The sequence below is a fragment of the Apium graveolens genome, chromosome 6 (genome assembly GCF_009905375.1).
Source record: "Apium graveolens cultivar Ventura chromosome 6, ASM990537v1, whole genome shotgun sequence".
Classification (NCBI taxonomy): Eukaryota; Viridiplantae; Streptophyta; class Magnoliopsida; order Apiales; family Apiaceae; genus Apium; species Apium graveolens.
In genome coordinates this window covers 140,445,071-140,510,077 of record NC_133652.1, presented here as the reverse complement: position 1 = coordinate 140,510,077, position 65,007 = coordinate 140,445,071, and the positions used below count along the sequence as shown (strand labels likewise).

General features: G+C 35.9%; 2 protein-coding genes across 3 annotated transcripts; both read left to right on the top strand.

The window, feature by feature from the left end:
• Window positions 1-39,852: 39,852 nt before the first annotated feature.
• On the top strand, window positions 39,853-41,469 carry LOC141665491 (protein FAR1-RELATED SEQUENCE 5-like). The gene is made up of 3 exons (XM_074471477.1): window positions 39,853-39,901; window positions 40,044-40,959; window positions 41,184-41,469. The coding sequence occupies exons 1-3, from the start codon at window positions 39,853-39,855 to the stop codon at window positions 41,467-41,469; spliced, it is 1,251 nt and encodes a 416-aa protein (XP_074327578.1).
• A 574-nt stretch (window positions 41,470-42,043) lies between these two features.
• Window positions 42,044-46,115, top strand: LOC141666721 (uncharacterized). 2 transcript variants are annotated; one of them, XR_012552334.1, is made up of 3 exons: window positions 42,044-42,950; window positions 45,889-45,982; window positions 46,073-46,115. XR_012552334.1 is itself a non-coding variant. In XM_074472885.1 (2 exons), exon 1 carries the CDS (start codon window positions 42,170-42,172, stop codon window positions 42,944-42,946), a length of 777 nt encoding a protein of 258 aa, XP_074328986.1. In that variant the 5' UTR covers window positions 42,044-42,169; the 3' UTR covers window positions 42,947-42,950; window positions 45,889-46,115. The 2 variants fall into 2 exon arrangements, 1 of the variants encoding a protein (XP_074328986.1); XM_074472885.1 differs by having other exon boundaries at window positions 45,889-46,115.
• The last annotated feature ends 18,892 nt before the right edge of the window (window positions 46,116-65,007 follow it).

Below are 65,007 nucleotides of genomic sequence, written 5' to 3'. Positions count from 1 at the left end.
AACTTGTAAACCAAGCAAATAAGTTAGCTCTCCCATCATGCTCATTTCATATTTACTTTGCATTAAATTATCAAACGTTTTACAAAGTTTATCATCTTTAGAACCAAATAATATCATCTACATAAATTTGAGCAAGTATTGTAGAGCCATTAACATTTCTAAAGAAAAGAGTTTTGTCAATAGTACCCCTAGTGAAGTGATTATCTAGAAGAAATTTTGACAAAGTCTCAAACCAGGCTCTAGGTACTTGCTTTAGTCCATAAAGTGCTTTCAATAGATAATACACATGGTCTGGAAAATTTGGATCTTCAAACCCTGGAGGTTGACTCACATAGACTTCTTCCTCCAATTCTCCATTCATAAATGCACTCTTGACATCCATTTGATAGACTTGAAATTGGCATGGGCTGCATAGGCTAGAAAAATTCCGATGGCTTCAAGTCTTGCAACAGGAGCAAATGTCTCATTAAAATCTATTCCCTCTTGTTGAGAGTAGCCCTTGGCAACCAATCTTGCTTTATTCCTTATGACAATGCCATTTTCATCCATCTTGTTTCTGAATACCCATTTTGTGTCAATAGAACTCTTGTTCTTTGGCTTGGGTACCAGCTTCCATACTTTGTTCCTCTCAAATTGGTTTAGCTCCTCTTGCATAGCTAAAATCCAATATGGATCCAATAGAGCTTCTTCCAGTCTCTTAGGCTCCTCCTGTGATAGAAAACTACTGTATAGACATTCATCTTGAGTAGCCCTTCTAGTTTGCACTTTAGATGTTGCATCACCAATGATCAGTTCAAAGGGATGACTCTTGGTCCATTTCCTTTGAGGTGGTAGATTAGCTCTAGATGAGGTGGCCTCAGTATTGTCATGATGTGAGATAGAGTGTTGATTAGTTGAAACTCCCTCTGAGTTGTTGGTCCTTTGCAAGGAACTGGGAGTTCTATCAACTGATGATGTAATTTGATTATCCGTTGATGAACTATGATCAACGGATGCTCCATTATGTACTTCAACGGATGATGCACTTTGTCTTTCAACGGATGCTGCATTACTTCTGTCAACGGATGCTGAGTTATGACTTTCAACTGATGCTGCATTTTGTGCATTATCCAAAGGCAAATTTTGAATCCTTTTTGAAGTGTCTTCTCCATCATTCTCATCTTCACTGTCATCACAATATATCTTAATATTGTCAAATTTGAGTCCTTTATGGTGTCCCTCATCTGTTAGTCCATCAATCTTTTTATCATCAAACACAACATGCACAGATTCCATAACAATGTTGGTTCTTAGATTGTAGACCCTATATGATTTTCCAGCAGAATAACCAACAAATATCCCTTCATCAGCCTTTGCATCAAACTTGCCTTTGTGATCAGGTTGGTTCCTTAGAATGTAGCATTTGCAACCAAAGACATGAAGGAAGTTTAAGGTTGGTTTTCTTCCCTTGAACAATTGATAGGGAGTCATGCCTTTTGCCTGATTTATTAGAGAAATATTCTGAGTGTAACATGCGACAATTAACAGCCTCAGCCCAAAAAAATATGTTGGAGTTTTTGACTCTTCAAGAATTGTTCTTGCCAGCTTCAATTAGTGATCTATTCTTCCTTTCCACCACACCATTTTGTTTGTGGGAGTCCTTGGAGCTGAGACTCATGCATGATCCCATTTTCTTTACAGAACAACCTCATGGTAGAATTCCTGAACTCAGTTCCATGGTCACTCCTGATATTCCTTACTTTGAAATATGGATGATTGTTGCCTTGCTTGATATGATTGATAAGATTTCACTAGCTTCAATCCTTTGACCCAAGACAATAGTCCATGAAAACTTTGAGAAATCATCTACAATCACTAGGCAAGTATCTTGTTCCTTGAAATTGACAATACATTGACTGGTCCAAAAAGATCCCATGTGTAGCCAGTTGTAATGTTTCATCAATTGCTGATTCCAAAGCCTTCATTACTGAATGAGCTCTCTTTTGTTTTCCTTTCTGACAAGCATCACACAGTCCCATCCCTTGAGAATTCCACTAGAGGCATTCCTCTAACTAAGTCCTTTTTGACTAGATCATTCATTGTCTTGAAATTCAAATGGGACAGCTTCTTATGCCATAGCCAACTTTCATCTTGACTTGCTTTGCTGAAATAGACAAGTGATGATTTCTGCATCTGTAGAGTTGAAGTCAGCCAAGTACACATTTCCATTTCTAACGTCCAGTTAGAACCACTTTGTTGTCCTTCTTGCTGGTAATAACACAGGCATACTTATCAGGTTTGTAATTGTTATGTTTGTTAATCCCTACCTTTCCATTTCTATTAGATTTTCTTTTGGTTTCCTTTTTATCCTCAACCAACTTAAAGCCTATTCTTCAACCGATCTAAAGTCATGTGTCCTATATTCACCTTACTAGCATCTTTGGATGTGCTAGCTTCTTCTTTGACAAAGTTCTTGGAAGTTGAACCAAACTTCTTACTGAGATTTTTCAAATTATCCCTTTTAGAATCATTTGCCTATTTCAACTGATGAGCCTTCAACGGATGCTCCTTTTCTTCCTTCAACGGATGACTTTCATCATCCGTTGATTCCACATCCGTTGACAGTCCATCAACCAATTCCATTTCCTTTTTTTTTCTTCCAAGCATTCTCAGAAAATGATTCAATTCCTTGAACTTTGACAATTTGAGCACTAACATCCCTAGATGTTTTCCAGGCCTTGATTACCTGTTGCTCACGTTCTAGTTGTTTAGAAAGAATTTCTACTTTCTTAACAGACTCTTCTAGTTCACTCTCAACAGATAAACATTTAATTTTAATCTTTTCAAGCTCAATTACCTTACCTTCTAACATAACATTCCTATCACTTAAGAATAGATTATTCTCTTTAATTCTCATGTTCTCTTTAGTCAGTGATTTAAGAGAAACATGTAAATGATACAATTTAGTAGACATATCATTTATAGCTTCATTGCATTCATTTTTAGAAAGCTGAGAGAGGTCAGTAGTGATTACCTGGTTGCTTGATGAACTAATTTCATTCTCATCAGAATTAGCCATCAGGGCTAAGTTGACATACTCCATATCATCATCTTCATTGGCTCCATCAGCTGCCCAGTCATTTTCCTGAGTCGAAAAAGCCCTTTCCTTTTGTTTGAGCAATTCAAATATTTCTTTTTGTAATCCACTTGCTTAAATTTATTCTTTTCGGAAGTTGGCTTTCTGCACTCACTTGCAAAGTGTCCACTTGTGCCACAGTTATAACACTTGAACTTAGAGTTGTCCACCATGTTCTTGTTTGGCTTAGTGGCTCTAGTGTTTTTCTTGAATTTTATCTTTGCAAATCTTCTAGACAGAAAGGCCAAATGTTCATCAACATCATCAGAGTCATCATGACTGGAATTGTCTTCAACCTCAGCTGCTTGCTCCTTTCCTTTGCTTGATTCTGATTTGCTTGTGCCAATTTTGTGATTTAGCATTGTCTTTTCTTCATTCCTGGCTTCAGTTTTCTCATTTTCAGCTACAAGTGCAACTGATCCACCTTTTCTCTTTCCCTTCTCCAACAACTCATCTTGCTCCATCTCAAGTTCATAGGTCTTCAAAATTCCATATAATCTTTCAAGTGTGAAGTCCTTATAATCTTGAGAATTCCTTAGTGAAACAGTTAGGCTTCCATTCCTTTGGTAGAGACCTTAGAAATTTTAAGTTGGAATCCTTGACTTGGTACACTCTGCCATACAGCTTCAATCCATTCAACAATTTCTGAAATCTATTGAAAGTATCATTCAATGATTCTCCTTCTTCAGAATGAAAGTATTCATATTGTTGAATGAGAAGCTGCATTTTGTTTTCTCTAACTTGCTCAGTACCTTCACAGATAAGTTGTATGGTATCCCAAATTTCCTTAGCAGAGAGGCTGTTAATGATATTATCATACATATCTTTGTCTAGGCCATTAAACAGAATGTTCATGGCCTTCTTGTCCTTGTGAACCGCTTCAATATCTTCAGGAGTCCATTCTGCTCTTGGCTTGGGAATAGACTGTCCAACAACAACTATGGCAGTAGCAGCTGTGGCCACTTTCTAAGGGATGTGAGGACCATTCTCAATGCAGTTTATGTAGCTTTCATCTTGAGAGAGAAGATGTAGATGCATCCTCACTTTTCAGTGATGATAATTATCCCTTTCCAGGATTGGAATCTTCACTCCAATATCCTTCTTACTCATGATGTTAGTAGAATAGATCTTTAAACTCTTTGTATGTCAAGAGCTTGCTCTGATACCAATTGTTATTCCCAAGGAACTAACAATGAGATTTACAGAAGGGGGGTTGAATGTAAATCTCAAAACTTTTTTAAAGTTTTGAGCAGTTTCAAAGGCTAAGTGTATAATGAACAGACGTGTGTGAATTGCTTTAAGCAAGTGCAGACAAATGTATATTCAAAACACAAATGTAAAGAACACAGAAGCTTTTAAAACTTTTCTGGTGGATTTGTTGTTCCACCCGAGATGTGTATTTCAGAAAATCTGTGATACAAAGAATTGTTCACAGCTGCTTCCTAGTACAAACTAGATGATTTTCTCTCTGAATTTTTCTAAACAGCTCTTGAAAATTCACACCTAATTACTAGCTGCAACTTGGTTTATATATCACCAAGTTTTGCAAGTGAAGACAAAGATAAAATACAATTATAAAATAGTCCTTCACATATTTCTTCTTCATTTCTCTATCCAATGCAATCTAAGATAATCTGTGAATCTTTGAATACTTCCTTGTTTGCATCAGAATGGAAATGCTGCTTTTTCTTGATTCCTCTAAGAGGCTACCATATTCCAATTGTCTCTGTCAACCCATGTGCCTCTGCCAGCTTATGAATTGTCACTATCAACTGCTATGGAACTGAGCATCCATTGAAGCTTTCATCCGTTGATGACTTTATCCGTTAATGCTCTTATCCGTTGAGGGATGTTATCCGTTGAAGCTTTAGAGACATCCGTTGAAGCTTTAGAGACATCCGTTGAAACTTTATTTCTCATCCGTTGAAGGCCTTTAATTTACCAGTTGATACTACTTCATTTATACAAAATTACAAGGCATGAAATATTTATAATTAGCCCTCCTATTTGTATATCCACTAGTAGTCAACATGACTTATAATTTCCTATAACTTCTAAGAATTATAACTCAATTACAAAGACTGACATGTGCTACAATACTAAATTTATTTCTAAGTAAAGCTACTCCATCAACGGATAGCCAAAGTGGTCTTATCCGTCGAGGCTACAAACACTAGTTTTCTACTTAAGTGTTTTGGTTTAACTTATCATCAACTAATACATATATATTCCTAACATGTTTGATGTGTTTTTATGTTTTTGCATTGCAGGAATTAGTTGGAGGAAGAAAAGAAGCTTTTTAAGGAATTATACTGAAAAGAGATTATAATTAGAAGTCTAGGCCATTCTCAAGTTAAAGAGAATCCCGTTATCTTCGCGTGGGGCAGTTGAATCGTCAAACTCCGATGAACGGAGCTCAAGTTATGGCCAAAAGAAGAATAGTAAAAAAAATCCAGAAAACCCGCGCGCCCGCGCCCCAACCTTCACGCCCGCGCCCTGTTTTTTTGCCGAAAACCTGCGCGCTCGCGCCTGAACTCGCACAACCCTTTTTGCCCCAGAATCCTGATTTTAGTAGAAATTGAAGTTTTGGAGAGTCCAGGTCCATCCGGGGCCTATATAAACCAATAAAAAGTCATTTAACAAGGAGCGAAAGGAGAGCAATACGAAGACCTAGAGAGCAGAAGACGGCTATGGAGAAGAAGACTTTTGTATTATTCAATATATTTGATACTTTGATGCTTGTTTTCCATTTGTCTTTAAACCTTAGTACTCTTATATTGTTTATTATCATGTTTTTATTGAACCCATGGTAACGATGAGTTCGATTATGAACTAATCGTTGTCATGGGGTTCCAACGGATTTATTTATGGATTTCAATAGTTAATTATTTTATAATCTTTAGTGTGTGGTGATTTATGATTTCTTAGTTTGGTTGTGCTTATTCGTCTTTGATGCGTTGCTAACATCTAAGATTGTTTGTTAATCTCTATTGAAGCAAAAGTGAATATAAAGGTTTAGAACTTGCCATGCTAGCATAGGTTTTATGTATGAATTGACATGCATAATTTGTGGGTAATTTTAACCATCTTACACACCCTATGCAATCACAATAGATAACTTGCTCTTAAACCGTTATGTTTTCAAATCTTATAGACATATAGGGTCTAAGCATAATTGGTGTCTGCTATCTTCTATCTTAATTATGGATGCTTAGTAGTAGGGTATACGTACAACGAAAGTTGACGTATACTAATTTCGTGTTATCTGATTAGTTGTCATCACCATCACATGCTAAGGTTAAAGACATAAACTTTGAATGAACTATTTAATGAAGTTAGAATCCCATATTTATTCTCATATAAGTAATTCAATCGTAATTTTCTTTGTTAATGCAGTAATAACCCATATTTTCAAATATTATTATTATTATTTGGAATAATTTATTTGATTTTATGTGAATTTTGGTGAATTATCTGATAATTGGAATTGATGTTTGGGTGTTTATATGTGATATTATTTGAATATTTAAATTTTATATGTCCAGAATGAAATATAGATAACTGTGATATTTTTCCGGTAATTTTTGGACTGTTAGATGATTTTATAATGATTTATGTATTTATTAATTATTTTCTGAATAATTACAAAACTGTTTTATAAAGCCGGGAATTGTCCAACTTCAATCGTTTTTGCATTCTTACAACCCGAAACTCTTCCTCCTAACCTAATCTGGTAATTCCGGACATTTTCAGTGTTTTGACTTTTTCAATCCGGATTACGATTTGACCCGTGCGCGGCCCGGCGCAAGATTTTCGATACGATAACCATTTCGATAAATCAACAAAACCCGTATTCTCGAGAGACGGGATATTTTTACATTATTTTCGTATATGGTGTTTTATGAAAAGCTCGGTTTTGATGATTATTCAATTCTGGTATTAAATTGTATCGTTTTATAGTTACTTAGCGGCTAAGTAATCTATATTTGGATCATTTTATAGTTACTTAGCGGCTAAGCAACTAATTTAACGATCCAAAACGATCCAGAATGATCCAATATTCCGTAAATATAAATAGCCTATTTCTTATTTCATTTATTTCTTTTATTCATTTTGTAACCAGTAAAAATACCGTAAATATAGAGAAAACCCTAGAAACAGATGCATTCCTGAAAATCAATCGTACGAACGAAGGCGTTATCGAACTCCGATTCGGGCGTGCAGCATATCAAAACGAAGCTCTCGAAATCTTCTTCCTGAATCAACCATCAGTTTTTGCCCAGAAATTGAGGTATTTTTCTTATTTAATTATTTTAATTCGAATTATTTAGTGAAGAAAATATGAATTTTTGCAGACGTGATTATCTGAGTATTTTGATGATTCCCTGTTGTAGAGCATGTTTTTCTGGTCAATTTCACATATTATACTTCAAAAATAGAGTTCAATATCATATAGAAATTAATGTTTGATTTTCTGAAAATTATTTGAATATGTGTTCTTGGTGTTCTTGAAGAGTTCTGAAAATCAAAGTCAATTTTGAAGGTGTTATTGAACACCAAATCACAAGTATTTGTAACCGTTGTGAAGCCCTTGATCTGTTCTACCTATTTCAGCAATCAAATCGTTTAAACGATTGGTAATTTTTAAATTCATATTTTAGGGTTCATACCCCGATTTGGGGGTTTTTTGATTGAATGAGATTTGAATGATTTTGATGTGATAATTAGCTTCTCCATGTTATTTGCAATCGATTTACACTAATATTTTGTTCGTTCTATTGTTAAATTGATGAGAATCAAGTTGGCCGGAGATGGTTTGAAGCTCGTCGGCCAACTTGATGTCTTCGCCACGTCCATGTTATCGATGAATTCCTTCTTCCTTACCCGCAGAAGTCCCTCATTTATCGGTTTATAGTTGTATCTATATTTGTTGTATGATTCCACGTGCCACACTATTTTATTTCTTTTGAAATTGTCAGAGAACAGACTCTACGCAAGAGGAGAGTTTGCGAATATGACTTTGATTGAAAACTGAATAAGGAATAACAATGCCACAAATGATTTGGAGAATTTGTAATTCATAAAATTAAAGGGAGAAGAATGAGGGAAGATATAGATGTGAATGAGACAACCATATTCGTACTCAAGATGACCAGTCTTTCGTAATATATGGCATACAACACATGATTAGGTGGCGTCCTACCCGACTCTTCATCATTTCGACAAAGCGTCATACCACAACACTGTTTGTCTCAATCAGAAATTAGTGATTTGAAAAGAGCAACGATTTAGAAGGAATACAATAAATTTTCTTTCATCTTCACTTCATATGATTATCCACAGAAGAAACTTATACGTATCCAAGAATTAAGAAGAACATATGATATCATATTAAGAAGATGAATTTCGATGTTGATCACCTTCCACGCTTCACCTAATTATGCCTTCAGAAACCAGTCGAATGAGAGATTCACCATTTAGGTCACATTATATCTTCAAAATGTCATCTGGAAATGCCTCCACATTAAATGCTTTAATGATTTGATTGTAATCGCGTTCCTATAAATTTATAATTATTACTTCCAATTTCCTTTATGCCACGTAAGGTAACAGTCGATCCCGCAACGTCTCAACTCCGTCGATAGAAATTCTATTATTCTCCAATTATCAGGAAGATTCTTCCATTTCCTTCAGTCATCCGCTGTCCGTTTAAATTACGAATCTCGTTAAATATTAGCAATTTCATGAACTGGGTAAATAATGTTTTAACATGTTCATTCAATTGTTGGTATTATTTAAACAAAGATTACTCTCGTCTTTCACAAAAAAACTTTAAACTTTCTTCTTACTAGTGGGTCTACTTGGTCCTCTAAATTAACAATACTGAGTCTATAACCATTCTTCTTTTTAGGTCATTTTCTGTTTATAATAAAAAGAACATAAATAGTAATTCGACAACCAAATTGTAAAACTCATTTCATACAAAAATCTTCTGAAAGTTGATTAAGAAGATCTTCTCCAAAATCTCATTTTAAAATTTTGAAAATCAATTATTTGGTCGTCATTACTAGATAAGTTACTTGCTATTCTCTTGATCCGCTAATGAAATATCTAATTAAAGAAATTCCCATATAAGGGTCTCTCCATTTTTGGTACATCTTCTACTCTTCCTTGGATTCTGCTCATACTTATTAGTCGATGAAACTTCATTTACCGTTGTATATCATTTATTCGCAATTTCACCGCAATGCTGCCATCGTTTTTGACGCTATGCTTACAACCACGTAGGCGATTCGATGTTCGGTTTATGGATAGGGTCGCATCTTCTTGCTAGTCTTACCTATACCTAGTAAGGTAGATATCATTCCTTGCGCAACCCCTGATAAGTGATAGGAATCTTCTCGTAGCGGTGGTGCCTTCGAAACATGCAACGTTGGTTCTTCATCAGCTTCCATCAACTTGTTGCCTCCAGCGTGATGCTCATCTTACTACCTAACCCTAAGTTATATCGTACCCAAAACTCACCTAGCCTCTCTTACGTGAAATTCTCACAAGACTCATTCACATCTTCTTCAAAATTGCATAAAACATAGGGTAACATATCCAGTCTCCGCCGATCTATCGATTCCTCATTACTGTAGGATCGGAGAACTCAATATACCGATAGCGTTGCGATATTTGCCTTACGCTTGCCTCAATAATCCTGGCTTACCAATTCCATATCGGACTTGCTAATCCTTATTCACTCAATTCGAAATTAAAAAGAATATGCCTAGGGACTTTCCTATCTTGTACGGCCTACCACTCCTATCTTACTCCCACCTATTCTTATTTCAGTGACCAACTGTGACGCCCCCCAAATCCGGGGTCAGGATTGGGTGTCACTACACAATTTTAAATAACATAATAAAAACCTGTATATTAAAATAAATATACAGAAACCCCTCATATTCAGGATCGCTTACAGGTTATAGTATGAAACAAGAATCTAACCTTCTAAAATTTACATTGTCTAGATACAATTTCATTACCTCACTACTAATTTCCTTGTACTGATCACTCTGACATCTCCAAATTTCTTCAGCTGGAATCTCACCACTTTTGCTGTCTATTAAAAGCTATTCACTTTGCCCTCATTTGATACTGAAAGAAATAAGAGTTCACAAAGCAAGAGTGAGCCAAAAATGCCCAGCAAGTATTATAATTGGTTTCCAGGTTTCAGATCTAAAAACTCCTGGAAACGATTGTTGAATGATTTTAAAAACGTCTTTACATATTTAAATAGTTGAGCGAACAAAACAGCGACCCTCATTGGCGTTTAATCATAAATCGCATTTTTCCGTAAAAGGACAGTAATCATTTCAATAGTTCATCCTTTTGAAATTTATAATTATGAATTATTCGGGAAGGAATGTCGTTAATGGCGATCAACAATAAATTAGACTGGACACTAGAAACCAACATATGCACTATACCCTGCTGATCAGTCAAGATACAACACATACCCAAATGTATAGATCCATTCAGGTACCTAGGCATTATCGCCCAAGGGTCCGGTCCATCCCCGGCCCATAGGGTACAGCTCATCGCTGGCCCTCACAATAACCATCCAGCCCGTAGAGTATTTTGATATCAAATCATTTTGAATTCAAAACATCCCAGCTCAGGGTTCGCAAATAACCCGAAAGAATGGGCATTTGCTCAAGAGAGCAATCGAATTATAGGAACAAGAATAAAAAGAACATGCATAATATGAGTAATTGCAGCAAAATGTAAAACATTTACTATTCTGAACTTAGAATAGGAACGAATAAATATTTGCAGTATTTTAAAAGAAAAGTTCAGGAATACTTGCCTCAATTGATAATCCTCTGATCTTTAACTAGCTTCCATATCACTCAGTCCTTTCACATCCGTATTACCCTTGACGGGCTACTTGGCCCATTCTTATCATTTACCCTATTAGGCTTATATTTATTCTGAATCCACTCGATTTAGTACTACATGCCATCAGGCTTTACTCCTACAATCTCTATCTGGCTTTGAACATCTCGCACTATGCGGATCTATCACAAATAGTACTATTCAATAAACTGACAATATATAATTGTTTAGTCTATGCACTTACCCCTATCGTCTACCCGCCCGATAATAACAGATAAAGATCACATCTCAATCAGATAATGCTTAAAGACACGCTGACTCATTATCCACATAACATGTACACATAGGGCATGTAATCATATAACACATAATCACGTGATTCATGTAGCACATAAGTTGAATCGACAAAAGATAGGTCTTAATACGTTTAGAATTGAAATCCAATTATTATATCAATTAAATTAATTAATAATAAATTAAATTAATTAATCAATTAATGTTTAGATTAATTGACTAATTAAATAATTAATTATCAACTAAAATTGATTAATTAATAATTTAGATTTAGTTTAAATTTAAAATAATTTTCAGAATTAAAAATAATGAATTTTGGATTTTTAAATAATTAAAACAATTTTTGAAAAACAGAAATACAGTTTTGAGAATTTTTAAAATAGAATACTGTTTTTGCGAGTTTTTAAAGTCACAGGGACTAGTTTATAAGTTTTACGCAACTACAGGGGTAAAGTGGTAAATTTACCACCACCCCTGTCTTCTTCCCTTCGCCGGCCGGAACTCCATGGCCGCCACCATGGAGCTTTTCCGGCAGGCCTGAAAACTGCCCAGAAGTCCACGATTTTAACAGGGAACATACTACTCATCACCCAGAGTTCAGTTCTGCAATCAATTTGTCCAACCGATCACAGAATCTTCAGCAAAAGCTGTCCCAAAAACTCCGACGCCGCCGTGCTTATTTTTCCGATCTGCTCTATACTAAGTCCGTTTAATTAACTAAAAATCACAAATCGACTCCTGGGAATGTGTTCAATACATTGGTGGTAACCAATTTTATCGAGAATTAACAGAAAAGAAAACCCTAATTTGAATTAAGAACATTCAAACTACTAAAAACCTAGTTCTTCAATCAGAGAATCAAACATCATTTTAAGCATGTTATTGAACTCAGTTTTTGATATATACCAAATTGACCAGAAAATATTATCTACACGATTATGCCATCAAATCATATGCAAAACATCAAGAACAAAAATTCATAATTTATTCTATTTTTAATTCGAATTAAAATAATTAAGTCAGAAAAATACCTTGATTTCTGGGTAAAAACAGATGGTGGATTAAGGTAGAGTTTTTCGAGAGCTTCGTTTTGATATATCGCACGCTTGAATCGGAGTTCGGTAATGCCTTCGTTCGTGCGTTTGATTCTCAAGAACGTATCGGTTTTTAGGGTTTTTCTTTGTATTTATTGTATTTTTACTGGTTGTAAATGAATAAACGAATAAAATGAAATAAGAAATATGCTACTTATATTTACGGAATATTGGTTCGTTCTGGATCGTTTGGATCGTTAAATTAGTTGCTTAGCCGCTAAGTAACTGCAATAACGATCCGGTTTGATATCAATTCTGGATAATTATCCCAACCGGGCTTTTTATAAAATACTTTATACGGAAATAATGTAATAATATCCCGTCTTTTGAAAATACGGGTTTCGTCGATTTACCGAAATGATTGTCGTATTGAAAATTTTGCGCCGGGCCGCGCACGGGTCAAACCGTAATCCGGATCGAAAAAGTCAAAACACGGAAAATGTCCGGAATTACCAGATTAGGTAAGAAAGGAGTTTTCGGAAGAGTTTCGGGTTGTAAAAACATAAAAACGGTTGAAGTCGGACGATTCCCGGCTTTATAAATAATTTTGTAATTATTCAGAAATAATTAATAATTCATAAATCATTATAAAATCATCTAACACTCCAAAAATTACCAGAAAAATACCTTAATTATCTATATTTATTCTGGACATATTAAAATTAATATACTCACATTTTATTACATACAAACATCCAAATATTATTATCAAACATCAGATATTCACCAAAAATTCATATAATATTCACATAATAATCATATATTGATACAAATAATTACACGATATTTCTCGGATGTTACAATATATTGCATATGGCACTTTGAAATAGCCCTCCGCTGGACCGTCCGTCCCGGTCACTTACGCAATTATGATCCAATCTTAAAACCTTTTATTGAAACGGGGTCATAATAATCGACACCCGAAATAATTTTATTCCCCCAATTCTTGGGTAGGAATATTCGCAATCAAATCACTTTTCTCAAAATCCAAAACGTTCATAAATCTGATAATTGGATAAGTAAATCACTTGACTATTCTGAACATAGAACATCAGAAGAATACTTGCATAAACAGAATTATTTAATTCAATGATATATAAAACATTTATCCATCTTGAACTGAATAGGGAAAACAATACTTGCAAAATAGGATTCAAAATAAATGTCACTTGAACAATAAGTAATGATAGAGATACTTGCTGTAATAACCCCCAATTTTTGGAATTTTTGAAACCCTTATGAATAGTGATTTGCTGATTATGCTGAATAAGAAAACTTTTCATGCCACACTATGTAGGGGTTCTGTTATTGATATTCTGAGATTTTATTAGTACTCTATATGGTATATTAAGTGTATGTAAAGATCGTCAGAATCCAATTCCGAACACTTTGATTTTTCCCGGAAATCCACCAGATACAGAAAGAAGTGAGTATAAGGTAACAGGACAAATAGGATTTAAATTCAAGGATTTTAAGAGGGGATCATAGAAAGGAATATAAAATATTGAGGAAGGTTTAGGGGACCCCAAGTGATAGATCCCAGATATGATTTCTCAAACGATAAACGAGAACGAAAGTTAAGCGAACCGTATAACAGATCAGCGGTCATTAGGCAAGCAATTAGGAGTTAATCAAGGAGGTTAGGGATGATGATGTCATCAAACCAACAAGAAGAAAACAAGTGTAACAAGATGACCTAAGCTTGATGACCTAAGCATGACAAGTGGGAAGGATTGGTTGGTTGATTGTGAGCCACACATTTTTCACCATGGTAAAAATTTAATTTAATTCCAAGACAAAAGGAAGCAACCAACCAACAATATCATAACACAAATACAAATTGAAAGTTGACTTTCCCATTTCAAGAAGAAAGCTCTCGGCTAAAACAAACCCAGCAACTTCAAACTGCCATATCTCCTTCAATACTCACTCAAATGTTGTGTTCTATAGCTCGTTGGAAAGGTATTGAGATGGCCTACAACTCTTGTTCACAAGTCTCTTCCAAATAAGCATGGTAAGACCCTCATTTTACAGTTCTTTAAATCAGGACTTTTAGAAACTTCAAAGCCTAACTTTGTGTTCTTGATTTCTTTGGAAAGATCAAGCTTTGTAGGAGGCTCCATAAGGCTTCCTAGTAACTTTCCACCCTCCAAGAAAAGGTATAAATCTTCACACCCTTTAGTAATAAGTTTGAATGTTGAAGTTTGGAGATGTTTGGATGGATGAGTAGTAATTTGAATGATAAGCATGATTCGAGCTTAATTGTTAAGTAGTTTAGTTGAATTGGAGATGTTATAATAATGATTGGATTGAGATCCTTGAGCTTATATGACTGAAATCAGTAGCATTGATGTGTCTCTGAGGTTGTTGTCTGATTGGTAGTTGGATTGATATGATTTGGAATGGTAAAAATTGGAAATCGCGTAAATCATAGCGTCGTAATGTCTACGATTTACTTTAGACTGCTTTTGTTCATAACATTAGGACCCGAGAACTCCCTCTAGGTTTGACCATTGCCATTTTTAGATAGTTCATGTTACGAGCTGCTTTTGATATGTGGTTCTTTGATTCCGATGTACGGTTTAGGAGAAACGACCGTTTTAAGTAACGACGTTTCGCGAACGAAACATTACCCCTCGCCTTACTTTGAAACATAGGTTAAAGACCTTAAATGACTAATTGGAGTATGAAACATTTATGTAAAGTGTAATAGGCAGTTGGTAAGACACTCGCGAATGAATCGCCTTAAAACTCGTAATGGTTAATTTATTAAAAATGGTGGCGCTGAGGGTACTCGAGCGACTTAAGAGAATCAGTAAGCGCAAAGCGAGCGTTAGAGTCTAATTTGGTTAAAGTATAGATTTACAAGTGACTTCGGTTTAATTCCAACTTATATGTTGTTTATAGGTTACCAGACTCGTCACGAGCCATTTGTAACCCCCAGTCGCTCAGGCAAGTTTTCTACCCGTTATACTGTTGTTGTGATGTATATGTGTATATGCATGATCTTGTGATAAATGCATATTTGTTATTAGCAAATTCTTGCGATATATTGTAGCATGTGATATGGGTATATATGCATGCCTGTTTCGTATTCTTGATTTATATATCTGTTGGTTCAAATGCTTATTCGTTGCATAATACCTATGCTAGCAGATAAGCGGGATTTGCGTATACCCTTATATAGGGGAATCAAACGGTGAACTTTTCTAAAACCGGGAGGCGAGGCTCCCGAGTATAATATATATTTATATGCTATATCTTGGATTCGTTTTTAAAAAACTATTATCGAATCAAGGTTTATTCGATAACTTTATTTTATGTAATGAATAGTATTACGAATATTCATTCGAGGGCCTTATGACTCCTTTATTTTATTTAATGAATATTATTACGAATATTCATTCCGAGGGCTTATTGACTTCTTTATTTTATTAATGAAATATTATTTGAATATTCATTCGAGGACCTTATGACTCCTTTATTTTATTATTTGAATATTTAGTTTGAATATTCATTCGAGGGCTTATGACTCTTTTATATTATTTATTGAATATTATTTGAATATTCATCGAGGGCATTATGACTCAGTTTATATTATTTAATGAAATATTATTTGAATATTCATTTGAGGATCTATGACTCCAATTATTTGCTGAGATATGTTCTTTATTTTATTAAAGAATAGGTGTCGATAATCAAACTTATCTTTGATTATTCAAATAAAGATAGTACTTTCGTATAAGTATATCTTTGGTTATTTAATACTCATTTCAAGTATAAGTTTTAAAACTTCTACTTCAATTATTTTTATAAAGATTATTCTTTATGGGAATATTATTTAAATAATAATATTCAGATATTTTCTAATATATTGGGACTGATTTATTTCATTAAATCAGCATTACTCCAAACACTCTTTAAAGTGTTTTCGAGTCTTCAAAATGATTTTTAAAAGTTAGAGCGGATCCCAAAACTCATTTTTATATTTAAGATCTTCCTTTTAAAGGGGATTTAAATACTCGTTCAAAACTTGAGGGATCCGGCTCAGTGGTGTATTTTACATTCGCAACGAGGTTGCTGTTTTGAGGAAAACATCTTGATTACTTGCCCATCGTTCGGGAAGTAAGTTCATCTATTTGAGTCGGCATAAGCAACATGGGCTCAGTGGGCGTATAGAAAGTGTAAGTGGCTCAGTGGGAGTCCATCAAATGCGTAAGTGGCTGAGTGGCAGTCCAGCATAAGGTCCTATTACGGCCAAGGGTGATGACCAGTGGGGAATTCGTCCATCTACTAGTAGAAAAGGTTACTTATTGGTATCTTTGCCTGATCAGCAAGATATCAGGTTTATGCCAAGGTTTTCTCCTTTCCAAATTCATTGGATATTGCAACTCTGTTTATAATTTTCATAACAGAGGTTTTCAAGGAGTGTATGAAATGTATATATATAGGTGTATATATATATCGGGATTTAATGAAGTATCTCGTAACTTCATTATTTATAATGATATTCAAAGATTGAATCTATTCAAATCTTGTCTTGTAGTCTCATCTATGTGATGAACTTTTGAACTGATTATAACTTGAATGGTGGTAGTTCAAGTAATATTTGGAAAATATATAAGTATATTGGGGTATCTTGTAACTTCATATTTTCAACTTATATCTAGTTAATGATTATCTTATGCATATCAAAGATTTTCAGAAAAACGTTGAGACAAGGGTAGATATATGAGATCACCTTGCAACGATATTTTTATACAGTTATAAACTGGAACTCTGTGTATATTATGCATGGAAGAGGACTTCCAAGATTTTGAAAAGTATATATGTATATATACTGAATATTTTGCGACTTCATCGCATTAAGATATCAAACTTGGTTCATTTCTTTTGACCAAGACTTTCATGAGTACTATGAGAAGGCTCATATATTGTTAATCATTATACATATTATTTTGGTGGGCTTGCTTCTCACCCTTGCTTTCTTCTTTCATCACACAACAACAGATAGAAAAGATGAACAGGACCAAGCTCCCGATTCGCAAGCGGTTAGAAAACGTTTCCGCAGTCTTCTGAAAGCGTTGATGTCGCCGTAGCTGAGGTAGGAGCTACCAATAGGCTAGGTTTTCAACTATTGATGAACCAGACTTATGTATAATATGAATTGTAATAATGGCAAGGAATATGTAAATTTATTCAGAACCTTTTTAAGGTGTAACGGTTTATAATTGTGGAATATAAGGACTTGTGTTATTTTTGAGTGTTCATCTCTGAGACTATAACTTGTGGTGTGTGTGTTTATTGTGGGGTCACAGTACAGAGTAGTTGATTATTTATTAAGGTTGGGTGTTATTAAGGGAAATGGAACTCGTGATAACCCGGATCCCCGACCCCGGATTGGGGGTGTTACAGAAGTGGTATCAGAGCTAAGCGTTATAAACCTCAGAGATGATGTGACGTTAAGATAATAAGTTCACTAAGATAATAAGAACTCTTGCCAAGTTCCTAGTCGGGCTACCTAACGTAGTACTGACAGTTAAAACCCTTATAAATATCGTGATAGAAGCGTAGTTCGTTATCGTATATGGTAGCGGGACTCCGAACCCTGAGGTTGAGGAGCAACAACGCGATGATGTTTTATTACTTATTGGAGATCAGATTATGGATCCGATAGAGCGTCCTAACGCGGGATCGGATGATGTTCATGTTGAGGATGTTGTCCTAGAAGGGATAGTTGCTGAGGAGGATCCCATGGAGGATCCTGACAAGAATGAATAAAGGACCACTGATGAATTGATGACCATGGTTAGGTCGACTACCAGAGGTAGAATTGGTCGGTCACTATCGGAGGTTCGTTCAAGTTTGTAAAGATAGTAGCCCCTTCTAACGTGGCTTACTCGTAAGACTGAGAAGTTTGAATGGACAGAGAAATACGAGAACAACTTTCAAGAACTGAAGCAAAGATTGGTGACGACCCCTATGATGGCGTTGGCGGATGGAAAAGGAGATTTTGTGATGTGTAGTGACGCTTCGCATAAGGAATTAGGGTGCTTCTTATACAGCACAACAAGGTAATCGCGTACGCATCAAGACAATTAAGGGAATATAAAATTCGATATCCCCACCCATGAGCTTGGGCTCGTGGCAATAATTTTGCCCTAAATATTGGAGGCACTACTTGTATGGAGAGAAGTACGAGATTTACACAAGCCATAAGTGCTCTAGTGCATTTTCACGCAGAAAGAGCTCAACATGCGCCAAATGAGGTGGTTAGAGATAATCAAGGATTACGATTATGAGATTCTTTATCATTCGGGAAAGCCAATGTGGTGGCTGATGCCCTTAGTAAAAAGGAGAGACTCAAGATGATAATGTCTTTGAGAGAGTTTATAAGAGATTTTGAGAAAATGGAAATAGAAGTGAAGGTAACCGGAGACGGTACCGAAAAGCTGTTTGAGATTGCAAGACAGACCGAATTATTGGAAAAGAACATATTGTGCCAGAAAAAGTGATGAATGAAGGCAGAGAGCCAACAAATAGATATGAGATTAATACCGAGAAAGATGATAAGGGAATAATGAGGTATTCCTATAGAATTTGGGTTCCAAATGTTTAAGAGCTTAAAGATGAGATCCTAGATGAAAGTCATAGTTCAAGGAATAAGATTTAGGGCAAACCCTGAATGTGATAGTCAGGGAGGACGCCATCAAGATAGAAGGAACCCATAACATAATGAAGTGGAAAATGAGGATTTTAACGTATAAGATAACCCCAAGTATGGGAGAAGGATGAAACATTTCATACTGAGAAAATAGAAGTCGAGCAAGATAAGGAGACCCGAGACGGTACTCCTATATGGAAATTCATGGACCTGTCTAAACAGAACTTATACTTTTATTCCCAACCACCACCTTGAGGAAACAATGCGGTAGGAAATCCTTTCATGACCTTTAAGTCGCTAAGCTCTCAGAGTTCCAAGGAATAGTTTGACCCAGTCGAGGCAAGAGCCTGGCTAAAGGAAATATAGGAATTATTTGAGATTCTAAATGATTGACGAAGCACAAAAGACTATTTTTGTCACTTACCCCCGTAAGAGAGAGGCCACCCGTTGGTGAAAGGCCAAGAAAGGCACGGAGCCAGAGGTTATAATAAACTGATTAAAGTTCAGACAATTGTTTTCGGGAAAGTACTTCCCAAGGTTATGGAGGTAGTGTAAAAGCTTTAGAGCCAGAACAAAAGCGGACGAGTATGATGAATTATGAATTTAAGTTGTAAAAGTTGTCAAGATTCGTTCTGAGGACACGAATCCAGAATGACGGGATGTTTGAAATCAATGCTTATGTTGTGTTGTTTCATGTAATGGTTGTAATGGAAACGAAAATAAAAGATTGAAAAGGGAAGGAGTATAAAGGGATATAAAGGAAATAGAGTTGAGAAGTGATAAGGGAGTTAGGTATGGGAAACCCTAAGAAACCCTTGCAATAAATATAGAGAAGTGTGTCATCATCAGCGCGATGGTGACTGATCATGAGATAAATTCAAGGTTTGAAGGCGTAAGCGATATGTAAAGTTAATTCCCTTGAAGTTGACAGTATTCGATGAAAATTTGAGATAGATCGATTGATTAATAAGGAAACACAGATGGACTGAGGAGACAAGAAAGTAAGAAATTAGGAAAATTGGATGAAGGAAGTGACCTTCAAGAATGTGAAGTGTAAGACCGGGGGCATGATACCCAGAAAAGGAGACGCTAGGTATGAAAGATATCCCAACATTGAGATGACTGTTAAGATAAATAAAAGAGGTAAATGAGTAGTTAGAACTAAAAGGTTCACGTTGAACACGACAAACATCTTCTAGAACATCCCTGTTATCATTACTGAATCAGGCAAGAAAAGCGGATAACCGTTCTTATCTTTTGGAGGCCATATTGATTGACCTCATTTTGAATACAGATGTTATTGTGAAATTAGGCATATACTATCGAGGTGGGAATGATTGAATAAGATACCCTTATCAGGGATATATGACTTGATTTATTCATGGAAGGATGCATGTACCTTTTAAAGGTGGAATTAAGGATAGAACATCGGTAACTTAAAATGAATCCTCGGGGAATGCATAAAGGTTGGAATTCACCCTTAATAGGGATAGTGTGAGTTTTGACAGTATGAATTGGAAAGGATTAAGGTAATAACAACCTTTAAGAATCAGTGGAGAAATTTTTCAGAAGTATATAGACAATGATTCTGGTATTAATAAATGGTATCTTGATATGCCCTGTATCTAGGGAATACAGGAGGAACGATTCGAGGATAACCTTAGAGGTTTTACAAGGAGAAAGGTAATATTCAAAATTCTCAAGAATAAAAATGTTGATAAAGGAAATATGACATAATTATAATGATGCCAAATGGGGCACGTGTTAACCACGAGAAAGTATGGATCGAACCAGTAAAGGTCGAAATTGTTCAGGGCAATTAGGGCCTAGGATAAAAGATGTTCTAAGTATGATTGAGAGTCAGTCGTGACAGTGATTAACCTCTAAAGACTGAGGCAATAACTTATGGAAAAATGGTGATATTTTTTTTACTCATCAGATTTTAAGGAAAACATCTTCACACAAGCAGTGATTGGAAATGAGGTAGAAAATTTAGTGAAGGTGGTTGAAATGACATTGATTGTAAGGAAATATTACTATCAAGAAAGGCCAAAGAGGTGGCCGACACTTTAAGTGTAAGAGGACAATTATAGGCGCTCGTGCCAGAGGAATATAGTGATAATGGTTAAGGCTATGAAGGTTGTATTATGGTGTGAAAGATTGACATTCCTTCTGATGATTGTGCGATACTCAACCGTGATAGTAGTTGGGTAAAGATTAATTTTTGTAATCACCGTGAGCGGGCTATCTATCTTAGAGGGTCATATCTTAAGATAAGCCAGGACCATGTTACGAAAGGACTAAATGAACCTTTGAGCTTCATGTCTCCTAATAAAGACATATGGTTATTAATGGTATTAACCTGCTATCGTTGCTTTCATTGAAACTCTTATGCAATTTTATCTGCTTCATGTCATATGTACGTCAAGTTCAGGAGTGTTCTTCATGAATCATGAACGGTGATCATGTTACCTCCTTAGAAGAATTCGATACGAGATGTATGGACTCCGTATGGTTAGCTATTAAGACTTCATGGAAAATGAATGAATACAGTAGGTCAACGATGGACCCTAGTAGTGCAGGAATGATTCTGCGGGTAATGAGCCAATTAATTACAACCGTAAGAGTTGTATTTGAATGGATGTTGAGATTAAGTACCACTAATCGGGTTGTGGTGATGTATAAGTTATCATTGATAGACTAATTAGGTCGATTATCTACCTATTGAATACTTATTCCTTCTTATCAATAGAGAGTCGTATTACTATACGAGGAAGGTTGCAGTGCAAGCATAGAATTTTAGTAACGGTGATGTCTAGAATGAAAACCCAGATTCGATTTTCGATGTCGAGGGAGTTTCAAAGGTGATTGTGTATAAGCTCGAGCAAGAGCATGGGTCCATAGAATGATGGATGGAATAGTAAATATTTAAGCATGTAAAATGCGATGCTATAATACTTGATGTTGATATAAATACACATATGTTTTGTTCTCCTATATCAAACCTCTATAGTTCAGAGGTAGTTCCAAGCCAGATATTTGGTGGCAGTATATTTTTTTCTTTCACATATACAATTCTCTTCAATTCGTTCTTTTCTCTTCTTTTCATTTCATATAAGCTGAGAAGAACAACCCTTCCAGAAGGGGAGGTATTGCCGAATGACTATCTATCTGTGTGATAGAAGCCGAGTAGGATACCATATATTGTTTAATTGCTTGTCAAGTACTAAAGGCTGGCCATCTTCTGTACTAACTATGCAATGTAACAAGTGTTCCTGATCATAGTGATCTCTCAATAAATTCTTTTACTTCTATAAGAAGGACTAAGCTTTCGAAGATAGAATCAGCTGAAAAAGGAGTAGTAAAGTTGTGGTGGTATGCGGAATGGAAACACATTCGTGATACTAAGGTTGACGAGGTTATTAAAAGGTTATAGAACGCTAACGAGCAAAAGTATAACCAGTATAATATTAGGAACAGAAGGTAGTAGCGATTACGAACTGGAAAAGAATGGGTATTGAGAAGCAAAAGCTCTAATGCTAAAAGCTATAATGAGAGTCTGTGCAATAGACTTGAAAGAAATTGGAATGATCACTTAACACGGATTGAGTTTTCTTACGACAATAGATCTTATGTCATTATCGAGTTGTCGCCTTATGAGATCCTTGAGGGAAGATAATGTCGATCTCCCTTATGTTAGGATGAAGTTGTAGAGCGCAAGATGCTCGGACCCGCAGTAGTCCAAAGGACCAAGGATATAATAGATCTAATCAGAGGACGGCTGGTAGTAACCCAAGATGGACATAAGAAGTATGTTGATTTGACACGAAAGGACAAAGAATAGGAAGTAGGGGACCTAGTGTTGTTAAAGGTATCCCCTTGGAAACCCTTGGAAAGGATTGATGAGATTCGGAAAGAAAGGAAAGTTAAGTCCACAATTTGTCGGACCCTTGGATATATTAAGAAGTATTGGGAAGTTAGCATATGAGCTAGCCTTACCCCAGAACATGTAGCAAGTCATAACGTGTTTCACGTATCAATGTTAAGGAAGTGTAATTCGGATGCCAGATAAATAGGGGCATATGAGCGCATATACATGCAACCAGACGTAACCTATATGGAGCAACCAGGAAGGGTTATAGATTGAAAAAGGAACAAGTGCTTAGGAGAAGGGTTATCAAACTATTCAGAGTTTGATGGAAGAACCACAATGTGGGAAAATTTACTTGAGAGTTAGAAAGTGTAATGCTAAGAAAGTATCCCTATTCATTTTCTATCTGATTCCGGGACGGAATCCTTTTAAGGAGGGGAGACTGTAATAACCCCAATTTTTGGAATTTCTGAAACCCTTATGAATAGTGATTTTGCTGATTATGCTGAATAAGAAAACTTTTCATGCCACACTATGTAGGGGTTCTTTTATTGATATTCTGAGATTTTATTAGTACTCTATATGGTATATAAGTGTATGTAAAGATCGTCAGAATCCAATTCCGAACACTTTGATTTTTCCCGGAAATCCACCAGATACAGAAAGAAGTGAGTATAAGGTAACAGGATAAATAGGATTTAAATTCAAGGATTTTAAGAGGGGATCATAAAAAGGAATATAAAATATTGAGGAAGCTTTATGGGAACCCAAGTGATAAGATCCCGGATATGATTCCTCAAACGATAAACGAGAACGAAAGTTAAGCGAATCGTATAACAGATCAGCGGTCATTAGGCAAGCAATTAGGAGTTAATCAAGGAGGTTAGGGATGATGATGTCATCAAACCAACAAGAAGAAGACAAGTGTAACAAGATGACCTAAGCTTGATGACCTAAGCATGACAAGTGGGAAGGATTGGTTGGTTGATTGTGAGCCACACATTTTTCACCATGGTAAAAATTTAATTTAATTCCAAGACAAAAGGAAGCAACCAACCAACAAATATCATAACACAAATACAAATTGAAAGTTGACTTTCCCATTTCAAGAAGAAAGCTCTCGGCTAAAACAAACCCAGCAACTTCAAACTGCTATATCTCCTTCAATACTCACTCAAATGTTGTGTTCTATAGCTCGTTGGAAAGGTATTGAGATGGCCTACAACTCTTGTTCAAAAGTCTCTTCCAAATAAGCATGGTAAGACCCTCATTTTTACAGTTCTTTAAATCGGACTTTTAGAAACTTCAAAACCTAACTTTGTGTTCTTGATTTCTTTGGAAAGATCAAGCTTGTAGGAGGCTCCATAAGGCTTCCTAGTAACTTTCCACCCTTCAAGAAAGGTATAAATCTTCACACCCTTTAGTAATAAGTTTGAATGTTGAAGTTTGGAGATAGTTTGGATGGATGAGTAGTAATTTGAATGATAAGCATGATTCGAGCTTAATTGTTAAGTAGTTTAGTTGAATTTGGAGATGTTATAATATATGATTGAATTGAGATCCTTGAGCTTATTATGACTGAAATCAGTAGCATTGATTTGTATCTTGAGTTGTTGTTGATTGGTAGTTGGATTGATATGATTTGGAATGGTAAAAAATTTGGAAATCGCGTAAACATAGCCGTCGTAATGTCCGATTTACTTTAGATTGCTTTTGTTCATAACATTAGGACCCGAGAACTCCCTGCTAGGTTTTGACCATTGCCATGTTTAGATAGTCATGTTACGAGCTTCGTTTTGATATGTGGTTCGTTTGATTCCGATGTACGGTTTAGGAGAAACGGTCGTTTTAAGTAACGATATTTCGCGAATGAAACATTACCCCTCGCCTTACTTTGAAACATAGGTTAAAGACCTTAAATGACTAATTGGAGTATGAAACATTTATGTAAAGTGTAATAGGCAGTTGGTAAGACACTCGCGAAGGAATCGCCTTAAAACTCGTAATGGTTAATTTATTAAAATGGTGGCGCCGAGGGTACTCGAGCGACTTAAGAGAATCAGTAAGCGCAAAGCGAGCGTTAGAGTCTAATTTGGTTAAAGTATAGATTTACAAGTGACTTCGGTTTAATTCCAACTTATATGTTGTTTATAGGTTACCAGACTCGTCCCGAGCCATTTGTAACCCCCAGTCGCTCAGGCAAGTTTTCTACCCGTTATACTGTTGTTGTGATGTATATGTGTATATGCATGATCTTGTGATAAATGCATATTTGTTATTAGCAAATTCTTGCGATATATTGTAGCATGTGATATGGTATATATGCATGCCTGTTTCATATTCTTGATTTATATATCTGTTGGTTCAAATGCTTATTCGTTGCATAATACCTATGCTAGAGATAAGCGGGATTTGCGTATACCCTTAGTATAGGGGATCAAACGGTGAACTTTTTCTAAAACCGGGAGGCGAGGCTCCCGAGTATAATATATATTTATATATATATATATTGATATAGTTTTTAAAACTATTAATCGAATAAGGTTTATTCGATAACTTTATTTTATTTAATGAATATTATTACGAATATTCATTCGAGGGCTTATGACTCCTTTATTTTATTTAATTAATATTATTACGAATATTCATTCGAGGGCTTATGACTTCTTTATTTTATTAAATGAATATTATTTTGAATATTCATTCTAGGACTTATGACTCCTTTTATTTTATTATTTGAATATTATTTGAATATTCATTCGAGGGCTTATGACTCTTTTATATTATTTATTGAATATTATTTGAATATTCATTCGAGGGCTTATGACTCAGTTTATATTATTTAATGAATATTATTTGAATATTCATTTGAGAATCTATGACTCCGATTATTTGATGAGATATGTTCTTTATTTTATTAAAGAATAAGGTGTCGATGATCAAACTTATCTTTGATTATTCAAATAAAGATAGTACTTTCGTATAAGTATATCTTTGGTTATTTAATACTCATTTCAAGTATAAGTTTTAAAACTTCTACTTCAATTATTTTTATAAAGATTATTCTTTATGGGAATATTATTTAAATAATAATATTCAGATATTTTCTAATATATTGGGACTGATTTATTTCATTAAATCAGCATTACTCCAAACACTCTTTAAAGTGTTTTCGAGTCTTCAAAATGATTTTTAAAAGTTAGACCGGATCCCAAAACTCATTTTTATATTTAAGATCTTCCTTTTAAAGGGGATTTAAATACTCGTTCAAAACTTGAGGGATCCGGCTCAGTGGTGTATTTTACATTCGCAACGAGGTTGCTGTTTTGAGAAAACATCTTGATTACTTGCCCATCGTTCGGGAAGTAAGTTCATCTATTTGAGTCGGCATAAGCAACATGGGCTCAGTGGGCATCCATGAAAGTGTAAGTGGCTCAGTGGGAGTCCATCAAATGCGTAAGTGGCTGAGTGGCAGTCCAGCATAAGGTCCTATTGCGGCCAGGGTGATGACCAGTGGGGAATTCATCCATCTACTAGTAGAAAAGGTTACTTATTGGTATCTTTGCCTGATCAGCAAGATATCAGGTTTATGCCAAGGTTTTCTCCTTTCCAAATTCATTGGATATTGCAACTCTGTTTATAATTTTCATAACAGAGGTTTTCAAGGAGTGTATGAAATGTATATATATAGGTGTATATATATATCGGGATTTAATGAAGTATCTCGTAACTTCATTATTTATAATGATATTCAAAGATTGAATCTATTCAAATCTTGTCTTATAGTCTCATCTATGTGATGAACTTTTGAACTGATTATAACTTGAACGGTGGTAGTTCAAGTAATATTTGGAAAAGATATAAGTATATTGGGGTATCTTGTAACTTCATATTTTCAACTTATATCTAGTTAATGATTATCTTATGCATATCAAAGATTTTCAGAAAAATGTTGAGACAAGGGTGGATATATGAGATCACCTTGCAACGATATTTTTATACAGTTATAAACTGGAACTCTGTGTATATTATGCATGGAAGAGGACTTCCAAGATTTTGAAAAGTATATATGTATATATACTGAATATTTTGCGACTTCATCGCATTAAGATATCAAACTTGGTTCATTTCTTTTGACAAAGACTTTCATGAGTACTATGAGAAGGCTCATATATTGTTAATCATTATACATATTATTTTGGTGGGCTTGCTGCTCACCCTTGCTTTCTTCTTTTATCACACAACAACAGATAGAAAAGATGAACAGGACCAAGCTCCCGATTCGCAAGCGGTTAGAAAATGTTTCGCAGTCTTCTGAAAGCGTTGATGCCGCCGTAGTTGAGGTAGGAGCTACCAATAGGCTAGGTTTTCAACTATTGATGAACCAGACTTATGTATAATATGAATTGTAATAATGGCAAGGAATATGTAAATTTATTCAGAACCTTTTTAAGGTGTAACAGTTTATAATTGTGGAATATAAGGACTTGTGTTATTTTTTAGTGTTCATCTCTGAGACTATAACTTGTGGTGTGTGTGTTTATTGTGGGGTCACAGTACAGAGTAGTTGATTATTTATTAAGATTGGGTTTTATTAAGGGAAATGGAACTCGTGACAACCCGGATCCCTGACCCCGGATTTGGGGGTGTTACAGATGGAGCCAATGAAGATGATGATATGGAATATGTCAACCTAGCCCTGATGGCTAATTCTGATGAAAATAAAACTAGTTCATCAAGCAACCAGGTAATTACTACTGACCTCTCTCAGCTTTCTAATATTGAATGCAATGAAGCCATAAATGATATGTCCAATGAATTATATCATTTGTGTGTTTTCCTTAAATCACTAGCTAAAAAAAACACAAGAATCAAAGAGAATGATGTATTTTTAAGTGATAGGAATGCTGTGTTAGAGGGCAAGGTAATTGAGCTTGAAAAGATTAAAATCAAATGCTTGACTGTTGGGAGTGAACTAGAAGAATTTGTTAAGAAAGTAGAAATTCTTTCTAAACAATTAGAACGTGAGCAAGAGGTAATCAAGGCCTGGAAAATATCTAGGGATGTTAGTGCTCAAATTGTCAAGGTTCAGGGAATTGAATCACTCTGTGAGAATGCCTAGAAGAAAACCAAAAAGGAAGTTGAATTAATTGATGGATTGTCAACGGATGTGGAATCAACGGATGATGAAAGTTATCCATTGAAGAAAGAAAAAGAGCATCCGTTGAAGGCTCATCAATTAAAACAGGCAAGTGATTTTAAAAAGAACAATTCGAAAAATCTCAATAAGAAGTTTGGTTCAACTTCCAAGAACTTTGTCAAGGAAGAAGCTAGCACATCCAAAAATGCCAGTAAGGTGAATATATGACACATGACTTTAGATCAGTTGAAAAATAGGCTTAAGTTGGTTGAGGATAAAAAGGAAACTAAAAGAAAATCTAATAGAAATGGGAAGGTAGGGATTAACAAATACAACAATTATACACCTGATAAGTATGCTCCTAGAAAAAGCTGTGTGCATTGTAAAAGTGTTAATCATCTATCTGATAACTGCAAATCTGTTAAGAATGCTCCCATGCCTTTAACTCCTTCCATGCCTAACATGTCTATGTCACCTCTGCATGCTATGCCTGTTATGTCTCATCAGAATCCTCATGCACATTTTGCAAACATGTCATATGTTAATAAACCTTATTTTACTGCATTCAGTATGCCTCAAATGCCATACAATATGCCTATGTGGAATAATATGTTTGCACAATCTATGCCTTATCAAATTCAACCAAATGTGCTAAATGATTCTGTGACTAACCCTACACTTCAACCAACTGCATCTGAGATCAAGGTTGACCCAAAGTTGCCTAAGTCAAAAGATGCAGGAGGAATGAAGTCTAGGAAAAAGACTAACAAGGCTGGACCCAAGGAAACTTGGGTACCAAAATCAACTTGATTGATTTTGTTGTGTGCAGGAAAAAAGAAGGAATCTATGGTACTTGGATAGTGGTTGTTCAAGGCACATGACAGGAGATTTCACCCTGCTCACAGAGTTCAAGGAGAGAGCTAACCCTAGCATAACCTTTGGAGATGACCGCAAAGGGTTCACTATGGGATATGGCTTGATTTCAAAGGAAAATGTCATCATTGATGAAGTTGCATTAGTTGATGGTCTCAAACACAATCTATTGAGCATCAGTCAACTATGTGACAGAGGGAATACTGTTTCCTTCAATTCTGAAGCCAGTGTTGTCACAAATAAGAAGGACAACAAAGTGGTTCTAACTGGAGTTAGAAAAGGGAATGTGTACTTGGCTCACTTCAACTCTACAGATGCAGAATCAATTACTTGTCTTTTCAAGAAAGCAAGTCCAGTTAAAAGTTGGCTATGGCACAAGAAGCTGTCCCATTTGAATTTCAAGACAATGAATGATCTAGTCAAAAAGGACTTAGTTAGAGGAATGCCTCTGGTGGAATTCACAAGGGATGGACTGTGTGATGCTTGTCAGAAAGGAAAGCAAAAGAAAGTATCATTCAGTAAGAAGCTTGAATCAGCAATTGATGAACCATTACAACTGCTACACATGGATCTTTTTGGACCAGTCAATGTATTGTCAATTTCAAGGAAAAGACATTGCCTAGTGATTGTAGATGATTTCTCAAAGTTTTCATGGACTTATTTTCTTGGATCAAAGGATGAAGCTAGTGAAATCATTATCAATCATATCAAGCAAGTCAACAATCATCCAGATTTCAAAGTAAGGAATATCAGGAGTGACAATGGAACTGAGTTCAAGAATTCAACCATGAAGTTGTTTTATGAAGAAAATGGGATCATGCATGAGTTCTCAGCTCCAAGGACTCCACAACAGAATGGTGTGGTGGAAAGGAAGAACAGGTCACTAATTGAAGCTGCAAGAACAATGCTTGAAGAGTCAAAGCTCCCAACATACTTTTGGGCTGAGGCTGTTAACTGTGCATGTTACACTCAGAATATTTCTCTAATCAATCAAGCAAAAGGCATGACTCCCTATCAATTGTTCAAGAGAAGAAAACCAACCCTAAACTTTCTTCATGTCTTTGGTTGCAAATGCTACATTCTAAGGAATCAACCAGATCACAAAGGAAAGTTTGATGCAAAAGCTGATGAAGGAATATTTGTTGGTTATTCTGTTGGGAAATCATATAGGGTCTACAATATAAGAACCAACATTGTCATGGAATCTGTGCATGTTGTGTTTGATGATAAAAAGATTGATGGACTAACAGATGAGGGACATCATGAAGGACTCAAATTTGACAACATTGAGATATATTGTGATGATAGTGAAGATGAGAATGATGGAGAAGGCACCTCGAAAAGAATTCAAAATCTGCCTTTGGACAATGCACAGAATGCTGCATCCGTTGAAAGTCATAATTCAGCTTTCGTTGATAGAAGCAATGTAGCATCCGTTGAAAGACAAAGTGCATCATCTGTTGAAGTTCATAATGAAGCATTCGTTGATCACAGTCTGTCAACGAATAATCATTTCACTTCACCAAGTAATAGAACTCCCAATTCCTTTCAAAGGATCAGCAACTCAGGGGGAGTTTCAACCAATCAACATTCTATCTCACATCATGACAATACCGAGGCAACCTCATCTAGAGCTAATCTACCACCTCAAAGGAAATAGACCAAGAATCACCCTTTTGAATTGATCATTGATGATGCTACATCTAAAGTACAAACTAGAAGGGCTACTCAAGATGAATGTCTATATAGTAGTTTTCTATCACAGGAGGAACCTAAGAGAGTGGAAGAAGCCCTATTAGATCCAGATTGGATTTTAGCAATGCAAGAAGAGTTAAACCAATTTGAGAGGAACAAAGTATGGAAGCTGGTACCCAAGCCAAAGAACAAGAGTTCTATTGACATAAAATGGGTGTTCGGAAACAAGATGGATGAAAATGGCATTGTCATAAGGAATAAAGCCAGATTGGTTGCTAAAGGCTATTCTCAACAAGAGGGAATAGATTTTGATGAAACATTTGCTCCAGTTGCCAGACTTGAAGCCATCAGAATCTTTCTAGCCTATGCAGCCCATGCCAATTTCAAAGTCTATCAAATGGATGTCAAGAGTGCATTTCTGAATGGAGAATTGGAGGAAGAAGTTTATGTAAGCCAGCCTCCAGGATTTGAAGATCCAAATTTTCCAGACTATGTGTATTATCTGTTGAAAGCACTCTATGGACTAAAGCAAGCCCCTAGAGCCTGGTATGAGACTTTGTCAAAATTTCTGCTAGATAATTATTTCACAAGAGGTACTGTTGACAAAACTTTTTTCTTTAGAAATGTTAATGGCTCTACAATACTTGTTCAAATTTATGTAGATGATATTATATTTGGTTCTACAGATGATAAGCTTTGTAAAAGTTTGCTAAGTTAATGCAAAGTAAATATGATATGAGCATGATGGGAGAGCTAACTTATTTTCTTGGTTTACAAGTTAAACAAGTTAGTGGTGGAATTTTCATTAGTCAAACTAAATATATTTATGATCTTTTAAAGAAGTTTGACTTAATGGATTGTTCATCTGCAAAAACTCCCATGGCCACTGCCACCAAGCTTGAATTAAACAAAGCTAAAAAGTCTGTGGATATTTAAAGTTATAGAGGCATGGTTGGCTCAATCTTATATTTAACTGCTAGTAGACCTGATATAATGTTTTCTACATGTCTCTGTGCTAGATTTCAAGCTGACCCTAAAGAGTCTCACTTAGTGGCTATTAAAAGAATTTTCAGATATCTCAAAGGGACTCCAAATCTAGGAATTTGGTACCCTAGAGAGTCTGGTTTTAATCTAATTGGCTACTCAGATGCAAATTATGCAGGTTGCAAAATAGACAGGAAAAGCACAACTGGCACTTGTCAATTTCTAGGGAATAAGCTTGTGTCATGGTTCAGCAAGAAGCAAAATTATGTTTCTACATCAACAGCTGAAGCTGAGTACATTGCTGCTGGTAGTTGTTGTGCACAGATATTATGGATGAGGAATCAACTATTTGACTATGGGCTAACTGTTGATAAAATTCCTATATTCCGTGACAATACAACTGCCATTGCCATTACTGAAAATCCAGTGCAGCACTCAAGAACCAAACACATTGACATCAAGTACCACTTCATAAGGGAACATGTGATGAAAGGTACAGTGGAACTTCATTTTGTTCCAAGTGAAAAGCAGATTGCAGACATATTTACCAAGCCACTTGATGAATCAACTTTCACAAGATTAGTAAGCGAGCTAGGTATGCTTAATTATTCATAATTTCATGGTCCTATTGCAATTTGTATTCTAGCCTGAAATGAATTTGTTGCAAGAACAAAGTTGGCTTTCCATATAGTTCATGTCTTCAATGGATATTCCCTATCCGTTGAAAGCCAAAATTGTTCTATTAACAGATGTTCATTATCCGTTGAAAGACAAATACATTTCTGGTAGTTTTATCCTTCAACGGATAGGGTAGTTTTAGCCAAAATTGTTCTATTACCATGTTGCTGAAGGTTTGGTCATAATTAATGAGAGCAATAAACTCAAATGTTGGGCACAAGAGAAAAGGGTCCTTGCAGACCTTTTGAGAATTAACCTCAACAGCCAGGTGCCATTGGTATATTTACCAAGAGTTATTTGCAAAATGCATCCCCCTGGTTTGGCCGAAATGCGTTTTTTTACCTATACTTTAAATAACTGCATTTTGCATCCCCTAACTATTTTTGGCGCGACAAATTGCACCCTTTTCGTTAATTTTGTTAAAATTCTCAGGGGTATTTTTGGAAATTAAAATATTTAATTATAATTATATTATTATTTAAGCTTTTTGACCCTTTAAATGATACCTTTCAAAAAAAATTAAAATACGGAAGTTGTAGTGAACGAAAAAATCTTTTCAAAACAATAACTTTCAAAATTATCAAAAATTTTACGAAGCCAAAATTAAATTAAATCTATACTTAATGAATTTATTAAAAAGAATTATAAAAAAATATATTTCAATTTTGAACCTTTTTATTTCAGGAAGATCTTTTCATTCCCTATAACTTTTGTTCTTTAATTTTTTCCAGAATGTATCGTTTAGAGGGTCAAAAACCTTAAATAAAGATCTAAAAATAATTAAATATTTTAATTTCCTAAAATACCCCTGAAAAATTTAACAAAATTAACGAAAAGGGTGCAATTTGTCGCGCCAAAAATAGTTAGGGGATGCAAAGTGCAGTTATTTAAAGTATAGGTAAAAAACGCATTTTGGCCAAACCAGGGGGATGCATTTTGCAAATAACTCATTTACCACTAATGAATGCACCTCAGGTAGGTGAGGTAAATAATTCCGCAACTCCTACTTCTTCCAACCTCATTGTTTCTTTGCCTTCTAGTGTGGCAATGGAATCTGTGTCTTTGTCCCAACAGATTCCTACCAAAGCCACCAAAACTAAAATTCCAAAACACAAGTCAAAGAAAACCATCTCTGTTGTTTCTCAAAAGACAACAGTTGTAACAACTACCATAAACCCTGAAGGGAGTGAACAGGGTGTGAGTGGTGAGGGGAGGGGTGAACATAAAAAAAAACCCAGGATAAGGTGGGAGAGGTGAGTGGTACCCTAGCCAGCCAAGCCACAGTCTCTCAAAAGATTGTGATGGTTCAAAAGGATTCAAACACATCCCTAGTTGCATCCTCCCAAAAGGATGCAGCTATTGAAAATAGTCCCCACCCAGGTACACAGAACAAAAGAGGGAGGGACACTGAAGCCACACATTCACCTATCAAAGCCTTTTCAAGAAGAAAGAAGGCTAAAACCCTAGTTTCAACACAGGGGGCACACACTGCACAAATACATCCACCTGTATCTTTGCCTTCTCAAATTCAGCTTGATGTGGCTCCATCAAATGTGGAGTCACAGCCTCATTCTCTCATAATAGACACACATCAATCACCAAATTCTCCATCACCATCTCTGGATGTGGATATGATATTCACATCAGTTCCTGATTCTCCCTCTTTAAAACTCAGGGAGGAGCCCCACTCAAATCCTGGTGATCATCATCTTTTAGATGATTTGTTGGATCATCATCCAATTCTTTCAGACTTAGTTGAAGAATCTGTGTCACCTCACTTAAAATCAATCCACACAGATTCAACTATCATGTCACTTTCAATATCTACTTATTTTCCTTCTTCAATGGATATCGCTCATCCGTTGACAAGTGGTTGTTCTTCAACAGATAAGCTTAACAGCAGTTATCGGTTGATGTCATCAGTTTCTACTTCAACGGATACTCCCTATCCGTTGATAGTCTCTACACATATATCTGAATCAATTCCAAGTGTAGAAGATATGGTTATTGTACAATCACTTCTAGGATTGAGGGAAGGGAAGGATAATTTGAGTGAGAGGCTGGGTTGCTCCCAGGAAAAAGGAGAGGTTGAGAGTCAAAATATGCATGCTATTTCTTCCAGCATGGCAAAATTGAGTGAGAGGAGTGCCACCTTAGTAGGTGAGGGTGAGGGTGTGAGGGTGTGAGGGTGTGTGTGAGCCAGGGGGAGCCCTTGATGCAAGAATATAGAGAAAATGAGAGAAAAGCAGGTATAGACACTATAAGGGTGGATCCAGCCATTGCTAGTGAGTCAATGATTGTGGATGATGCTGAAAAGGGAAGACAATTTCAGTAACATTACAAAGCTGAAATTGATAACATTTCCTTGGATGCTGACACTTTTACTCATCCTGTTTCAGCCTATCAACTGTTGGCTGCTCAGGGCATTGTGGAGGCAGAGCAGACTTTGAACATAGTGCACACTTCAGAATCTCTTCAAAGAGATAAAGCTGCTGTTAATAGGATGCCTTCTCAAGCTGGTGAGCCATCTGATGAATTTGAAGTAAATTCTAATGATGATGACTCTGTTTCTTTGGATGGAAGCATGAACTTAGGGGGAGATGAAGGCCCAAGTTCTATTCCAAATTTACCTGAATGGGCGTGGACAAAGAAATATACACCAGGACAGTTTGGTGTATCTTTGGTCAAGCAGGTTATGGCTATTCAAAAGGCCCTTCAGGAAACTTCAGATGCTGGTACCGAGGCTATTCTTCAAGCTCATCTAGACTCTCTGCATCTCCTGCAGTTGCAGCACATCAGACAGAATTTGAGTGTGGATGAACTCAAAAAGGATATTGCTGACTTGAAATCCTACAATTCTGAGAAGTTGGATTCAGTCATGCCTTATGGTACAATGCAAGATTTGTTGCTGAGATTGAGGAGAGAATCTGATGCTGACAAGAGGCTGGCCAAGTTGGAAAATAGAGTTCAAGTCATTGAAAACCTTATGGTCACCATTCTTCAAAATCAACAATCTCAGACAAGTCTACTATTGCAGCTGGAAAAAGCACAAGGCTTGACCCCTATCCTTGATGATAACAAAAAGGGGGAGAATAAAGGGGAAAGGGAAGGAGAGCCATCAACAAAAGTTCAAATATCTAAAGTGCTAGTTCCTGCCATCACCACTTCTCCAACACCTCAAATCAAAGGAAAGCTTGATGGAATTGATCTAATCCAGAAAGCAGCACCTGAGATGAAAGTCAAAGAGCAAAGGAGGAGAATTGATGAAAGGATGCAACAAGTATTTGGCTCTACAACCTTAAAATCACAATCTATGAAGCATAGCACAAAGGTGGAGCCAATCATTATGGAGCTCAAGCCAGTAAGGAGGAATAAGGTTGGAGAGACTTCTTCAAAGAATCTGAAACCTATGGTTCTCAAGCCCAACAACAGATGCAACAAGGACTCTACAAAGAACCCTTTAAGCCTTGCTCAGTTAAAAGGAGTGGATTTTCCTCTTCCAAAGCCTGATGAAGACAAGGTTTTAGGTGGTAATATCATAAAGCACAAGGAGACCAAGGATGTGGTTGAAAGAATGAACATGTCTATTATCTTCAGAGAGGGAAAGAGTATCTGTGTGATACAAGGACATCCCAAATTCTCAATAACCAAGAGGGAAGAAACCAGAAGGTTGAAGGAAGAAGCTGAAAAGCTAAAGGCTGACAAAAGAGCACAAGCAAAGCTTGAAAAACAGCTAAAGTCAAGTCAAGCTGAAGAAAAGAAAGAAATTGAAGACAAGGGTGAAGATGTAGGTATGAGGGACATGTTTAGTGATGATGTGGAAGAAAGAAGTGAGGAAAGAAAGGAATGGCAGAAAGGGAACAAAAAGAAGGCAAATGCAAAAAAGAAGATTGTAGATGACACTGAGGAAACCAAATCAAAATCCAAACCACTACCTTCTATTCCTAAACCCATTGTGCCTGATCCCTACATAAATATCCATGGTGAAACAATCACTCCTAAGGAGGAACCAATTGATTGGGACACTATCAAATTACCCACCTTCCTAACCACTTCTCCACCACCAAAGAAACAGAAAAGAAAAACCAAATCAACTCCTCCCATAACCTCAAGCAAATTCATTCAGAAGCCTAAGCCTAAGCCACAAGCCTCAAAGGATGATTATGTTCACATTTGTGACATAAAGGAGTTTACAGACATTGAACTCTATTTGGATGAGCTGGAGGAAGTAAGGGGAATAGATGCCTACAGACAGCTACCGGAAAGACTAGTGTTCAAATACAAAGGAAGTGGGGAAAGGACTTGGCCCCTTTACAAAATTCTGGATGAAGGCTATTCTACCTTGGTTAGAGTCTACTCAGCTATCAAAAGGGATTCTGGATTCACCAGGACTGCCAAAACTGAGATTCTCAACAAAATTGCCAGCATAAGGAAAACTTGGTGGGAGCCCAATGCCTTGCCTAGAACATTACTCATCCCAGAGCATGGAGTTACAGTTCATAAATCACCTCATTGGTTGATGGAGTTCAGAGACAATAAAGGAGTCAGAAGATTTTTCAGACTTGAAGATCAGCTCAAGATTGCCAGTAATGAAACTCTCAAGGATATGCAATCTAAGTTGGACATCAATGAAGAAGATGATGCTGAATTCTACAGACAACTCCAACTCCAAATAGAGGAGAATGACAGAAGGCTAGGGAAGAAAACAAGGGATCAAAGGAAAAGGAATTAATCTGCTCAGGCTAAAAGAGCACCCTTGGAAACAATTTAATTCTTTAATTCTATCTCAGTATATACACTTTTGCAGCACTTTTGAATTTCTACTTTATTTCAATTCATATGTTTAATAAGTGTTTTATTATCATCAAGTTAAACCCAAATTTATGCCTACAGTTCTAGTAGACATAAATAGGGGGAGATTGTTAGGAATATGTGTATTAGTTTGATGATAAGTTCAATAAAACACTTAAGTAGAAATCTGGTATTTGTAGCCTCAACGGATAAGACCATTCTGGCTATCCGTTGAAGGAGTAGCTTTACTTAGAAATAAGTTTAGTATTGTAGCACATTTCATTCTCTGTATTTAAGTTGTAATTCTTAGATGTTGTGGGAAATTATAAGTCATGTTGACTACTAGTGGATATGCAAATAGGAGGGCTAATTGTAAATATTTCATGCCTTGTAATTTTGTATAAATGAAGTAGTATCAACTGATATTAAAGGCCTTCAACGGATGAGAAACAAAGCTTCAACAGATGTCTCTAAAGCTTCAACGGATAACATCCATCAACGGATGAGTGCTTCAACGGATAAAGCTTCAACTGCTAATGCATCAACGGATAAAGCTTCAACGGATAAAGCTTCAACGGATAAAGCTTCAACGGATAAAGCCATCAACGGATGAAAGCTTCAACGGATGCTAAGTTCAATAGCAGTTGATAGTGATAATTCATAAGCTGACAGAGGCACATGGGTTGACAGAGACAAACTGAAATGTGGCAGCCTCTAGGAGGAATCAAGAAAAAGCAGTATTTCCATTCTGGTGCAAACAAGGAAGTATTCAAAGATTCACAGCTAAACCCAAATTGCATTAGATAGAGAAATGAAGAAGAAACATGTGAAGAATCTTTTAATTATATTCTACGGTTTTGTCTTCACTTGTAAACTTGGTGTTATATAAACCAAGTAGCAGCTAATAATTAGATAGTGAATTTTTCCAGAGCTGTTTAGAAAAATCCAGAGAGAAAATCATCTAGTTTGTACTAGGACGCAGCTGTGATCAATTCTTTGATTCACAAATTTTCTGAAATAACACATCTCTGGTGGAACAACATATCCACCAGAAAAGTTTTTAAGTTCTTTGTGTTCTTTACATTTGTGCTTGAATATATATCTGTCTGTATTAGCTTAAAGCAATTCACACATATTTGTTCATCAAAACACTTAGTCTTAGAAACTGCTCAAAACTTGAAAAAGTTTTGAGATTTACATTCAACCCCCCTTCTGTAAATCTCATTGTTAGTCCACTGGGAATAACACTAATATTACCAGGAGATGGTCAAACTTCTTATTGAAGACCATCAGAGATAAAGCAAGAATTTCTGGTTCAAGATTTACATAATTCATTCCATGTATTGTTGAAGATGATGGAAGTGAAATTCCTATGAAGAAGGATTCTACTAAGCTTGAGGTAATACTGAAAGAGAAATGTATATGCTATAATGAAGACTCTTCTCATCCTAGGGTAATAAGACTGGACAATGGTTTAGAAAGAAACCATATCTCTGCTTTAAGGACTGCAATCTATCAGATTGGAAGTCAGAATAAAGAGATGAAGCAAGTCAAGACTACATTCTCTCAGGTCCTGAGGATTAAAGAAGAAAAGCTGATATCACATTTTGTTAAGAATCATTATAGATTCAGATTGACTCAGTGAGACTGGTAAAAGCTACAAGGACTATAAGTTATAGTTAGTTATTCAGTTAAATTCTTTATGCATTTGAACTTAAATATTTTTGACATCATCAAATCTATTAACTTGTATATTTTGCATAATTTATAAGTTGGGGGAGATTGTTAGATATATTTGAGATGTCATGTCTAATATGTTTCATGTTTAGTTTTCAGATCTTAACAAACAGGAAATATCAGGACTTACTGGAATCCAGTACTTACTGGAAGTCGGAACATAATATCAGGACTTAAGGTCATATCAGAACTTAAGTACGGTAGGACTTACAGTTAAGGAAGGAAGCTGATTTAAAGTGGAAGATCGAGACTAAAACAAAAAAAGATATGCATCGAAAGAATTATAAGACTGGAAGACTTGTATAAGATATCTGATTGATATATTTTAGGAGACATAATTATATTCCATATCAATTAGAAGTTATCTTGTAACTGTGTAGTATATAAACACAGACATAGATTTACACTATATGTGTTATAATTATCGAGATACATTATTCATTGTAACCTAGCAGCTCTTAGTGATATTTGTTCATCACTGAGAGAGAACAGTTCCATTATAACAGAGTTTATTATATTGAATATATTTGTTTACAGTTACTTGTGTTCAAGATCGATTTGATTGTAGTAACACTGTATTCAACCCCCTTCTACAGTGTTGTGTGACCTAACATAAATAACCTTATTATTTTATACTAAAATATATTTACAGGTTAGGAAAGTTTCATAAGATAATATCAGGAACATTTTTATGTTTATAATATAGAACAAAGTTCAGTGGAGACCTCAATTTTTGTGGAGACTATATCCTGACCATCCATTTTAACCTAATCCAACGGTACACCTTTTAGTTTTTTTTTAATTTTTAAAGAATAGGAGGGTGTAGAGACTGATTACACACGTTGTTCTTTTCATTTTTAACCAACTGTGTGTCAGTTTCTATTACTCTGAAATATAAGATAACAGTTATTTCTTGTGCAAAAATCTGATCCCGGAAAAATACATACAATACATACAACATCCTGTAGTTTTGTAAATCTATTTTTTTGTTTCACCAAAAGTTTCTCTGGGAATTTTAAAAAAAATTGTGTTATGTCTTCAAATCAAGATGTTTTTTTGTCTACTAACGAGGAAGCTTCAGGTTTTTTTAGAAATATCTAGATCAGATTTTATGTTCTGCACAGAAATATCTTGTATGGCGTTCTTTTGTTATAAGATTTCTCATTAGTTATATGTAATGAGATCTTGTCATTTAAATTATCTTTTGTGTGAATAATATCTAGGTTCAGGTTCATCTCCCCACGTTGAAAGCTCAGACTCCGAACAACCAAGTGCAGTTTCTGAAAGTGAAAGCTCAGATTCTGATGAAGGTACCGAAGACATAAACAATGATACTAATTCAGACTTTACGTGTTTTATTGATATGAATGGTACAAAGAATTGGATTCCAAAATATGAGGACAAGGACAAGCCACATACGAATCAGTGCTTCCCAATGTTGGAAGATGCATATGTTTTTTATAGGAACTATGGCAGAATTTATGGATTTGATGTTCGTAAATCTACCAAAAAAACTGACAACAAAAAACAATTGTTGGCTAAATATATACAGTGTAATAAGGGTGGATCCCCCTATCAGAACAAATCCAATAAATCGGATGAAAATGGCGTTGAGGAAAAGCAGATTCGTAGAAGAACGAAATCTCGCAGATGCAATTGCAAAGCATTGATCATTATGAAACCTGCGGGACCTAGAGGTATTATGGTAATGAGTTTTATCGAGGAACATAACCATCCTCTAGCATCAGGAGCTGCTAGAATGTTTTTAAAATGCAACAGAGATGTGTCAGTTGAAAACCATAATTTTATAATGGATTGTTCTAAAGCAAAAATAGGTGCAACGAGATCTCACGCTTTAGCGAAGGAAAGATTTGGATCGTATGAAGATGTAGGCGCAACTGTTATTGACTTTAAAAACTTTTCAAGGGATGTAAAAGCTCGTATTGGAGATCATGATGCCGATATGATTTTATCCAAATTCAAGTTGAAGGAGACATCTAATAACACATTTTATTATGACTACAAGGTTGATACAAAGGGTCATTTGACAGGTCTTTTCTGGACATATGCTATTGGTCAAGCTAACTTTGATGTATTTGGCGATATAGTTTCGTTTGACCACACTTTTCGGACTAACAGGTATATGTTAATATTCATATCTTTTGTTTAGTGCAGCACCTTATCTGTTTATTAGTTTCTAATATTCAACACTTTCATACATCTGCAGCACCTTATCTGTTTTTAGTTGTTAGTGCAGTATTATTCAACAAATTATATCGTATTATTTTAATAGATTTCAAGGATTTCACTATTTTCAAGTTTGATAGATTCTGATATTTTTATTATTTTTTGCCTTATCTTAGATATAACATGGTTTTTGTTCCCTTTACCGGTGTTGATAATCATTGGAAAAATGTAACTTTTGCTGCTGGGCTTTTGGCGAAGGAAAACTATAAAAATTTTAAATGGCTTCTACTTGCTTTCAAGAAAGCAATGGGACGTGCACCACCTTGTGTCATAACAGATCAATGTAAAGCCATTAAAAAAGCTTTGGGTAAATGGTGGAATAAGGCAAAGCATAGACTTTGTAAATCCGATGAGTCGCGTTTAGTTTCCCACTACGTCTCCGGCCTAAGATATATATCATAAAATTTTAGTAAATCACATACAAATAATGCTACCATTTAATAGATACATAAACTTATACTAATGTTTATTAAGAAATATTACTAATTGGTTAACAAAACAAAGTAGTCATTCATGAACATATAAAAAACATACTATCACTCATGATTCTGTTTGTTCTGCATGTCAAGTTTTGCACCAACTGTAAAAAAAATCTAATTAGAATGAAGTGTTCTGCTATCTCTTTGCCTAACTCAAAATTGTAGTTTGAATTGGTAACTGCTTGCAGAATATTTGGGAGTGATGATGAGTTGAATATTTGGGAGTGATGATGAGACGACTGTTATAATACCCACATTTTCATTTTATAACAGAGCCACACATTGTCATTGAATTTTGCAACTAATTTCAAAATTGCCATTTTCTTTGTTTAATTTTGAGTCACACGAGGGTAAATGATCCAATAATTATAAAATATGTTTTCATACCAAATAGATTGGGTCTCCATAGAACCCAACTCTTATAATATATATTTAAAAAATATAGGAAAAGAAAAGAAGAGATTTTAAAAATTAAAAACACCAAGTCGAATTGGAAAACTCGTGACAGCCTCCATCCCCAGTTGATAAATAAAGCAGGCTCTATATAACCCCTTAATGCCCCAACTTAAAACCCTAGCTCTCTGATATTTTTCAAAACCCTAGATCTGATAAATTACACAACAATGTCGATGTCGAAGAGTTCAAAGATGCTCCAATACATCAATTACCGTATGCGCGTCACAATTCAAGACGGTCGTCAACTGGTAGGCAAATTCATGGCTTTCGATCGTCACATGAATCTCGTTATCGGCGATTGCGAAGAGTTCCGAAAGCTTCCTCCTTTAAAAGGCTCTAAGAAGACCGACGAGCCTCGCGAAGACCGTCGCACTCTCGGCCTCGTTCTGCTCCGTGGCGAGGAGGTGATTTCGATGACTGTTGAAGGTCCGCCGCCGCCTGATGAGTCACGTGCACGTGCTGCTGCGGCGGCGAATTTGTCGGGACCGGGAGTAGGGAGAGCGGCTGGGAGAGGTGTGCCGACTGCGCCGATGGTGCAAGCGCAACCTGGATTGGCTGGACCGGTTAGGGGAATTGGTGGACCTGCGCCTGGAATGATGCAACCGCAGATATCGAGGCCGCCGATGTTGAATCCGCCTATGCAGTATTCGCAACAGGCGCCTCCTCCTGTTATTAGGCCTCCTGGACAGATGTTTCCTGGGATGAGGGGACCGCCACCACAGATGCCGCCTCCGCAATTTGCTCAGAGACCTGGTGGACCGCCTGGACCGTATCCTATGCCTCCTCCGCCTCAGTATGGACAGAGACCGATGGGACCTCCTCCGCAGATGATGAGAGGTCCTCCTCCTAGGCCTGGAATGGTGCCGCCTCCTCCTGGTGGTGTGTTTGGACCTCCGAGACCTGGGATGCCTCCACCGCCTAATCCTCAACAGCAGCAACAATGATTTGGTAAATTTTCGTTAATTTAGTTGTTTGTTGCGTTTCTTTTTAAATCTTGGTAGCGTATTTAGGCAGAAATATGAAGTGTGGGTTTCTCTCCCCCCTTGCTTTTCGTTTCTTTATTAACCCTGTGCAAGGAGGGAGGGGGTTAATGCCCAAACTACTGCACAATTTGGGATTTGTCGCATTAAGTGTCGTTTATAGTTCATTTATCGGTTACTTTTTCATATTATTATTTAATATTTTGTTTTGCAAGAATGTTATCACCATTTTCAAAACTTTTTAGGAAGAATGCCCGTAAATGGCTGGTTTGGTCTTCTGGTTGTGTATATGAGGATTGATTTAGTTTTGTGGCATTGACCTCAAACTTTGGACACTATGCTCTTTAAGCAGAGGGGCCATCTCAGCTTGGCTATTCTTCTCTGCCATATCAGCGCAGTTTTATTAGACCTATATATAGATTTTCTGTTAGTTTTCACTCTGTGCTAGCAGAATCCTAACAAGTTGCCAACAAAACATGAGTTTAATCAATTCCTCCCTCTTTGCTAATCACTTCATATTTCACGTCTTACCAACAAGTTAAATTTGCCTTGCCAAGTTTCTGGGAAATCATGAGTTGTGACCGAAGAAAATTTAAATTGTAAATGTAAGTGCAGACACCATGGTTGTCACCTCGATGAGTCGAGGCGAGTCAACGGACCTCCCGCTAGTCGACTAGTCGTAGAGTAGTCGACAAAAAATATGACTAGTCGACAAAAAATAATATATTATTATAAATTAAAAATATAATATACATATATATCCACACACACAAATGTATATATTATGTATTTTAGATTTCTAAGTTCTAGGTTCAAAGTTCCAACTCCTTCCACAATGTTTTATTTAAGATTCTAAGGAATTAAGAATCCAACACTTGGAGAGAATGATGAAAAAACTAGAAGAGTTAAGAATTGACAACAAAGAAAAGTACTTGCAATTATCTAACATTTTAGTACAACAAAGAAAAGAATTTGCAATCATGTGAAATATGTAACAATTAATCAATACCAATTGTCTGAACAAAGAAAAGTATTTGCAATCATGTCAAATATGCAAAAAAAATTATGCAGATTTTTTTTGACACCGAGCAGCTCGACTAGTCGACCGCTTAGTCGACCAGGCGACCGAAATATCGACATTTAGTTAGTCGACATGTTGAGTCGACATCCAAGCATCGCTTAGTCGACTAGTCTGCGACTAGACTAGTCTCCGACTAGACTAGTCGCGACTAGTCAACCGACATGACAACCATGGCAGACACACAAGTGAGACCTTTACACATTCACATAATTAGACAATATAATAATAATTTTAAGAATAATATTATAGAAATTCACCGGAGACCTGCCTTTTCTTGTTACTCCCTCTGTCCCTTTGAGTTAACATTTGAAATGAAGTGTTCGACACGCATTTTAAGGCTAGTATAGTTGTATAACTTATTTTGAAAATTTTCTTTTTTTGAATAAAAGTTTAAACATTTAATATTTATTCAGAAGAAAAAAATTTAAAAAATAATTTATGTAACTATAGTAGATACCATATGTAACGCTGTATTGCCCTTCGTATCAGTCACATTCATATATATTGTTGAGGGATTTGCCCTAATTAGCCCCGTCACCACTTTTATGTTCTGACCTTCACAGCCATTTGTAAAGATATCTGCCCCTTGTCAGTTAGTTTTGAAAGTCAACGCTCTTTATTTAAAAGGGCCTCAACAATCTCCACATGACTATTTTTTGCTGCAGAATGCGAAAGTTTTTTTTTCTGCTTGCAACAGTTGTAAAGAGGTTTTTGTTTGTACATTCTATTAATTTATAGTTAGATAGATTTCAGTCATTTTACTTGTGTCAGTGTTGAAGTCAATTAGATGGATGCTATAGAAAGATACATAATACTTAAATTTTGTATTTATCGTCAGTTAGTTTATATACTTGAAAGGTTTTACCTGATCAAATAAATAATTTATGACTACAAGTGAAGTAACTTGGTAAGCATGTTAACTTCATTGTTCATATTAACAATCATAAATTAATGGTAGAGGCTAGTTATTATAATATAAGTACATCTCCACATTCAAAATAACAGAGAAGGAAAGTATTAGATGCAGAGATAAGAGATTTGTATTTTTACCTTTGTTGGTTTACTTGAGTCGAAATTGCCCGAGATAACATGGATTTTAATAAAATGTTTTCAAATTGGGGAAAGAAAACTGTTATTTTAGCAACGACCGTTTTGAAGTTGCGTCCAGGATTTCCTATCGCACACAGATAAAGAAACTAAAAAAACGTGCGGCGCCATTGACTAAGAGAAGTTTAGGCACAGCAGCTACATGGTATTGTAAATGTCTTAAGAACGACAGTCAAATTTGTGATTAGTGATTTAGTACCTAATAGAACTAGATTAGAAAAAAGACGGAGCATAATAAAATGTAGAAAAAACGTACAAGTTAAAGCTAGTCATTATGTCTATCAATATAGTATGATCATCAAAAAATAGTCAAGTTCATTGATGGTAAAGCCAGCTTATACTTTGATCACAGAGTCCGATTTTAGTTAATTCCCTCATATTAACATTTTTGTTGACCTGGTGTAGCATTACTCCATCTTTCTGAAATCGAATAACAATCCATCACTTTCATGAAATCATTGTTTTTAGGACAATCCTACAATATCATAGATTATCTGTGCCTCCTGTGGTGGGAAATACAGCAGTGTGTTAAGTGCCTAATTCATAAATTCAACACACAACCCAAGCAAATTATTAAGCAAATATGTGTCATTTCCTTGATGAAATTCTTTATATGATTATTGATTCAGAACTCTTTAAATTATTATTGACATGCATTTTTTGCGGTTCTGTGCGAAAATCTGTTCTATATTGTTAACATACTAGTGTTTTGTTGCAGGCTGGCTTGAACCTAGGAGTTCTTAAGGAGTAGTACGGTTGGTGTTCTGTAGTTTGTTTGGCTGCTTCAACGTCTTGAACTGAATATTCTGATGGTTTGTATTAGTGAATTTTTATAATTGAATAGGTATTTTAATGTGAAGTTTCCTTTTAGCACAATATGACATGGATGTATCTTTTGGCAGAAACTCTTCAACTGAAATTAAGTGGCATGTTTTGTGATGTTAATGATTGTGAGTATATATGGGGTCTGTGCAGTAACACACCCCATATCTCCTCTCTCTCTCCCCCCTCTCTCTATCTTCTTTATCTCTAAAGCAACTAATGCTTCTTATTTTTCTTATGTCTATTACAATTCATAAACTAGCAATCTAATGCCATATCAAGTTAGTTTGTTGATCTGTCAATCTCTACTCCATCTTTGTTTGGATTCCTATCGGGTTCTACTGGATAATTTTTTATGTATGATGACTGATTGTTCGATTGTCTTGATTTGGTTTACAGGAATTTTTTAGTATTTGTAAAAAATCATATTAATGAATGTAAAGCATCAACATGATGTTACTCTTTTAAGTTAATAACATAGTTGTTACTTGTATTGAATTTATTTGTTATTGATTGGAGTATATGAACAGAGTATATGAACATACCGAAATAAGTTTTTTCTACTGTAAAATTAGTGTCTACTATTATTATAATCGACAGATAATGTTTTTTTAATTATATGATGAAAGTATAAAAGGAAATGAAGTTTGCTGCAGTTGATGAGGGCAGACTCAAGGTACTAATAAATTAGGACAGGTTAAAAGAGTTGATTGTTATCTCAAAGCCTCCCTTACGTTTTTCTCGGGCAATCTCGAGTTTGTTAAATGTTGCGATTGTGTAGCAGATACGTGTGATCTACAGTAATTTTGTATTCAGACATGTAATAATGAATTATCGATGTTAAGAATTTGTGTTATTTGTTTTAACATGACAATCTTTCAAGAAAATTCACCTCCATTTTTTTCCCCAGAAGAGAAAAGACGATTTCTTATAACTTTATTGAATAACATCCCATCTGCACCTAATTTTTTTTATTTAAAATTGACGGAAAAGGCTGGAAATACAACCTCAAACTATATTCATTAGAAATCACTCATCACATGGACTCATGGAGGTGCATAAGAATGTAAAAATTTCTCGATATTCTTTAAAGAAATTTACACCATGAAGAAAGCCAACTTGACTATAATTGTCCCCTTTTTTCTTTTCGGGCCACTCTATTTTCCCTCGACCATTTCACCTAGCAAATTAAGCTATTAGCTTCATATAGCAATTAGCGCTAGGTGATAATTTCAGATCACCCCAGATCCTCTCCTTATTCTATCCGGACTCAAACTTTATTTGGACAATGATGAGGGCGGTTTGCGGTGTAACTGTGAGGTGGGCACCTGCAAAACAGAGTCAGAGGGGGGTGACGTCCGCGCGGCGTCACCTCCAGTGTGAGAATGAAAAAGGATTTTTTTAGGAGAAAGGGGTAAAACGGGAATTATGCGAATATATTGTAGTGTGTGTATAAGTGTATATCAGAGATGAAGTAACCCCTAATACTCTTTTTGTTCAGCCTTTTATAGATTTTTCATTAGAATTTAGGGATTTGTACTTTTGATCTAGACTGTAGGTGTGTTTTGGACTGTGGGACGCGTGAACGTCCATGATGAGCTGGGGTACTACTGGATCCGGACCGTAGGAAGGTTTCGGAACCTGGCCACCTGGGCGGTGTAAATGTTGTCACGTGTCGTGGGGGTCTTCCAGGTTTATTGCTTGACGGACCCAGACTTTTCTTATTGGGCCCTGAGCTTCTCTTATTGGGCCCTGGACTCTTATTAACGAGCCTATATTATTCCGGGCTATCACTGGGAGAATTGGCCAGCTCCAATGAAAATCCTGCCTGAGGTGTGGCTAAATTTTTTTACTGTACATGTCTACTAAAAAGGGAAGAGGGGATATAAAACTGCATTTATCGGGTTAATCTAGAAAACCTAAACAGAAAACAGTAGATATACTCCATGTTTTGCTGAAACTTAATACTTGGTGTATCTTGAGTAGTGCTCAACACCTATGTTGTTTCTGTTGCTGCATTTATCAAATTCATCATGCTTCACCCTGTCCTCATGGTAGTAGTCAGTCGATCATAGCCACTCATGGCAGTGAAACACTCATAGCTCCCAGCCTCCCACTCTGTTTGTCCTCATTCTTAGCTTGGTATGTCTGCTGATACACATTCACCCGGTTTACACTGGAATTTGAGTAACCGATATCATAATCACCAAGAGCATGTACTTCTGCCATCTACATACACCATGAGCCAAAACTATTAGACATTTCTTATGGACAACACTCAACACAGACCAAATGTGTAGGATAGTTTATAATCAATTTATCTTCAAAAAGAAAATGGCTGATTATGAACAAGATTAGATGTTAACTAAAACTTTTTTTAATGTTTCTTCTTTTGCTTCTGTTTTCTTGCGTTCTTCTGGACAATTTTTGAGAGATATATGAAGGGCTCGCCTTCTCGTTTTCCGTTAACGACTTATCTGCCTTAATCGCCCGGATCCCGGTCACCAATTCCGACTTCTCTCTGGCCACCGGAGCTCCGACCGGTGCCAAATCGGAAAAATCAAGACACTCCCACACATTGGACGAAGACAATTGCACTGCAATCGCCATACACGAGATATGCCAGGGTGTGACACAGGTGCTACAGGTGAGCGTTTCGTTAGAAGACGACATCGTTTTGCGAATGAGGCACACACCTTCGTTGTCGTAGGGGAGTTGAGCCATTTGAATTGAGAGATGGTGTAGAGGATTGTAGTGAAAGAGGTGTTTGGGGTTTGGTTTGGGTGTTGTGTGTGTAATTTGTGCTTATATCTGTATACAATACTACTACTACTGTTAGAGAGAGGGGGGATTGAGAGACCGGAATATTATTCCGTTTCGTTTTTGGATAAATGGCTAGGGCGAAAAAATAGATCGGGGATTGAAGGTAGTATTTCGAGGAAGAAATCGAGTTTTGGGAGGTTGCCGGAATATGGCCGGCGGCAGCCGGACGACGGTGACGATTGGCGGCGGTGACAGTGGTATTTGGGGTGTATTTAGGGTGCATTAATGTAACGAATTTTGCTCCTTTAATTCAGTTAAAAAGAGAGTTACAAATCTAGAATCTATTTAATTATTTGATAAATATTTTAATGAGTGTTTTGATTGAAGGCTTTTATTGGTGGCCTATTTGAGGATAAAATTTTGGCCTTTTAGAGGAAATCTTGTGCCAATTTATTGGGCTTATTTTGTGCCAATTTATTGAGCTTATTTTGTACCAATTTATCGGGTTTGTTTTATGCCAGTTAGTGGGCTTGTTTGTGTCTAACTAATATTTTGGTTTGATTTTATGTTTTTATTATGTATTATATATTTATTTTTGTTTTATAATTTTATTAATTATTTTTTAATATTTTTTTGTCTCTTTGGTTTTATTTTCAGGATGGTAAGAGAGTTAATGGTATCAGATTTAAAGCTCAATTATGTTCTCGGATTATAAGATAATGTTGAAGATATGTGAGATTGCCCGCGCAAATATCAGACACTAGTTTATTCTTAGTTTTGTATAATATATTTTAGTGAGTACTCTTTTTCCCCTCATGAGTTTTTTTCCTGGTGGATTTTACTCTTGAGGGGTTTTAATGAGACCTAACTGTGAGTTATCTGATCGGACATTAAAGCGATATTGTCTAAGTTTCCAGGAGCATTTGCTTACTTTTCGGTTAGATGATATACTTAGATGAATGAAGAAAATTTTGTCCCTCTGGATTGTATTTTTGATTTTTATCAATGAAAATATTTATATTTCTGAAAAAAACCTAGATACCATCCAAATTGATGATACACATGAATATTACAAGTGCAAGCAGAGAAGTACAAATTCATAGTTAGCCTTAAGTAATTTAGCTTCAACCATACTTGGCCTTAAACGAAACTTGTACTCTCCCCCAATGTTAGTGACGTAGAATTAAAGTGAAACATTAAAAATATCAACTTTCCAGTATTGTTCAACCTTCCCCATGCTATATTGTGTTTGACAAATGTTTCTACCGGAGAAACAGCGACAAAGATCCTCTAAACTTAATACTCAAATAAAATGTTTCAGGACCTTGAACATATGACCTAGAAGATACAAATAGACATCTCAGATAGACACCTGACTTCATCAGCAACAAAAAACTGCTATATCTAAAAAACTTCATTGTATTAAAACACTCATAAATACGAATGCAACAAAATCACTCATGACTATATTTAATCTTATAGATTAGACGTAAATTAGTAGTCAATCGCTTAGCATGAACAGTACAAAAAGTCGAAATAAGAAATATTTTTTGGGACGGAGGGAATATATTTTGGAAAAAGTGTAGCAGTACCATCACTATTAAAATTTTATGTACTTTAAAAATTATAGTTCAAATCACTCTCTTTTATTCTACGTATATTATCGGGTATTGACCCTTTCTATCACAATTTTAGAAAAATGGCCCAAAATCTCAAAATTCGGAAAAATGGCCCTTTTTATCACTTGAAAACACATTTTTTATTTACGTGTTTACAAAACGCATTTTTTTAACGTTAAATTAATTTTAGAATATAAAATAAATTTTAAAAAAATAAATAAATAAGTGAAATTTTGAAAACGCATCTAAAATGTGCGTTCATAGTGTAATCGAATGATAAACATGCGTTTCCAAAATAAACAACGCATTACCTTCAAATTTCTGCAGGCCCGGTTCAAGGCCCATTAACAAAACCAATAATTTTAATTGTTTGATAAACGCAAGTTTTAGTTGCGTTTGTGTGTGATAGTAAGGGTCATTTTTCTAACTTGTGATATTTTGGACCATTTGCTCCAAAATTGTGAGAATAAGGGCCTTTTTTTCTATATTATCCAACTTTCATGCGTAAGTATGTACTTCTTTCTCTTTCGTCTATGTTAGGTAATGAATTACACACAGGGGGTGAATGTGTTTTTTCTGATTTTAGGCTTTTCTTGAAAGATAATGGTTGAACAAAGTAAATTTAATCTTGTATAGAAAAGTGTTCATGCATAAATTAAACTTGCACAAAATAAAGAACACAGATCTTCAAAACTCACTTAATTTTTGTATTAAAAATTAAGATATTTTGCTACAAAATTTCTAAGCTCTTCGAAGTTAAAGAGCTCAGCTTCTTCTCGAGAGTGTTACAAGAATTTTTTATGTTAGGTCACGCACACACTGTAGAGGGGGTGAATACAGTGTATAGTACACTCAAATCGAACTTTAAGAACTTAAGTAACAGAAAACAAACTTTATTGAAACAATAAACTCTGTTACAGTATGGAACTGTTACCTCTCAGTGACGAACAAATATCACGAGAGCTGTTAGGTTTACAATGAATAATCTTTTCTAATAATGATAACACTTATAGTGTAAACCCTATGTTTGTGTTCATATACTACACAGTTACAAGATAATCGCTAATTGATATGGAATATAATTCTGCTTCCTAAAATATATCAATCAGATATCTTTTCTTCCAAGTATTCCATTCTTCACAGAATTCCTTCTTCATGCATATCTCTTCTTATGTTTATCTCAATCTTCTTTTCTTTAATCAGCTACTGTCCTTATCTGATTATCCTTCAGCACTTAAGTTCTGATATCTATCTTCTGATAATTATCTCCTGATAACATACGTACTGATATCCTTAAGTCCTGACTTCCAGTATAAGTACTGATCAACAGTTAAGTACTGATTTATCCTGTTCAGTAAGATCTGAAAGCTAAACATAAAACATATTAGCCATGACATTATCAAATATATCTAACAATCTCCCCCAACTTGTAAATTAACATAATATACAAGTTTAACAGATATTTGATGATGTCAAAAACATTAAGTACAAATGCATGAGAATTAGACTAGATAACTACAACTTACAGTCCTTAAAGCTTTTACCAATTTCAACTTCTGATAACAACTTCAGTCTGTATAAATATCAGAATTTAAGCAGTTGTAGATCTTCGACTTGGCTTCTTCATTTTCTGATCTCTCTGATGTCAGGAGTTGTTCTGAGATAGTTCTTCAACAAACATTTCTCAGCATATCTTAGTTCATCAATCATTCTCCTTTTAACATCTTTAAGCTCTGCAGTATCTTCACCAGTTTGAAAGATTGCAGCTCTGAGATCATTGATCTTTGCTTTTCTCAACTCCTGATCTAGTCTTATGACATAAGCTTTGTCAGACTCTAGATTGAATTCAAGTCCCTTAATACCAAGATATGTTCTGATCTGTGCAGTATTAGGCTTCATATCAACAATATCACCATTGTGATCTCTGTACTTTGGAACATATATGTTGTCAGACTTAACAGAATAAAGCCTTTTCTGTCTCTTAATCTGTTCTTTTAAGTAGTTTGCAGCAGTCCCTGTTATTCTGTCATCCACTTGAAGTAAGAAAAGTACATGCTCCAATTCTTCAAAATACTTCAATGGAATGACATTTTATCTTATATGATAAACCCTACCATCTGTCATGAAATACAACATGATATATTCTTTCAAGTATGTATGGTAAACCATCTGTACAGATTCCAGTTGATTCAATCTCTCAGGAGTTGCTCCAATACCTGGTTCACTCAAGGAAGTTGGATCATTGGTAGTGTTGTGTACTCTTCTTTCATCAGCACTTCCCAATCCAGTTTTATCTCTAGCTTCCTTTCCAGTAACTACTCTTGCTTCAAAACCACTTGCAGTAGTCTTCAAAGATTGAGTCTGTTTTACTTTAGTGAATCCTGGTAGGAGTGTCTTTGATCTATTTTCTGATATCAAGTTAACTTGAGCTCTGTCAGATGCTTCTTCTGAATATCAGAACTTACAATTTCTTGACTCTGAACAACTTGAGCCATGTCAGAGGTTGTTTTAAGAACTTTTTCTTGAAGTCAGAGCAAGATCATCTTTTTTATCAGTAATTTCTTCTTCCTCAGGAGGTACATAAACCTTGATAGGTTCACCAACCTTTTCTTTACCCTTGGATCTTGGATCTATCTGTGGTTGTGATCTAGCCAATGTTGCTTCAGTATGTGTCCTTTCTTTGATCACAATGCCTTTGAGTTTTGGAAGTGACTTTTTACCAGAAGCTTCAGATTTAGATGTGACTTTCTCTGATTTAAGTCTGGCTTCTTCTTCCTTTAAACTTTCCAAGTCCATTCCTGGATTTTCTTGAAGAAATAACTGTCTTGACATTTCCTCATCAAGATCTAAAAGTTCATCAGAACTTAACTTTTTACCAGCAGCAGAACTTATTCTTTTCCCAGTATCAGAACTTGTCATGTGACTAGCTTGTCTTGATGTAAACCTTCTACCTTGACTATGAACGCTACCCATTCCAGAGTATCCTTGATCATCATTTCCATCATCCTTTCCTTGCAGTGTCTTGTTAGTTTTGCATTTGGACTTAATTACCTTCTCCCCCTTTTTGGCATCAGCAGGTAGTAAAAGAGAGATAAGTAATTCCACTGAGGATTGGATTTCAGTAAGTTGAGATTGCTGAGAAGCTTGATTTGTCAGAATGTCATCAATCTGAGCTTGTTGTTTCTCTTGAGTTTTCTCAATATAAGCAATCCTGTCAATGGTAGGTTGAAAGAACTTTTTCTTATCAATTTTCCAAACTTGTTCTTGTTTGATAAAGTTCTCCTGAATCTTGTGTAGCTCTGCATGAGTAGTTGAATGAAGACCTTGTAGATGTTTAGTACTCAATGCAGTGACTCTAAGCTGGGTTTTAAAATCATCAGAATTTAACATTTCATCAGCTTTAGTCAAGTGCTCAGCAAGATGTATTGCAGTTGGAACACATGAAACTGAGTTCCATTCCTTAGTCCACTCCTGACCTGCAGGAGTTTCACTCCAAGATACTGGTGCATCCCTGATAACAAACTCCTTTACCAGTTCAGACTTAGGAAGAGTCGGTTGAGGAGTATGTCCTGAAGGACCTGCTCCAACTTCATCAGCATCTACAGTTGGAGCAGCTTCACCAGTATCTCCAGCATTTGCAGCATCAGAACTTAAAGAATCAGTATCTTCTGATAAGACAACAGTGTGAGTAGCAATGGAGGCTTCAGCATCCTCTAATTGCTGATCTGATACTAAGTTCTGATCAACAGCCATATCCTGATGCTCACCTAAAGTCTGATCATCAGCATCTTGATGCAGAGAAGGTGTTGTTGATAACTCTGGAGTTTGAACAGCATCAGTAACAGGTGTTGTGGAAGGATTATTTGCTGTTGGAGCTTCTAAAAGAAATAATTCAGACACAACCAAGTGTTGAACCTCAATATCAGCACTTGTGCCTGGATCAACAAGAGACACAGATGGTGAGTTAGCCTTGTCAGATACAGCTTCCTGAGATGGAGTTAATGGAGAAGAAGTGACTGGAGCAAATTCCTTGTCTTGTGAGATCAGAGATTCCTGATCCCCTTCCTTAGCTGCTTCCTCTTCATCATCTGAAACTGGCCTTTGTGCTCTCTATTTCTTGTACTTCCTTGTTGATGTGGATTCCTTGGGAGTTTCAGGAACTATCATTCGTCTAAGCCTCTTTAGAAGCCTAGAACCCCCAATTTCAGAATCCTTCTGAGAAACCTCTTTCTCAGCTTCAGAAACAACAGGTTCTCGAGAAGAAACCTGTTCCTCAGAATCAGATTCATCTCTCAATACAATCCTCCTTCTCTTTTGAGATGTTTGAGGAATAGTTTTTATCATCTTTGGCTTGGAGGATGAGGGTTGAACAGTCTGTGAAGTAGAGAGATAGGATTTGAGATAATTCCTGAGGGTAGGTTGAGTAGAATGAGTGGTAGGTGCTGAGGATGATGGTTTTTGGGTGTTTGTGGTTGGTTGGAAATCAAAGTAAACAGATCTATAAGTATCAGGATCAGCATTTACTAGGATCTGTTTTACAGACTGAGGAATCTGTAATGGTCTAACCACTTTTTTCTTAGTATCAGCATTTACCAGATCATTAAAATATCGTTTTGCAACTCTAAAAGGTGGGGTTGAGGAACTGACTAATTGAGGTCCATCAGTACAAAAAGTATATAGAAGTTGACAGAATCTAGCAAAATAGACAATATTTCTATTCTCTATCATCCTATCCCCAATAAAACCAATTATTCCAGTTGCAAAATCAAAATGAGTTTGATGAATAATAGCATACCCTATGTGCTGACTTAGAATTGGGATAGCATCAAAATTCGAACATTTGTTCCCAAAAGCTTTGGTGATGCAGTCAAAGTAGAAACTCCATTCTCTTCTGATATTAGCCCTTTTTAACTGCCCAAGCTTTGCCAAACTCTTTTCATATCCCAAATCAGCCATTAACTCATGAAGTGCTGATTCCTCTGGAGTTGAAAAAGTACAATTTTCTGGGAGATGTAGAGCTTTGCGTATTGTACCATGAGTGACTACATAAGATGAATCACCCACTTCAAAAACAATACTGGGAGTGCCATGTTTACCACCATCATCAAAGTGCCCAGTCCGCCAAAACGTCAGAACTTGTTGACTCGAAAAGACTTCAGGCTGTGTTAATGCGTACCCAATCTCACTGTGTGCAAGAAGATCTTGCACAAAATGCAATTCAGATGGAGCTTCAGCATGATCAAGAATTGCAGCATAGTTGTTTGGAACAAATTTAGCTCCATCAATGATTAAATCCTTTGGTGCCATGTGAAAAAATATTGAGATTCAAGTATGCCTGTTAGGTGTTTGAGATAATGTCTGTATGAAAAACCAATGTGAGAAAGAAAGAGAAAGAGAGTAAAAGAAAGGAGAGAGATAAAATATAAAGAAAATAAAAGATTAAAGAAATCTTCTCTCTGTTGTACTTATACTCTGAATAAAAATGTTACCGTTGGACACCTGTCAGACATGCAGTAATAACGGACAGTTACTGGGCTCGAGAAAACAGGAATCATTACTTACCCAGTTGCCTAGTTTCAAGGAAAAACCGTTCCATTTATCAAGAGAAACAGTTTTAATTCAAAATTTAAACCGTTAGCACTGATTGAATTATTTTTCACTGCATCATTGAAATTCTGAAAATACATCACATGAAAATGACCAAGATAAATTAGATATATAAGTGCTGAAAATGAATCAGAACTTAATATAAAACAAAAGTTATATGGTCATCAGAATATCAATCAGGATTTATCAACACAAGATAAAATAACTCAGAGACAAAATCTTGAAGTAAAAACAATTTGCATTAATATATCAAGACAATACATTTATGAAATTACATCAATACTTATACAAGATTTTCCCTAAGCTTCTAAACCTAACATCAACAGCTTTAGTCCTAGCTAAGAAGCCTGACAAAGCTGATGATGAAGAAAAACAGGAAGAAGACAAGATTAAATCATTTCTTCTTCTTCCTACTCTCGACAAACAGAATGGCGAGTCTGATGATTCGCTCTTGCTAGCGGAGAGCTTCCAGCCTTTCCTCCTCCAATCGCTCCAGATGGCGATGGTAGTCCATATAGAAGAACAGGAGGCGTGTCAGTACCTCCTGTGGGACAGAGTCCCATATCTCCTCAGGAATGGCTTTGACATGCCATTCCTGCTGCCACTCGGCACAGCTTAGTTCCATATTGAAGTTTTGGTAGTTCAAAAACATGTTGTATCTGACCATTGTGTTTTTGAAAGAAGAAGTATGAAGATAAGTGTGTGAGAAGAATTTGATGGAAAGACTGATGTGAAGTGGCTGCTTATATAGGCAAGAGAATGGCAGGAGACGCAAAGAAATTGAATGCTGACAGATAGAATTAATTCTACCTCATCTCCCTAGACTTTGAAAAAGAATAACAGTCATTGGAAAGAGGAATCATGTTTTAAAACGCACAAGAAACAAGAAACAGTGGACTGTTCAAGGACGAATACCATTAATCCTAATCATAGTGACTATTAATCTTCCACTTCAACATATTCTAGTTCGAACTGAGACTGTTATCAAATTTTATTCACAGATAAGCCAAGTAAAGGATTAGACTGAGAAATCAGAACTTAGACCTATACCAGAACTTAACAGTCATCAGAACATAATTTCTTAACTCGAAAAAGGAATGCCCATCTTAGTAAATCCTCATACAAGTTCTGATTTATAGACGTCAGAACTTAAACATCAGAACGTGTAACTAGAACTTGTCCTCAGAATTTGTGCAATAATGACACAATGACTGTTTATCTAAAATAACATAGACCACCACAGAAATTTTCATCATTCAGATGGAGTGATTAGTGTGTGCATTAAGCTAAATAACAGACAAAGAGTAAAGTCTGATTCACTTCAGTACATCTTAGAAATAAGGCATAACTAAAATTTTGCTAAAGAGCTGTCATTGTCCTGAAACCTACTGATGAATGAGTTTATGCTTGAGTCCACCTCAACTGTTTTGTGCTAATTTTATGCATCTTTTGAAATTCTATTTGACAGTGGCTTCTCAGTGTAAGTGAGTCACGACTGTTTATCAGAATTTATGCTATTATCAGAGTATTTCTCCAGTAATCATAGAGTGTGAAAAGTCACCAAGAAAATATTTTGCTTTTCTAATGCATATTTACTTAATACCAGCAATGCACTTGGGTCGTCCCTTCCACATTTTTACTCTAGATCTGAAAGGAGTACCTGATTTTATTCTTTGATCTTTTTGCTTTTTCTTTTGATAAGTGAGGTTTATCAGCACTTAGTACATTCAGCAGTTTTACTAGTATCAGAACTTAACAGATGAGTAGCATTATTCTAATTTGTGACTTAGTAATAAGATATACAAAGTAAACTAAACTAAGCTCAATTATCAGAATTTGCTAGTGTCATAAGATTTCCACTGAAATAATTACTTCTTACATGGAATCATTTGTTTATTGAAGACTACTAGGTCAGTATCTAGCACAGTTATCCTCATAGGATTGAATAGGTACTAGAACAAATATATCACTTATCAGAGTTTAGAAATATATATCAGACAACATTCAGTACTTAAAGACATTTATCAATTAAGCACAGAATATACAATGAGATTAATTTTGTAAATACTGAGCATAAAGTCTGATAACACAGAACAAGTCTAAGCAGATTTAGAGAAAGAACCTGAAACCATTCGAAGTTCATTTACCAATCTTGTAAAAGTAGCTTCACACAGTGGTTTTATGAAGATATCTGCCAGTTGTTGATCTGTGGGAACAAAATACAATTCCACTGTACCTTCATCCACATGTTCCCTGATGAAGTGGTACCTGATGCTGATGTGCTTTGTCATAGAGTGTTGAACTGGATTACCTGTCATAGCAATAGCACTTTGATTATCACAGTAAATAGGGATTTTGAAATATGTTAACCCATAATCCAGTAACTGATTCTTCATCCAAAGAATCTGTGCATAACAGCTTCCTGCAGCAATATACTCTGCTTCTGCAGTTGATGTGGAAATTGACTTTTATTTCTTGTTGTACCAAGAAACCAATCTGCCTCCAAGAAATTGGCAGCTTCCACTTGTGCTTTTCCTGTCAATTTTGCATCCTGCAAAATCTGCATCTGAGTAACCTATTAGTTTAAAATCTGATTCTCTAGGATACCATAATCCCAGAGCAGCTGTTCCTTTAAGATACTTAAAGATTCTTTTTACAGCTGTTAAGTGAGGTTCTCTTGGATCTGCTTGAAATCTTGCACAAAGACAGGTAGCATACATGATATCAGGTCTACTAGCAGTTAGATAGAGTAGAGAGCCAATCATACCTCTGTAGTCAGTAATATCTACTGATTTACCGGTATCCTTATCCAGTTTTATAGCAGTGGCCATTGGAGTGGATGCACTTGAACAATCTTACATTCCAAATTTCTTCAGCAAGTTTCTGGTGTACTTGGTTTGACAAATAAAAGTGCCTTCCTCATTCTGCTTGACTTGAAGGCCCAGAAAATAGCTAAGTTCCCCCATCATACTTATCTGATATCTTGACTGCATTAGTTTGGCAAACTTCTTGCAAAGTTTGTCATTTGTAGATCCAAAAATGATATCATCAACATAAATCTGGACCAGAAGTAAGTCCTTTCCATGGTTGAGTTAGAACAGTGTTTTGTCTATTGTCCCTCTGTTGAATCCACTTTCCAGAAGAAACTGAGCTAAAGTCTCATACCATGCTCTAGGAGCTTGCTTAAGTCCATAAAGTGCTTTATCAAGCCTATAGACATAATCTGGATGTTTGGTATCTACAAAACCTGGAGGTTGTTCAACATATACCTCTTCCTCCAATTCTCCATTGAGAAAAGCACTTTTCACATCCATTTGAAAGACAGTAAACTTTTTGTGAGCAGCATAAGCCAAAAATATCCTATGGCTTCTAACCTAGCAACTGGTGCAAATGTTTCATCATAATCAATTCCCTCCTGTTGAGAATATCCTTTTGCAACCAGCCTTACCTTATTCCTTGTAATTATGCCATCACTGTCAGTTTTATTTCTGAATACCCACTTTGTACCAACAACAGATCTATTCTTTGGTCTTGGCACTAGGGTCCAGACTTTGTTTCTTTCAAATTCATTCAACTCTTCCTGCATTGCTTGCACCCAATCAGCATCTTGAAGAGCTTCTTCCACTTTCTTTGGCTCAGTCTGAGAGAGAAAAGAATTGTAAAGACATTTATTTGAAGTACCTGTTCTAGTTCTGACACCTGCATCAAGATTTCCAATTATCAAATCAGGTGTATGTGATTTTGTCCACTTCCTTGCAGATGGAAGGTTTTTTCTAGAACTGGATGCTCCCCCATGATCCATGCTATCTTCATTTTCATTTTCTGATGCTCCCCCTGAAACTGTGCTCTCTGAGTTGGATTCTTCAGTATTTAGATTTTCAGCACTATCAGAACTTGGCTTATCAGAACTTGACGAATCAGAACTTGAAGAGCCAGATGCATGTTCTGATGTTTCTTGAGATGTGGTAGGATCTTGAGTATGCTCCCCCTGCATAGGTGCATCTTCCTTTGACGTAGTCACCACAGTTTCAATAACATCAGAGTTTAATCCATCAGAGTTTATAGTATCAGGACTTAGACTGTCAGGATTTTCAGTCAGAATTTGAGTCTTCATTTTCAAATCTCAGCTAATCATGGTCAATGAAATCTTCAAGACCAGTAATCTTCTTGTCATCAAAAGAGACATTGATAGATTCCATGACCACTTTTGTTCTCAAATTATAGACTCTGAAGGCTTTTGTGAAAAATGGATATCCAACAAAGATTCCTTCATCAGCTTTTAGATCAAACTTTGATAGCTGTTCAGGATGAGTCTTGAGAACAAAACACTTGCATCCAAATACATGAAAATATTTCAGATTTGGCTTCTTTTTCTTCACCATCTCATATGGTATTTTTCCATGCTTGTTAATGAGTGTTGCATTTTGAGTAAAACAAGCAGTCTGCACAGCTTCAGCCCAGAAATAGGTTAGAAGCTTTGCTTCTTCAAGCATTGTACGTGCAGCTTCAATGAGAGTTCTATTCTTCCTTTCAACAACTCCATTTTGCTGTGGAGTTCCAGGAGCAGAAAATTCCTGCTTTATTCCATGGCTTTTGCAGAACTCTTCCATTATCAAATTCTTGAACTCAGTGCCATTATCATTCCTTAAAACTTTCACAGAATCTTTGACCATTTTATCTAGATGTTTGATATGATCAATCAAGGTTGATGCAGTTTCACTTTTTGTATGCAAGAAATATACCCATGTGTATCTGGTGAACTCATCCACTATGACCAACACATACTTCTTCTTTGCAATTGACATGACATTTACTGGACCAAATAGATCAACATGTATTAGATGATAAGGCTCAAGAATTGATGATTCAGTCTTGCTCTTGAATGAAGATTTTCTTTGTTTGGCTTTCTGACATGAATCACAAAGACCATCAGGAGCAAATACTGTGTTTGGCAATCCTCTCACAAGATCTTTCTTGACCAGTTCATTTATATTGTTGAAATTTAAATGAGAGAGTTTATTATGCCAATTCCAGCTTTCTTCAATTGATGCTCTACTCATCAGACAGATTGCAGAACCATCAGTACTTGTTGAAAGCTTAGCTTCATAAATGTTACCACGCCTGTATCCTTTCAGAACAACTTTGCCTTTAGATTTACTCACAATTTCACAGTGTTCTTCAAAGAAATCAACATGATAACCTCTGTTACAGATTTGACTTATACTCAGTAGGTTGTGTTTAAGTCCTGAGACCAGAGCTACTTGTTTAATTATGACATTTCCAAGATTGATATTGCCATATCCCAATGTTTTTCCAATGTTGCCATCTCCATAAGAAACACTTGGGCCAGCTTTCTCCACAAAGTCTGATAGCAGGGCCTTATTTCCAGTCATATATCCTGAACATCCACTGTCAAGAACTAGAATATTTTTCCTGTTGCCCTGCAATCACAAAGACCACTAATTATTAGTTTTAAGGACCCAGACTTGCTTGGATCCTTTGGCCGTATTAAGTTTGTTAACATTTGCAGCGGATTTAGCATCAGAGTTTATGTTAACATTTTTCTTATCAGAACTTACACTATCAGACTTTGAATCAGAATTTACACTAGAAGGAACAATGGAAACTTTCTTCAAAGAAGGTTTTATTTGATAATAATCATAGTACAAACTATGATATTCCTTACAAGTATAAATGGAATGCCATAAACTACCACAATGAAAACAAGGATTTTGTGGTTTGTATCTAACAGACTGACTCTTAACTCCTGATTTTGAAGGTAAGGAGTTAATATTCTTATTCTTCCTGCAAAAAGAAGCCAGATGGTTAGAACTTCCACATTTATGACATGTTTTCCTAGGAGCATCAGGAACAGGTTTATAATCATTGCTTTTATTCACACCTTCCTTTCCATTCCTATTTTTCCTAGGTGATTTTACCTTGTTTGCATTCTTAACATCTTTCAGCTTATGTTTAAGCTGCTTCTTCGTCATTAAGCCTATGTTCACTTCAGCTGTCTTTTCCTGTTTTAGTTTGTCAGAAGTTGATTCTTTTGTAACTTCTGATTTTTCATTTTCAGACTTTACAGTTACAAACTTAACAGGTTTTAACTTTGGCTTTTGCTTATCAACAGACTTAATTTCTTCAGTTCCTTTATCTTTCTTATCTTCTCCATAACCTAAGCCCTCTTTCCAGTTTCCACTACTTAGCAAATTTTGAGTTATTTTGCCAGAGTTAGTCCAAGTCCTGATAATCTCTCTTTCCTTTTCTAACTCAGTTTTTAGAGATTCATTTAATTTTAGCACTTCATTCCTAACATAAAAAGCATCATCTCTATCCTTCTGAGTTTGATGGAACATGACTAACTCTTTTTCTAAGAAATCATTCCTTTTCTTAAATGCAAGATTTTCAGAAGTTAATCTTTCACATGTTAAAGTTTGATCTCTATAGCTAACAAACATGGTTTTAAGATATCTTCTCAACTCATTAATATCATCAGTATGAAAAGCATAAGTAGTCTGAGGTACCTTTGTTTCAACAGCTTCAGAACTGCTCTCAGCACTTTCTTTATCAGCATTTGCCATCAATGCATAGTTCTCCTCACTTTCAGAGTCTGAGGTGTCTGTCCAGCTTTTCTGCTTTGTGACAAGAGCCTTGCCTTTGTCACCCTTTACCTTCTTGCAGTTAGGAGATATGTGGCCTTTCTCACCACAGTTATAGCATTTAACATTGGTGTAATCTCCTCTGTCAGATTTTCCTCCTCTGCCTTCAGATCTTCTGAAATTCTTTTTATCAGAACTTATGCCTTTCCTGGAAAACTTCTTTCCCTTCCTGAACTTCCTGTATGCAATCTTTGTGATTCCTTTCACCATAAGAGCACACAGCTTCATCATCTCCTCATCAGCATCAGTCTCAGGCAAGCTTTCAGAATCTGAGTCATCATCACTCTCAGAACTTGATGACTCAGTATCAGACTTTATGAAAAGAGCTTCACCCTTGTCTTTCTTTGAGGAAGCTGCTTTGGGGAATTCTTCTACAGCCTTAAGAGCAACTGTCCTTGACTTTCCTCCTTTCCTCTTGCTTCTTTGTTCCATCTCCAGCTCATGAGTCTTGAGCATTCCATAGATTTCGTCAAGAGTTGTTTCATCAAGATTGTAGTTGTCTCTTATTGTCGTTGCCTTCAAATCTCAGCATTCAGGAAGAGCTAACATGAACTTAAGGTTTGAATCTTCAATATCATACTCTTTATCAACCAATGACAAATCATTCAAAAGTTTGACAAATCTATCATATAAATCATTCAATGACTCATTAGTCTTTGAGTCAAAGTGTTCATACTCTTGAGTGAGTATTGTCTTCCTGTTCTTCTTAATTGTGTCAGTTCCCTGACACCTTGTTTCCAGAGCATCCCATATCTCCTTAGCAGTCTTGCAGTTGATTACCCTGTTTGACATTACATTATCAATGGCACTATGCAGTAAGTGTCGTACCTTAGCATCCTTAGCAATTGATGCTATGTCCTCAGCAGTATAATCACTATTCTCCTTTGGTACGGTCTTTGCTGCTTCACCTGCAACTGCAACTGCGAGTTTGGTTGGTTTGTGAGGACCTCCCTTGATTCTATCAAGGTATTCTGGATCTGTTGCTTCCAGGAACATGGTCATCCTTACCTTCCATATGGGATATTCAGATGGTCTCAGTATGGGAACTCTGATGGTCTCATACCGACTCTGAATTTTTGTCTTTGGTGGTTCCTCAGTTTTGGTAGGCTTAGTTGGAGTTTCTGTATCCGACATGATTGTGTTTGGATCTTTAACTGTATGTATGTTAACAGATAGGCTCTGATACCAATTGTTAGGTCACACACACACTGTAGAGGGGCTGAATACAGTGTATAGTACACTCAAATCGAACTTTAAGAACTTAAGTAACAGAAAACAAACTTTATTGAAACAATAAACTCTGTTACAGTATGGAACTGTTACCTCTCAGTGATGAACAAATATCACGAGAGCTGCTAGGGTTACAATGAATAATCTTTTCTAATAATGATAACACTTATAGTGTAAACCCTATGTCTGTGTTTATATACTACACAGTTACAAGATAATCGCTAATTGATATGGAATATAATTCTGCTTCCTAAAATATATCAATCAGATATCTTTTCTTCCAAGTATTCCATTCTTCACAGAATTCCTTCTTCATGCATATCTCTTCTTATGTTTATCTCAATCTTCTTTCCTTTAATCAGCTACTGTCCTTATCTGATTATCCTTCAGCACTTAAGTTCTGATATCTATCTTCTGATAATTATCTCCTGATAACATACGTACTGATATCCTTAAGTCCTGACTTCCAGTATAAGTACTGATCAACAGTTAAGTACTGATTTATCCTGTTCAGTAAGATCTGAAAGCTAAACATAAAACATATTAGCCATGACATTATCAAATATATCTAACATTTTATCTAAATTGTTACTTCTAACTAGAGGACCAGTGTTAACTTTATAGCTCAGTTAACTGCTGGTTTACACAGTGGATAATATACATGCTATTAGCTTTTCTAAACCGTCACTTGTCATTTCTATTTAGAGAAAAGCAAATATTCCATTTCTGGATTAGCATATCTTTAGCATCCCGTGTTTACTTTAATCTTCCTATGTTTGTTAATCTTTGACATTGATCTTGCACACACTTCAAGCTGCTTTTTGTAGACTTGTCAATCCAGTTGTTGGATTATTCGTTGATTGTTTATCTTGGATATTAAACTGATCTGCAATTCTGTACTTTGAGATTATACCTCGAGATCTCCAGTTTGAATTAATAGAACACTTGATATCTCGATAAGTACAAAGGCTTATCGAGATCTCTAGTACTCCATATTGAGTTTGGCTTATAGAGGTCTTCAGCTTATCGAGATCTCTACTCTTCATAACTTCACTTGACTTGTAGATATCTCTGAGTTCTCGAATGGATATAGACTTGTCGATAACTCTGAGTTCTATAGTGAAAGAATGATTT

Coding starts and splice junctions, on each gene's coding strand:
- LOC141665491 (XM_074471477.1), top strand. CDS start 39,853: ATGTCTTCAAATCAAGATGTTTTTTTGTCTACTAACGAGGAAGCTTCA. Junction 39,902..40,043: donor TACTAACGAGGAAGCTTCAG/GTTTTTTTAGAA, acceptor AATAATATCTAG/GTTCAGGTTCATCTCCCCAC. Junction 40,960..41,183: donor CACACTTTTCGGACTAACAG/GTATATGTTAAT, acceptor GCCTTATCTTAG/ATATAACATGGTTTTTGTTC.
- LOC141666721 (XM_074472885.1), top strand. CDS start 42,170: ATGTCGATGTCGAAGAGTTCAAAGATGCTCCAATACATCAATTACCGT.